The 60,948-nt window shown below is 41.9% G+C and overlaps 1 protein-coding gene and 1 pseudogene across 1 annotated transcript; both read right to left on the bottom strand.

The window, feature by feature from the left end:
* Positions 1-578: 578 nt before the first annotated feature.
* On the bottom strand, positions 579-44,713 carry LOC147450786 (uncharacterized). Its single transcript, XM_086519823.1, has 6 exons — positions 44,376-44,713; positions 4,445-4,548; positions 3,370-3,448; positions 3,148-3,286; positions 1,373-1,486; positions 579-1,150 (listed from the first exon to the last, which is right to left on the bottom strand). The coding sequence occupies exons 1-6, from the start codon at positions 44,537-44,539 to the stop codon at positions 959-961; spliced, it is 792 nt and encodes a 263-aa protein (XP_086375949.1). The 5' UTR covers positions 44,540-44,713; the 3' UTR covers positions 579-958.
* Positions 44,714-49,672: 4,959 nt separating this feature from the next.
* LOC147450785 (metal tolerance protein 5-like) lies at positions 49,673-51,450 on the bottom strand (annotated as a pseudogene).
* Between the last annotated feature and the right edge of the window lie 9,498 nt (positions 51,451-60,948).

Below are 60,948 nucleotides of genomic sequence, written 5' to 3'. Positions count from 1 at the left end.
ATATTCATGACCCATGAAGACTACACTAAATGAAGTCCATAAAGACTACATTAAAGAAGATCCATGATCTCTATCCTTTAACAACCTAGCTTTGAGCAATAAAAGCATTTTAACCTCTAATGCATTGCTATCACCTTTTTCGCACACTGACTCTAATCCTTTGATTAGTTTATGATTTAATCCATTATGATAATCATCCAATGAACGCCACAAACACTCATCCACCTTAACTAACATCCCAACAATATCCAAGAGGCCCAAGATGAGGGGATTCTCCGATCGAGAAAGGAGGTTGCAACAAAGGGTTAGATCTATATTGGTGATACATGGGTGACGCCCTATGCAAACTCTCACCATGGAGGACATCAACATAATCATGCAACAACTGATGTGAGCCATCTCTAGATTCTAATACTCACCCCCTGACATACGCACCCACTTTTTGTATATGTACCTCTCAGACTCTTGATACCCCCACTTTTACAGCTCTAGTAGTATTTCTGTCTAGTTAGTTTCTTTCTTTCTTTTTATTTAGAGCTTGTATCACATTCACCATGATATAACTTTTTGGTCTCATAGGTCAGGATGGCCTTTAGCATTTTTTACTCCCTGTTTATGAGCAGTGGCCATGAAAGAAAATTTCCATTGGCCAAAGAAACGTACAAAACTACGTAGCACTCCCGCACCAATCAAATCGCAAAACCCTACAGCTCCACCTCAAGAGCCTTTTCCCTCGTTAATACTGGGAAGTGCCAATTTGATGTTACAGAAGAACGGTTTTTCCTTACTTTACAGAAAAAGAATGGTTAACCTCCCAAAAATGTATGTACATGTTATACATGACTACATTGCCTCAAGAATAGTGAGCTTTAGAATGCCTCAATCAGGCCATCTTCATCTCACTGCCAGACTTCCATATCAGAGGGATCTGCTCTTTGCCAAGACCATATGCACAGAATTACTTCAGAAGCTGGATGCAAGTAGCGGTTCCAATGGCAGCTGCTACATGCCATGATGCATGCAGGAACGGTGTTTCCGGATAGACATCATCTGCAACAAATAGAGCACATCCAACAAGCGCTGAAATTGCATGAATAGTATGCGCTTTTCTCAAATGTGGCTCCGCTTTCACACGCTGTGCAAAAGTCACCTGCAGAAGCACACAATCAAAGCTAGAATTGAGAACTAAAGCAGACTAGCACCTATGAACTATAAAGAGCACATCTCTTTGGGAAAGAAGTTCTTACAACATAAAAATACATTCGACATTGTGCTAAAAAGAGCCTTAACAAAAGGCACTGGCATATGCCGAATACCTTGATTGAAAGTTGAAATTGAAAAGCTTGTATCAAGCTCAAGAGAATTCTCTTACCTCCATCAACCCTAGATGGAAAGCTGACACCAATGCAGGCTGGACAGGTAGAAAGGCAGCTGATGCTACATAAAGCATTCTTGAGTCGTCTTCTCTGAGAGCTCGAGAAAGAAGCTGTAGACACATAACAAAGGACTTTTACTATTTAGACACTTCATAACAACTGCCTGTTACTATTTCTCATGTGCCCACACAAGGCTGCTAACATCTTGGTCCAAAGTGGTGGTTGTTGAAGAAAAGTAGGCAACCAAGAGACCTTTTGAGCAAGCGTGTGGTAATGAACATCAAGAATATTGAGACCTCTGTGCATCTTGGATGAGCACATCAAAACTCTTTGAAACCAATTCGGACACTTGCTGATTTCACCACAAACATTCTATGGCCTTGGACAGTGCTTTGCATTGCAAGCCTATAATGGAAAACTAAGTGTAAGCCACAATCGTGGACTGGACAATTCATAGACATACTTGCAACGGCCACATGGAACGCTTCCAATAATTGATCTTGCATTGAAGATGAGTAAAAACCCAAGCCACCTCCTCCTCCAATGAAACATCCCAATCAATTGGGTAAACCAAGATGCTAACCAACTAGGCATGAGAACAATTTGACCAGGCCATAGATGTGAATTCCAGCCATGATGAGAAAAGGGGCAAAAGGAACGACTTTGCAAAACTGATACGTAGACAGACATTTATTGCCAATGCATCGACAATCATTTGTACATCCTGAGCTAAATTTTGTGGAAAATAACCAAATGTCCTAGAATGGCATGCACAAAACGAGCCAGCCAAGGACCAAAATAGAGCCCTAAAATGAAATAGCAAAAAAAAACTCTACAGTGACTGCAGTCAGCTTTTGCTAAACAAAGTTCAAGTAATGGTCGCCTTTTTGAAAGCAGCACAACCCATTGATAGATAACATGCACCTATAACGAAAAATCATGCTGAAAATGGCACAGTATTTAATAGAACTTGAACTAAATTCTATGAAAATTCATGAATTTCTGCTGGAGGGTTAAAGTTAGATGCACACAGAAGCATAATCCTCCAGGACTTCTGAAAAAATAGAAAAATGCTTTGGGCAAAACACAAAGCTGAGCTGAGATGTGAGATTTTTGACAGATTACTAAGGCCCTAATGGCACTTTTCACAGTATTTAATAGAACTTGAACTAAATTCTAGGAAAATTCATGAATTTCTGCTGGAGAATTAAAGTCGGATGCACACAGAAGCATGGTCCTCGAGGACTTCTGGAAAAAAAGAAAAACGCTTTGGGCAAAACACAAAGCTGAGCTGAGATGTGAGATTTTTGACAGGTTACTAAGGTCCTGATGGCACTTTTCACAATTATATAATTTCTTGCAATGCCAGCAACTTCTGATTTCTGGCCTTCAAAACCCAATGATTTATTTGATTCCAAGGTCAACAGCCAGAAACCATTCACCAGAATTCAAGGGGTTGACTCAAGAGACCGAACATCAATGAGAGAAGAAAACATCCACGTTGATGGGACATAATGCACCTCACTACATAAAAGGATCTCACATATGAAGAAAATATATCCAACTTTTGTGGAACTAAAATGGCCATACAGCTTGTTTCATCTAATGAAGGCTATTTGGCTTATTTCAGAACAAATTATCGGGCATAGTTTTTTCTTCATTGATGCCTTTTCAATGTTTGAGCTAAGAACTGCAAAACCAATTTAATCACGCGATGATACAAAGCTGCTGATAAATCTATTTCAAACAACAGTCAACTGCCAAAAACTACCAGAGTAGATGTTGCAATCATTGCATAGTCTCCATATCGGAAAAATTGTCGGGCACCTCCTTTAGAAGAATGATAGAAACTCGAAGCAAGTCCAACTCCAACAATAGAATCTGCATAAAGCTTCTTTGCGAGCCTGTTCCTGTTAGCAATACCCAACTTGAAATTTTTGCAAAAATAAAACATACGATACAGAAGTTTACTGAACTCACATTGTAAAATTACCTGGGGGCTTGAATTCCAATAAGTATAAATGGTATTGAAGTCAATATATTTGCAATTCTATCTGCTAGATGATGATCACCTGCAAAGTATAAGTATCTTATATAGCATGAACAGAATACATCAAGCTAGTTCTAGTTAACGGATCTAAAGGTTCTCTCTCAGAATGTGCAAACAGAATATTCATATTTTCATGCATTAGGCCCACTATGCCTTCTCTAATCAGAGGTGCCTGATTCTTGGGTTAATAAGTCCATAACCTCAATACTACGTTCGACATTCCTACCACCACATCACCGCCCTAAGCAAGCCACGTTGGCAATTTGAATACTAGGTCATCAAGACTTATAAGTTACTAGACTGTTCCTGATCAACTAAATAAGGGCACGTATTAATATTCAACTGTCTTTATAGAATAAACATGAGGGAAAAGAGCTTAGGTTACAGCCCCAACGCATGGAAAAATGCCAAAACAGCAGCCCACAATGTTCAAAATTGTCAGTTTGGACCCATCAATAGAGACCCCAAGGTTGACCTGGAAAAAATCCTTAACAAATCGTACAAATTACTGGTACAGCGCAGAGCGCACGAGTTGTCCCTTATATCGCACTTGAACAACTATGACTGCAACGATATATATACTTGTAGGATTTCATGCATATGTAGACATATCTTTAACATAATATATTTAAAGTGTGTATGGTGTTTGCACAACAAAGCTAGTACACACATGGATGTTCATGTCTGCGACCGTTCAATGTTCTTAAGTTTGAAACTCCTATTGCTAGCACTGTAATAAAGCCGATATATATGCATGAACACAGGGTTTCTGCTGCCTACCTATGCACCCATGCATGACATCTTTACTGCTTCCCATTGCAGCCCAGTCATGGTGTGTAAATGTGCAAGCAAACAGGCGTAAACACATACACCATGATTCTGCAATCATCACCCCTTACATTCACCCTTAAGGATGTACACCCTTACACTTTAGTAACTCCATTGTTTAAAATGTTTCTAGTTTAGAACTTGAACCGAGCCAAACCTTGCATGTTTAGAGAGTACTAGAGGAGCTAACCTCGGCAGTTTGGAGCAGACAACCGTAGCCAAGGCGGCCTTTGGTCCCATAATTTGCGTATAGGAAGAACGTTCCATAGTTGAAAGCTTTGAGTAGTTTCAGATCTGTGGATAAACAGACTTCTTGACATAAGCTCTCAGTTATAAAGCCCTTAGCGAGATCAAGCAAATAAGTATCCCAAGGCAGTAACCACACAATACAGTTTACATGGAGCAATTTGTATCCAAAAGGATAAAATTACTCAATACTTCAAGTCTGCAGTCCACATGACAACTTTTTGTAGCCAAACGTCAGTAAGAGCTCATGATACTTTCTGAACTCCACACATTCTATGAAATACTTCTTCTCAAGGGAGTGTTAAGCAATTAGAGACCATGACAAAAGTACCAAGAATAATGTACTGGATATTGTTTGTTCACAAGAACTTTCGTTTTACTCGAGGGCAGTGAGGGTGGAGAATAAATGCAGACAGTGCATGATGATTGATCAATGTCACAAGGTTTCTGGGTACAGAGACTACACAAATTAACATGCATCTAGATATTCACAGTAAGCACTTAACTGTGCGTAAGTGACTCAATGGTAGTGAATTTACACATTGCATCCACTTGAAGACACTTGAAAGGCCAGATGAGAGGAAGATGTGCTACTTGGTTTCCTGCGCGGAAGGCATAGAACAATATGTGTACTTATCTGAGTTTGAAATGCAACAATTGTCGCTTGTGCTGTACTTGAAAATGACCAGGCTTTATATCCATCATTGACATTGATCACATGAGACCACATAATTATAACCGGCAAGTCACTAACAGGGTGGCAAAACAGGCAACACAACATGACTGAACTGAAACAGCAAGCACTGAAACTCAAAAGGAACTATAGACAAGAGACAGAATGGAGGGTAGTTCTCCACTCAGTTGCGGCGGCCCTTAAGTCAGCAGGCACCCCTTACAGTACTTCTTTATTGATTGCTCTCAGAGATACAATATCCAGGGAGAGCCTTGGAATGCAACTTAATGCCGAAAGCTCACCCAAGGCCCATATTTAAAGGCACGTGGCCAAAAAACAGCTGCATCAAATGGACAATCTATCACATGCTTAAGTGGCCGCCACCCACAACATTTTAGAGGAATTCCACAATTTCCTTGGGATGACCATCAGATTACGCAAACTCTTTAAGTACACTATCATAAAGGCACTTCATGTTCCAGACATGGCCTTCAACCTACTTTCTATGGCTAGCTTGGATTCCCAAGGAGCAGAGGCACTCTTTAGCAGAGGTAAGGTGACCATCTCCGATTCAACGACAGGATCAGCTCTTGCACATGGTGAGCACGAAGGCTCTCTCTTCAAGCTCACCATCTTCTTTCTCATGGAGCGGGTTCTTCATTGTGGCATGAAAGATATGGCAATTTGAACTATGGACAGCTGCACAAGGCAGCTCAGGATTCTCTCGTGGAAGGACTTCCAAGCATGTGCATCCAGCTCAGGATTCTCTCGTGGAGGGTGTCAAGTGCAGTGGAAGTGGATTGAGCTCGGATCTAGTACTCCGCATAAACACAAGGTTACTTTACGTCACTTGAAAAGAGAAACTGAAGGGAACACAATGAAGGAGAGAGAGAGAGAGAGAGAGAGAGAGAGAGAGAGAGAGAGAGAGAGAGAGAGAGAGAAGAAGAAGAAGAAGAAGAAGAAGAGAGTTTTAACGTCGTAGGAAACTATCCCAAGAGACCTTAAAGATCTAGCCGACGAGGAGTTGAACTCAAGACTTGTTATTCAAGAGAGAGAGAGAGAGAGAGAGAGAGAGAGAGAGAGAGAGTATGTCGCGTCCCAACCATCCTCAAGGGCTCCCTTGCTCTGTTGCTAGAGCAAGTACTTGCTTTACTACTCGCACAAATGCTCATACAATGGTCCTAAATGCGGAGATGCTGAGATGTTGATGGATACTTGCTAGAGATGCTTGGTTCTGCAAAGCTAAGTGATGAATGCCAAAAACGCCAGAGGTTTTGATGGAGATCTGCAACTTTGCTTGCGATAAGGGCTGAAATCTGCAATGCTGATGTTGCAGGCTGAAATCGATGATGTTGATGCTAATGCTGATGCTGAAAAACGCTCACGTTTGTGGGTTGAAAACGCTGGTCTGCTGTGGCTAAAAACGCTGGCTGAATGGGTGGAAAAGGCTGGCGATGATGAGTCTGAAAATACTAATGCTGGCTGATCTGAGGGGATGCTAATGGATATGGGCTTGTAGGAGGAAAAACGCTGATGCTTGCTGAGGGCTGAAACGCTGATGTGCTGAAAACGTTGGGTACTGTTGGTACTGGTGCTGCAGTACTGAGTCTAGTACTTGTTCTTGCCCTCAAGTGTGACCTCCCCAAGGTCACCTATATAGCAAGGAAAAGCTCGGTCAAGCAGCCATAAATAAGAACCCACAGCCTTGGAAAATAAAGCTTAAAATGTCACTTATTATTAAGTAACCTAAGAAATTGTTCACATGCCTATATGCTGAACTGAGTGTATTGCGCAAGAGAGGCTATGCAACTACGACCTGCATGAACATGCACGTCTTGCTAGAGGCTCACAGAGGCTAGGTCCTATGCTAAAATAGGATTGACGCTAGATTGTAGCAGAAGCTTGTCCACGTGGCTCAAGTGTAATGTGTATGTGACATCCCCCCCTGTTAAAGGTGAGACGCAACTACCAAACTTCTTCCTGTACTTTTGATACTGAATGCTTTTGATGCTTGTGGATGCATAAGCCGATGAAAACTCCTCCAAACTTGTAGATACTGTGGATGTAGGTACTACTGCGATGTAAACACCGACCATACGAGTTACTAGGTAGCCTTACTATTGTCATAGAATACCAGCCTTGATGCTAACTCTACCTTGCGAGCAAGTACTACCACTCGAATAGTCCTGCCGTGAAAACATTGCGGCTGAAGATGAAAGGTAAGGGTGCTCGGAGGTATTTCCAATGGTTCCATGTCAACGGAAATGGATGCACGCTAAATGCGAATGCAAATGCAGAAGAGGGTTAGGGGTCCTTTCTCCAACTCCTTCCATATCCGCTTACAAGGCAAGCAAATCTTCGTATTCAAAATTTGGATTTTCATGTATCCGATGTCGACCTTCATTCAAAGACATAACGACGAAGACAGGAGCGCGCAGTGGGAGTGGCTAGTAAGTCCGGGTCGGGACGTGAAGTTTCTTTGAAAAAAAAAAACTGAGAGAGATTCTTGGTTCAGCTTGGGTTCTTGGTTCTTCACTTCAGTTCGTGAAGTCGAAGCGCGCATAGAGCTCTAATACCAATGTCAAGTGCAACGGAAGTGTTTAAGAATTGAGCTCAAATCTTCCGCACAAACACAAGGTTACACAACCACCGGATGGTGTCCTGACGAGCAAAGGAGGGATCAACCACACAAAGGGCAAAAAATCAGCCTGCTGTCTGCCCAAAAAACGTTGCAAAGGGTGCTGAAAACGCTGTTGTAACAGAGATTTCAGCGTGTTTGTACGGTACGGGAGCGTTGCATAGGTGCAAACGAGGAGGTTCTCGCACTTCTCAACCGTCAAGGGACTGAAAACAGAGAAAAAACAGCAAGTAATGAGTGCTAGAAAAGTGCCGGTTGGGTGTAGATACCTGACGATGGTGTGGATTTGCAAGTTCCTGGCAGTAGAAGACTCTCCAAGAAAGTGAAGGCCGCTTCCTCAGCTACACAAGCTCGGCGTTGTACTGAAAACGCAGCAGGTCTTCCAAAAACACAGCAAGTGTCAAAAACGCCAGCAGGTCCAAAAAAAGCAAACGATGCCAGAAAATGCAAAGCTGTTCTGGGGCTGATTTGGTGCGATCTGCTGCTTGAGAGGGAGCGCCAGCAGAGGGGAATGCAGATCAAGACCTTCAATGCAAAAAACGCTAGCCTGCTCAAAAAATGCTAGGGTTTAAAAAACGCTAGGCTGTTGTGCAAGTTTTCCGCGATGAAATGTTGCAGAGAGGTACCGTTAGGCCTTCTGGAAGCAAATCGCTGAAGATGCTTCAAGTCTTGGCGCCTTATACCATGTGAGAGTGAGCAACGGAGAGGGTGAGAGCCACGCGCGCCGGAAACTCTGAGAGAGAGAGAGAGAGAGAGAGAGAGAGAGAGAGAGAGAGCACTAGAAACACAAGTGCTTTGCAAATGATGCTCTCAATACACAATGAATGACTACAAGACCCTAACCGTTCTATTTATAGAATGTTAGGTTGAGGTAGGGCAAAATGTGTAACCGGTGCAAAAAACATAAAAGCCCAAAAAATGGCTAAAAATGTGTGTGCACCCAATCAGGTTCAAAAATGAACTGCCGGACATGTGCTAAAGTGACCGCCCATGCAATCTACGTGATGTGCGATGGGTGGCCAACCCAGGACAATCACTAGCCATACAAAATGGCGAATCAACGGTGGTGTAACTCTTAACATCTGGGCAATATTTGTTAGGTGCAGCGGAATGAATGTTTACGCTTTGCTCAAGATGAGCGCTCCGAACTGTGCTCAAGGTTCCTTTTATTCTTATGGAAGGGAGAGCCTTCCGTTCTTAATGAGAGAATGCTATGATCACAACAAAGTGAATGGACACTGTGCGTGCAAGTGTATGAGACTGAGAGATAGAGAGAGAAGAGAGATACGACACCAGAGACGACGTAAAACCCTCCTCCGAAGGCCCCACTCTCGTCGGCGAGAGTGGTCTACTATTGATTGCACAAACTGGTACAAACTGTATGTATGAGACTAATGCAAGTCTAGGCTATGTCGACGATGACGACGGTGATGACGAAGTCGACCTAAGGGATGAAATCTGCAATCTTTCTACTGCTGTCCAAAAACGCTATGGGCTGAAATCTGCGACTAGTCCAAAAACGCTGATTTGGGGGCTGTTTTCTGTGGTTCTTTGACGCTGAAAATCTGCAGGTTTAGGGCTGAAAACTGAGGTTCTTAAGGTCTGGAAACTGAGGTTCTTTTCGGGCTGCTACTCTTTAGGGCTGATCTTGTAGGTACTTCACTGATGAAAAACGCTGCATTGTTGCATGTGCTGGGATCCAAAAACGCTAGGCAAAGCTTCTGTCAAAAGGCTAGGCTGATGGTAACCAAAAACGCTAGCTTGTTGTCTTGTCAAAACGCTAGGGGCTGGGCTTTGCTGGCGAGGGTGCTGATGCAAAACGCTAGGCATTGGGGGGTATGGCGATGATGTGCTGGTGCAAAAACGCCAGGCAATGCTGATGAAGGAACGCTAGGATGGGGGGATCTGCTGCTTGGAGGGAATCCACCAAGGCTTGGTCATGCTGAGAAGTTGCCTGTTGAGCTTGGCTCCTGTTGCCTCTTCTGCCATTTAGTGCTAACTTTGGTTTGCTTATATATTTTTTTACCCAAATTGCCCTACCTACTTTTGTTGGAAAGTCACTTAAATTAACAAGTGAAAAATACCAAAAATAGGTAAAATAGGCTAAATGCACCGGAAAATTCCCCAGATGGAATCTGATGGATTCTGGTGGGAATACCGATGATCATGTTGTGTGCAACCAGAGGATATACATCTACACTAAGTGATTGGGCATGCACGGTCTACGAATAGACTCACAAAAGTGCCAGATCACTTCTAAATCTAGATTGACTCGACCCTGATCATGCTGTAGCTTGTCCACGGACACATAGGGTTGGATGTGTCACGTGACAATATTGCCACATCATCATTTTGTGACATACCCCCTCTTGAAAGAATTGTAATCACCCTCAATTATGCCTACAAAATCAGACATAAGCCATAAACCAATTTAGTAGACACTCGCTCTAAGTACCGACAGTTCGACACACTAGACGACACAAATCCAGCACTTGTACGAAGACAACAGTCACATCACATAGAATCTAGGACCGTTCGGCTAAATGCCAAACCGCTAGCGAGGTTAGTGGTAAGGGGTCTGCAACCACGACGAGGCTAGGCTGAATCTGTTGGCAACCCAAGGCTGGAAATGTTGCTGCCTATCTTGGCTGGAAACGCTTGTTTTCCTGGCTGAAACGCTGGTTACTTGGGCTGAAAACGTTAATCACGGATCTGGGAAAACGTTGGGCTGTTGGAACTTGGCGGGTCATGTTGAGGAAATCTCAGGGAACGCTGGACTTGCTCCTCCTCCTACTTCCTGCTCTACAAACGCTGCCCCCTGGATGCCTATATACCCACCAAAGGCTCGGTCGAGCAAGCTAATAAGCAGCCCACGATTTCATTCATTTGCTAAAAGTCACCTATTAATTAAGTATCCAAAATAAGAGGTGGTTCACATGGTAAAAACCTGTATGCTGAAAATGTTGTCCTGTGCAAGAGAGGGTATGCAAGTGTGACCGACCTGGACATGCATGTCCTGCTAGAGGCTCACAACGGTGCCAGGCTCAATCCTAAGCTATTGGCTCATGCTAGACTGTAGCAGAAGCATGTCCACGTAGCGCAAGTGAAGTGCACATGTGACACCTTGGCAACCAAACGTGCTTTGTACTTGGGTTTGTCATTTACACATTTGACCTTATAAACCGACTTGTTAAGAATAGCTTTCCTACCTTTGGGCAAAGGCACAAGCTCCCATGTATTATTTGCATACAGTGATTGCATCTCAGATTGCATAACAAGCTCCCACTTACTTATGTCTTCACAAGACTATGCCTCTTTTAATGTAAGAGGCTCACACTCATCAGTCAATAAAATGCAATCCATAGATAGTTGAAACCTCTCTGGTTGCCTTCTAACACGTGTAGACCTTCTCACCCATTGACTGGTGATGGGTCTACATTATCGGGAATGTGCACACCATCAATTGGCGGCTGATTTTCAGCATTACCTCGCTGCTCTAATTCATTTTCAGCAAGCTGCTCATGTCGTATAATCCCACTTTGTGCACCTAGTTGCTGTCCATTCTCTTCTGATTGTTGCACAATGGGTTCCTTCTCATTTTCAGCATTAAAAGGAATAAAATTTTCAGCCAAAGGTGGCTTTATGGCTGGCTGATCATGCTGAAACTTGACCTTTTTCTTGTCAATGTCTACATGTGTAGCATTTTTCAACAACTTAACCTCATTGAAAACTATCTCTTGGCTGCGTATTATCTTCCTGAACTCAGGTATCCAAACTCGGTAACCCATCTCTCCCTCATCTCCATATCCCATGAAGATGCCCTTGATAGATTTCATGTCAAGTTTGGTCCTCTGATCAACAAGTACATGCATAAATGCATCGCAGCCAAAGACTCGTAAATGGTCATATGCAGTCGGTTTGCTTTTGGCAAACCTCTTTAGGGATGCCACTATCTAACGCACGATTCGGAGAACGATTGAGCACATGAACTGCAGTTTTAAGAGCCTCTCCCCAAAACTCTTGAGGGAGATTAGTTGTGGACAACATGCATCTCACTCTCTCACAGATTGTGCGATTATATCTTTCGGTCACACCATTAGATGATGGATTGTAAGGAACTGTCAATTCCCTCTTAATGCCATGGATCTCACAGAACCTGTTAAACTCACGTAATACATACTCTCCCCCATTATCCGTCCTAATAGCTTTTAACTTGAGTCCTTTTTGTGTGGTCACGAATGCATGAAATTTCTTAAATAAGTCAAGCACAACACTTTTACTCTTTGGTACATACACCCATGTACTAAATCAAGAACATGTAATTTGCAAGCGACACCAGAGGGATAAAAAAACTTCACTTACTTTCCATCGATACAATCGTTAAAAAAGTCAACGCCACGGCCTTTTACATCAAGTTTCCGTAGAGAAGAGAGAACATCAAGCCCTTTTTCACTCATATGGCTAAGTCTTTTGTGCCAAAGCTTCTTGTGAGAGTGAACTCCAGCCACAACCAAAAACTTGCCAAGTAATGCCTTGCAATGTAAGTAATAAAAAGTTCCCTTCTTGTTGTCCTTTACAATCAGCATTGAGCCTTTAAGCACTTTCCCAGAGCCACAACCAAACATAGTGCAGTAACCCTTGACATCTAGCTGTCCATTTGAAAGTAGACTTTTCTTGATACCAGGTACAAACCAAACATCATGCAAAATCAGCTCTTGGCCATTTTCAAGCGCCAAGTGTATAGTGCCAACACCCTCTGTAAGGTGCGCTGGAAGTGAATGTTGATATTGCTCAAGATGAGTGCTCAGAACTGTGCTCAAGGGTTCCTTTTACTTACGGAAGGGAGAGCCGTCCGTCCTTTAGAGAGAGAATGCAATGATCGCAAACAAAATGAATGTTATTGTGAATGAAGGTGCTGAGACTGAGAGAGAGAAAGAATACGACATTAGACGGTTCTCAACCCTCCAAGGTTCTCAAACCCTCCTCCAAGGGCCCCCCTCTCTATGGCGAGAGTCTATGCTATAGATTGCACAAATATGGTACAATGGTCTAGATGCAATGGACTTGCCGAGATGTCGACGACAATGATGACGACGACAAAGACGGGCGAAAACTGAAAACGCTAGGGCTGAAATACTGAAATCTGCAAACGCTGACTTTTGTTGATCTCTGACACTGTGTCGGCGAGGATGGCAATGACGATGACTCGCCGACGATGTAGTGAAAACGCAGATGCTGAAAACTGAAAAGAGCGGGCTGAAACTGTAAATGCTAGCTAATTCAACGATACGGCGAGGATATGTTGCAGGTAGGTGAGATCTACGACGCTAGGGCTAAATTTGTTGTGGCTAAGTGATGAAAACTGAAAACGTTGACGTGCTTGGTTGATCTGGCGCCGGAATCTGCGAATGCTAGGCTTGATCTACAAACTGAAAACACCAAGCTGATCTGTAGCAGAAACGCTAGAAGAACTGCTCCCCAAAACGCAAGCTGCTACTGTTGACTAAAAACGCTAGGCTGTCTTCTGTCGGTCTTGCTGAGGAGAGAACACTGCAAGTTGTATTTTATGAACTTAAAGCGAGCTGACTCGACGATACGGCGAGGATCTATTGCAGGTAGGTGAGATCTGCGAGGCTAGGGCTAAATTTGTTGTGGCTAAGTGATGAAAACTGAAAACGTTGACGTGCTTGGTTGATCTTGTGCCGGAATCTACAAATGCTAGGTTGATCTGCAAACTGAAAACGCCAAGCTTATCTGTAGCACAAACGCTAGAAGAACTGCTCCCCAAAACGCTAGCTGTTATTGTTGGCTGAAAACGCTAGGCTGTTTTCTGTCGGTCTTGTTGAGGAGAGAACACTGCAACTTGTATTTTATGAACTTAAATCTCCCCATCCCTCATCCAACCTTCCTAAAACACCTAGGTATCCAAAAAACTTGCAATGGAGGAGGAAGTAGTAGTTGAGCACCCTACTTCAGGGTCCATCTGCACTTCTCTAACCCCCCCTCTTTTTCCGCTTTTTTGGACCCCTCCTCCCTTTTCACCAACTTACTTCCCCACTACACCCCGCTCCACTCCTTCTGTCACCAGCGTGTGACTACTATCTATCCTTTTTGTTGATTTCTTTCTTATTATCTATTTACTTTCACTTTTTGGAAACACCCCTCGGGAAATCTAACTGCCCTGCATTGCATAGCTAGTGTGGAACTGTCCAGAGGGAGTCCAGGCATGAGGACAAGAGAGCACTAAAGTTGAACAAGGACTATGGTTAGCCAAGTGGGGTCATTGAGTAGCCAAAGTGGAATCCTTTGCTACAGAGGCTACATTTCAATTCTGGATGTGGCCGCAGTGTACAAAAAGGGTCAGATGACCTAGAAAGATACAATGGCAGTATCTCCTAAAATTTAGGGAACTGCTATTTTGGGACCTGAAAATGTGTTGGCGTCATTACCTCCGGAATGACAAAGGGAACATTTTCTAACTCTGCTGTGAATTCAACTGGGCAACCGGTTGGGAGATTTTTAGGCGGCAACCCCGAAACGGGAAAATGCTTGTAAATGTGCCAAGTGCCACCTTCTGGTGCACTTTCCTCATGCAAGAGAAGGGGGCGCTGATTTTTAAGCTGGGAGAGGCTCATTTTCAGATTTTGTCCCAGGTTAAGAGCTATGGAGTGCTTGCATTCCCTCCTATGTACAGTGCGGTGCCAGGAGTGATGCCCTGCACGCTACGCACTGCCCTCTCTCTCCTCTATGGCAGTATGTTATGCCCCACTAGTGGGCTCTTCATTTGACCAATGTACAGTTGTGTGGGTTCATGCACGATTGCCGAGGCAAGAGCCTCTTGCACAGGTACTGGATTAGCTAGCGGCTAATCCCCCGCAAGTACACGTGAATTCGGAGAGGTTTCACGCCAGAAATCTCGTCCGATTCAAAGGGCAAGTAGCCCTATAGGTGCGGGAGCTCTAGGACTTGCTACGGATGAGACCGGCACGCGAAACGGAGCCCGAAACAGTAAATTACAGCCTGCTGTGTATTTTTGCAGGTTTAGGGTTTTGGCCCTAAACGGACCGTAATACCCCCAGGAGGTTCGGGGACGCAAGGGGACCGCTATACAGACGATCTGGCCCATTTTCGGGGCTGAAAACAGAGAATTCAGCGTGCTGAAAATTCTCGCCAGGTTTTGCAAAGTGCCCGTATGTGTCGGGAAAGTCGGTCAATGCGTGGGAATACTGACTGTGAAGGGTCCTAGTACAGTTATGCTGCCGAAATCGGGCCGGAACAGTTAAAATTCAGCCAAGTGTGTGCGGGGCAGCTTGTAGGGATCCACAACGTTTATTCCCTCTTTTGAACAATAAAGAAATACCGAAAGGGGCGCCTAAGTTAGGGGCCAATCTGGTGTCGGTCTACTCATACAGGCGCAATCTAGCAGCCTGTATCCCTCTGCCCTTTGTTGTGTCTTGAAAGTACAGGTAAAGTGGACGACAAATTAAATGGGTGAAAGCTAAATCAAGGTTTAAAGTAAAGTCTACCGCCTTTTTTGGATTGAACAGGCCGGTTTCACGGTTCCATCGACGGGATTAAATCACTTTTTCCCATAGAAGTGAGCCTTGGTCAATTTGGGCTTGCAGACACAGGGGATCATAGACCAGACACAGGAAATTGCAATTATGGCTGACAGACCAGATGATGTGACTGAAGAGGTTTCCTCTTCACAGGGTCAACAGACACATGAAGTGGGTGAGTCCTCAAGACCACCACAGACGGATGATGATATATTCAGGACCCAGTTGGCTACTGCTGTGGCTATGTTCACACAAGTAATGCAGAATCCGAGGTTTTTAGCCTTTCTGCAACCTCCTGTTCCGTCTCAGCAAGTTGGGTCACTGGATCATATTCAAAAGCCTGTTAAGGCTCAAGCACAGGTGATTCATATTGCACAGTCAATGGAAACACCTCTACACTTGACGGAGAACATGCAGTCTCGACAACCTGTGCCTAAGGTGCAAGAATAGGTGGCTGAGATGCCAGTCTTTCAAGCTGTACCAGTTCAGTCCGCCAACTTTCAACAGCCTATAGCAGGTTCTAATGGGCAGGGAAGCCACCTACAGGCTATGCAACAGGTCTTCCCACGACCTTCAGTACACCCTGGCTATTTTGGAGGTGTATCGGTATTCCAGAGCATGGCTGGTCATGCACCTGGAAATCAGTTTTACACGTCAGGTACAGTGTTCAAGAGTGCTCAAACGATGATGCCTAACCCCATGTATGGTGTCACGGGCATGCTACCAGGGTTTCAGAGCACTCTGGGCCAATTTGGGATACCACAGGCAAATTTTGGTATGGCTGGAATTACAAATCAGCAGCCAAATATGGTGTTTCCAGGTCAACTTAATTGCGGTCAGGGAACACAAATGAACCCTAACAGTGTTCCCATGTTTCAGTCACTTCCATATGACAATTTGACACCGTTGGAGAGGCCAACTCCGTACAAAGAAGGTGGCAAAGGTGTGTCATTCACGACCTTTACAGGGTTTGATGACAGGAAGAAGGCTCTCTCATTCCTCCAGCAGTTTGACAAGGCCTATGCAGGGGGAAACTTTACAGAGGCTTCAAAGGTCCGCAAGGCAGCCACTTTCTTGACAGGGAATGCGGGAAAATGGTGGACAACTTTATTGCTTCAAGGGCAAGCTCCGTCCACATGGATTTACTTCAAGTAGATTTTTGAAGCAGCATGGTTATCTAATGACTTTGAAGCAAATGTCATGACAGAATGGCACCAGCTTAATGCTGCCACTTGCAGAAATCTGGATGATTACAATCGGAAGTTTTGGAAAGCTCTACTTCCAGTAACTTCCTATAGGTTTGTGCCATTGACAAAACAGATTGAAAAATACTGTTGTGGCCTACCCAAAGGATTGAGAAAGTATTGTACGAAGACCAAAGTCACTACTTTGACGCAGCTCATCGAGGTAGCAAACATTGGCAATGGTTTGCTCAAGGGAGAAGATTGTGAATTCAATACTGGCGTCAAGGAAGGATCAACCAAGAAAAATTCAGCGAAGAAGTATGTTTCCAAGGAGGTTCCTAAAGTGACTCACGAGCCAGCCAACGCAGGGAAAAGCAAAGCTTCGGCTAAATCAGAAAAGGGACCAGCGAAGAAATGGAAAAAAGGTTTTCCTCGCAAGTCAGAAGAGCAAAAGAAGGTCCTAAGGACAGAGAACAAATGCTTTATATGTGAGCAGCCTGGCCACATTGCTTACAATTGTCCTACAAAGAAAAGACCAACTGATTCTGATGACAAGGAAGACAAGAAAGGAAAGAAGCCAATGGCTGGTCTAGTGCCAGATATGGTGGGCGACAAGCCGAATTCAGATGCAAGTGAGCTTTGTAGAGCATGGGGAAAGGTCAGGGATCAAACAATGCTCATCTTCTTTGATCCAGGTGCCAAAGCCAACTTCATTTCCCCAGAATTGGCTTCAAAGTTGGGAATCAGACCTGAAGAGATGGGGTATACAGCAGAGGCAGGTTTGGCATGTCCTGGCCATACAGAGGCTGTGACACCCATCATTGGAAAGTTGCGTCTACATATCCAGTCCTATGTAGATGCTGAAGAATTTTACATCATGCCACTGGATGGATGTGATGTGTTGTTAGGTATTCCTCGTGTACAGGGAATCATGGATGCCTACAACAAAAAGATCATTGTACAGAGCAGGGGAAAGACTCACATTCTGGATGTAAAGCTTAAAGGGGAGTCTATTCCCACTGTATCAGCTTCTGTTATTACTTCTGTAATGAAAAAGCATCTTTCTGCGTACTTGGTTTTTGCACGTGAAGTGTCAGATTGTGATGAATCAAATTTATATGTGCTAGATAAAGAAAGGTCAATGTTTTTACAACAGTATAGTTACTGTTTTTCTGATTCATTACCGTCTCAATTACCGCCAGAGAGACCCGAGGACCATGCGATAGATTTGGTGCCAGGCAGTAGCCCACCAAATAAGCCTCCGTACAAGGTTAGTGCGGCTCAGCAGAAAGAGATAATGGGCCAAGTACAGGAGCTGTTAGAAAAGGGGTTGATTCAGCCCAGTTCATCTCCATTCTGTTCTCCAGTGTTGTTGGTGCAGAAAAAGGATGGCTCATGGCGTATGTGCATCGACTACCGTGCACTAAACAAGAATACCATCAAGAATAGGTTCCCTATACCTAGAATTGATGATATTATGGACAAATTAGAAGGAGCAGCTATGTTTAGCAGGATAGATCTAAAGAGTGGGTGCCATCAGATCCGCATTAGATCAAAGGATGTGCACAAGACTGCTTTTAGAACAATGTTTGGCCTTTACGAATTTCTAGTGATGCCCTTTGGTCTCACATGCTCCTGCTACGTTCAATAGGATGATGGACAGAATTTTCCGTCCACACCAGCAGTTTGTTGGTACATTCTTTGATGACATGATAGTCTACTCAAAGAATGAAGAGAAGCATAGGCATCACTTGGCCATTGTGTTTAAAGAGTTACGCAGTCATAGGTTGCTCATCAATGCAAAGAAAAGTGAGTTTTTTCTGGAAGAGATCCACTTTCTAGGACACATTGTCTCAAAGGATGGTGTCAGAATGGATCCTGCAAAAGTTGAAGCGATCAAGTCATGGCCAGATTTGAAGACGGTGCATGATGTCCAAAGCTTCTTGGGACTATGCTCCTATTACAAAAGGTTTATCCGAAATTTCGCTGAGATTGCTTCACCTTTACATGCTCTTCAAAAGAAGGCAGTCACCTTTAGATGGACACAGAAAGAGATTTCAGCTTTTAATCTCTTAAAGGAAAAGATGACTTCAGATCCAGTCATTGTGTTGCCAGATCTTAGGAAGTCATTTGTGGTCCAGTGTGACGCCTGTGGTAGTAGCCGGAAGTCGAGGAACTTCACGAGATCTTGGTCCTTGAACACATTTTGGCACACAAAGAAAGGAAAGTGAAAGGCAAGGTTGCTAGGCGTTACTTAGTAAAGTTCAGAAACTATCCACCAATGGATGCTAAGTGGATGGAAGAAGGTGAACTTGCAGAGTCACCAACTGTGTTATCACTTTACCTTGAAGCCTTCGGTTTGCAACCTACCTTGACCCCTTGAGTTTCAAAGCTACATGGATTGTCAGTGCGACAATGGCTTTTGAAACAAATGATGTACATGGTATTTAAAGTGAGCTCAAATGAAATACCTGTTACATAAATATTAGAGCTGTACAGATTGTCAGTTTGGCAATTGCTCTTATGGAATGTCCAAAAGTTTGGTTAGTGCTATAGAAGTGAGTATTTCTTGTCAGTTTGTCAAGGATACAGTAATTGCTTCTCTTAAAGCGTACATGTGTAACTGCATTCTTAAACTGTCGGTTTGGGTATGCTCGAAAGTGTTACGGGATCCAACGTGTACTATAAGACAGTGGCAAAATGTGCAGCTACCATTTTGTCATTGGAAAGTTAGTGACTCAAAGCAATGGCAGAGTGCGAAGCTACCACTATGTCATTGGGACAGGGTTCACGCAATACATGAGTCAACGAGGTGTTGAATACACCAGGGTTGACAATGAGCATGTATGTGTCGTACATGTCTCGACAGGTGTTGAATACATTAGTGTTGACTCTGAGCATGTACGACATAGATGCAAACGAGGACGTTTGAGATTTCAAGAGGGGGGTATCTCACCAGCGTGTGACTACTATCTATCCTTTTTGTTGATTTCTTTCTTATTATCTATTTACTTTCACTTTTTGGAAACACCCCTCGAGAAATCTAACTGCCCTGCATTGCATAGCTAGTGTGGAACTGTCCAGAGGGAGTCCAGGCCTGAGGGCAAGAGAGCACTAGAGTTGAACAAGGACTATGGTTAGCCAAGTGGGGTCATTGAGTAGCCAAAGTGGAATCCTTTGCTACAGAGGCTACATTTCAATTCTGGATGTGGCCGCAATGTACAAAGAGGGTCAGATGACCTAGAAAGATACAATGGCAGTATCTCCTAAAATTTAGGGAACTGCTATTTTGGGACCTAAAAATGTGTTGGCGTCATTACCTCCGGAATGACAAAGGGAACATTTTCTAACTCTGCCGTGAATTCAACTGGGCAACCGGTTGGGAGATTTTTAGGCGGCAACCCCGAAACGGGAAAATGCTTGTAAATGTGCCAAGTGCCACCTTCTGGTGCACTTTCCTCATGCAAGAGAAGGGGGCGCTGATTTTTAAGCTGGGAGAGGCTCATTTTCAGATTTTGTCACAAGTTAAGAGCTATGGAGTGCTTGCATTCCCTCCTATATACAGTGCGGTGCCAGGAGTGATGCCCTGCACACTACGCACTGCCCTCTCTCTCCTCTATGGCAGTATGTTATGCCCCACTAGTGGGCTCTTCATTTGACCAATGTACAGTTGTGTGGGTTCATGCGCGATTGCCGAGGCAAGAGCCTCTTGCACAGGTACTGGATTAGCTAGCGGCTAATCCCCCGCAGGTACACGTGAATTCGGAGAGGTTTCACGCCAGAAATCTCGTCCGATTCAAAGGGCAAGTAGCCCTATAGGTGCGGGAGCTCGAGGACTTGCTACGGATGCGACCGGCACGCGAAACGGAGCCTGAAACAGTAAATTACAGCCTGCTGTGTATTTTTGCAGGTTTAGGGTTTTGGCCCTAAACGGACCCTAATACCCCCAGGAGGTTCGGGGACGCAAGGGGACCGCTGTACAGACGATCTGGTGCATTTTCGGGGCTGAAAACAGAGAATTCAGCGTGCTGAAGATTCTCGCCAGGTTTTGCAAAGTGTCCGTATGCGTCGGGAAAGTCAGTCAATGCGTGGGAATACTGACTGTGAAGGGTCCTAGTACAGTTATGCTGCCGAAATCGGGCCGGAACTGTTAAAATTCAGCCAAGTGTGTGCGGGGCAGCTTGTAGGGATCCACAGCGTTTATTCCCTCTTTTGAACAATAAAGAAATACCGAAAGGGGCGCCTAAGTTAGGGGCCAATCTGGTGTCGGTCTACTCATACAGGTGCAATCTAACAGCCTGTATCCCTCTCCCCTTTGTTGTGTCTTGAAAGTACAGGTAAAGTGGACGACAAATTAAATGGGTGAAAGCTAAATCAAGGTTTAAAGTAAAGTCTACCGCCCTTTTTGGATTGAACAGGCCGGTTTCACCTTCCCCTTAAATATAATCCTCCCCCCTCCCCTCCTACTCTCCCCTCTCTAGAAAACTCGTTTTCTAACTTGGAAAGAAGCTACCAACTTAAGCTATTTTTTAAGGAGGTCTCCCCACCCTCAAACCCCTTCTCCCTCCCCAATGCCTCTTGGTACCCAGCCACTCCTTCTCTTCGTCTCAAAAATATCTTCTTCTCACTCTCTTCACAGCTCAGTACCAATTACAAAATCTCTTTCTCTAATTCTTCTCGCTTCTCACCCCCTTCCTTTCTTAAGAAAGCCCTTTTTTCCTTTAAAAATGATCCTTCCATTATCATCAAGCCGGCGGACAAAAAATTAGGACCTGTTATCTTATGTAAATCCTGGTATATAGAGGAAGCTTCTAAGCATCTTCTAGATTCCTCAATCTACACCCCCGTAGCTTCAGCTCCCCTCTCCTTTGTCTCATCCTTTCTTTCCTCAATTCTTACCAATTGCGCTCTTCTTTCTACTAAAGAGCAGGCCTTCATCCTTAAGCCTCCTCCTTCCGAACCCCAACCTTGTCCCTTTTTTATGCTTCCTAAGATACATAAACCCTACTTAGTAGGACGCCCCATTTGCTCTCATAGAGGATATATTTTGGAGCATGCCTCTATATGGCTCCATTTCCAACTCCTCCCTATCCTTCTCACAAAGAAACAACACCTTAAGGACTCTTTTTGACTCATTAAAGGTATTTCCTCTCTTGTCCTTCCTTCTAATGTCCTTTTGTTTACATTTGATGTTGAATCATTATATCCTAGCATCCCCATTCAACAAGGTTTACTTGCCCTCTCTTACTCTATCCAACACCACTTTTCCTCACCCAAAAGAAGCCTCATCCTCTCTTTTGCCTCTCTTGTCCTTAACCACCACTACATCTCTTTCTAAGGAAACTGCTGGCGACAAATCAAAGGCACTGCCATGGGGTCTAATTTTGTTGTTGTCTATGCCTGCCTATTTCTTTGTCACTTAGAGGATAGTATCAATCTTCCCTCGCATCCCTCTCTCCTCTATTTCAAAAGATACATCGATGATCCCTTTGGCATTTGGCAAGGCTCTTTTCTTGACCTTGAAAAAATCCTCAAGCTTTACGGATCACCGCTCCAGAACCATATCAAAATTTCTCCGGTCATTTCTTCCATAGAAGCTTCCATCCTTGACATTCATTTCTTCAAAGGACCCTTCTTTTCACATTCAAGGACTCTTGAAGGCTCTTTTCTTGACCTTGAAAAAATCCTCAAGCTTTACGGATCACCGCTCCAGAACCATATCAAAATTTCTCCGGTCATTTCTTCCATAGAAGCTTCCATCCTTGACATTCATTTCTTCAAAGGACCCTTCTTTTCACATTCAAGGACTCTTGATTCTCACTGCTTTCAAAAAAAGTCTTTACTCTTACAACTACATTCCCTGGCACTCTTGGCACCCCACCCACCAGAAAGTCGCTTTTATCATTTCGGAATTGGAAAGATATGTCATTAAAGAGAGCTCTTTGGAAGGGTTTCTGACCATACGTGCCCGTTTTTTCCATAGACTTAGAACAAGGGGCTACCCACAAGATCTTATATATATACCTTCATAAGTTCAGAATAGTCTGAACTCACGAATTATAAGAGGGAATAAAGCACTCATAAAACTATAAAAGCAAGGGACACACGAAAAGAAAAGAAAACAAAAACAAACAAACTAACTAACTAAATCACTTTGATTGCTTCGAAACAAAACTAGATAAAACAAAACATTATTAACTTAAAAATGTTTTCAAAAAAGGTATGTGTAAAATAAGTTGACGCAACTTACTTGGCTTAAAACAAGTACTCAACTTTAAGCCAAAAAAAAAAAAAAAAAAAGGATAAGACATCTTAAAAACTTAATCCTCGAAATCAAACTTCACACAACAACCTATAACGGAACACATTCTTAAGTCCTCAGGTAAGCTAAATATGAAATCGAAAAATGAATACTACTACAAACCTACGAAGAGCAAAGAACCAAACTTGACAATATGTGATCTCAACTTCACTGCTTGCCCAAACAGGAAGAATAAGATTATCACCTTTATCATGCATAGCTTGGACAACAGCTATGACATCCCTACTCACGTCGTCAGTGCCCAAGAGTAGGTGCAGGTTTATATAGAGGTCATTCATGCTTTGAACGTACTCTACAAAACCAACGAGCTGAGTTTCTATCACCCTCCGGGGGTGATGGGCATACTCAGCCATGATAAAGGCTAGCAATTGTCAAGCTATAGTGAAAATACTAGAAACGCTAAAGATCAAAACAACAACATAAGGTGTTATTAAGTCAAACAATAAGTCGGCTTTTTAGCTCCCCACTTCTATTGAATTTACTACTGATTATCTTGAACATTCCAAAGGAAGAAACACTAAAAATAAACTTACTACGATGCAAAAATGAACGAACTTTTTTCATGATTCTTTTGAATGAGTATCCTTTTTCAACTAGTAAAGAAATAAGATGGCAAGATTGAACAACAAAAGTAGATTTACTAGAACAAAGACGAGAAAATCTAAATAGTTGAGAGCAAATGACACCGTACTTAGCTAAAAGAGAAATGTTCGAAGAAATGTGAGGCATGCGGATGATTTTTAGATTGGCATATTCTGGTTCAAGGCGCTTATCATAGATATCTACTTCTAATCCCAAGGGAGTCTGAAAAATCTTAAGGTCTATAAAGACACAACAATCACTATTTGTGGTACAGTTAAGTTCACAAAACTCCTTGGGATAAATCCCTCCGCCTACAGAACTCGAATTCAAGTACATAAAATCTTGAAAAGAAGGAACGTCAGCGACAAAAAGATCATCTACAAAGCGTCTTACATTGCATAACTTGTGCAAAAATATTGGGCAAGTGTTAGCAAGGACAAGACGCTCCATAAAATCAAACTCATAAGTAAAAAGATAGAAATTAGCAAGAAAAACAGCACAATTGGTACCCATAGGGATACCAATTGTTTGCTTGAAAAGAGAGTCGCCGATGGTTATATATAAATTGTCCAAAAGAAAATCTAACCAAGATATGATGTCAATGTCATCTACAATCCTGGTGAATCTCTTTCTTCCTTTGTCTACATCTACATTCTTATTTTTCAGCCATAAGAAGTCAAAGTTCAAGGCCGACTTTTCTACTAGCAATGCCTTGTACCTATCCTTCTCAAGCTTGAACGCAAAAACTTTTGAAATAAGAGACTTAGACTCTAAATTTAAGGTCCTCCAAATTTAGCTTCGTGTATAGCGTTGTAAAGTCAAAAGTTTGGAGACATAAAGGAGAAGATTTCTCCTTAAGGCTTCTTGAAGAGTTCAAAAACTTTAAAACAGGAATCACACCTACTGAATCATTTAAAATCCAACTTGAATCGGTAGGTACGTCTGCTTCCTTTAGCATATTATTCCACAATTCATTTACGCTAGGTAAAATGGCTTTGAAACAATAACTAAGCCATTTGGAAACCTCGGTCAAAGAGGTGTTACAAGAAGCAGCTATAAATCTAGGCTTTATAGGGTTCTTGTGGAACTTCCAAACGGTATATAAAAAAGGTAATTTAGGCTGGCACTTAAAACCAAAAGACTTACAAAAGTCTTCATGTTTCAAGATAACCTCTTGCATTGAAAGATCACAATCACTGTAAGTCTGAGAATTTACTTCACCTAACAAGCATTCTAAATAGAACTTTTTGCACGTAACAACAAAGTTATTAGAGCACTTATCTACATAAGAGATTACAAAATCACGATGAAACTTCCTAAGAGCATCACGATCAGAAGAAGATAAGCTATTCCTTCCTGAAGAAACGTTCCGAGAGCAAGATGCTAATTTCAAAGAAGCTTTCTTGAGGATTACAGACTTCCAATGGGTAAAAATACCTTGAACTCCTAAAGACTCCTCAAACTTTACTACGAAACTAGAAATTCCTTTTTCTATGGCTTTGAGAAGGCAAGAGTCGTTTGAGGAAGGGAGCCTATATTTAGTACCTCTTGAGAAAAGGTCTTTCAAAGAATCCGAAGGAAGGATAGAACAATCGGTAGTAACTACATGACCCAAAGCTCCATTTACGTAAGAAGAAAAGGCAGTTTTACTACAAGGGCAATCAATACTTGAGATTGCAAGCCTCTCTTGCTTTTTAAGATTACGTCCTATGTCACTATAGTTGAAAGCTTTTTGTCCTAAAGTTTTCACATATTTGAAAGCTACGACAGGATGGTTCCATACCTTTCTCACACAAGGAGGGAGAGCATCCAAAGCTTCTTGAGATCTCAAAATAGAGCTTAATCCAATCTTGTCTAAGTCAGGGGAGGTAAAGATAGTTATCAACAAATCTTTCTTTCCAACCAAGGGATTTTTCAGACTAGGACATTTGGACTTCAGAAATTTGCCTAACAGTACTCGAAGTTGAGTACTATGAAACTCTCTTAGCTCCAAATCTTCATAAGAGTAGTTCTCAAGGGTATACAAGAGCTTAAATAGGATCCTTATATTATACCTTTCAAATATTTTATAAGAAAAAGAACCCAATTCCATGGCACTAGATAAGTAAATCAATCTCCGTTTGAAATCTCTATAAGCAAAAATTCTATGGTTAGAAGGGTCATCACTCTCAATTCTAGAGATTGAAGCCCTAGGGAGACCTTGTACTCTACTAGAAATAGTGTTGTGCAAAACAACTGGATTGATTTCAGGGATAGAAGGCGGATCTGAACGAGAACCTTTAGGAATCCAAATTCTTTTAAACTGACTTGAAGGGAGAACTAACTCGGGTTTGAGATGCCTTCGCCAAAGCATAGGTTTCTTATGGTAAATTGTCTTATTTTTACGTAAAGAAGACTTTCCTTCCAAGTTGAAACCTTTAGGGAAAAAAGTATGCAAAGTTCTCATCCAAAACAACTCTCGAGGCCACGCTGATTTATAGAACTCTTTAGAGTTTCTAAAATTACCTTCTATGTGCTCAATGGGAAAACAACGGAAAGACTCAAACCCATGTTTTGCTATTGCCGCATACAAGGTTTCACACTTTCACGTACGGTGCTCTTACTTTGAACTTTTCTCGCTTCTCTTACATGTTCCTGAAAACGAACAAAAGCTGTTCGAAAGGTTTGGCCAACATACATCATTGAACTATCGTGAATATTATAAATAACATAAATAACTTGAGAGGTATGAACGGACTTAGAGGACGATCTACCGCAAGATGTTTTTCCTTAAACGCCTCAAACGATTGAGGGCTTTTATGGAAGAACTTGTGTAATGAGTACTAACTAAGACATTCTTAAAAGAAGCCCAACGAATAGGACCATCACCAAAAACATGCAAATTCTTCAAATTAGACTTAGCTAAAAACTTAAATCTTTCTTGATACAGACTATGACTACTTCTAGCTACTGAAAAGAAAGAAGGGTCGAAAAGACGTACCTGAGAGTCATCAACATTGCTGGTTGAAGCTGAAGAAGAAGTAAAAGTGTTTTTCATTTTTGTAGTAAGGTCAGTGTTTCAGATCAACGCCCGCCTCAAGGCTAAAGATCCTAAGGCTAGATTGGTGCTAGCCACACCCCTCATTTGTATAGCAGGGATGCTGCCAAGCAGTGAGGTCCTTAAATAAGGCTGCTTGCTACACTCAAAAGATCATCGACAATAGCGTGCAATCGAGTGCCCGCGATCCCTTGCTAGAATCACTACTCAACCTCTCCTCTCACAAGAGATATTCATGAAACCGCACAAGAAACCCTTGATCCAAAGGACCCAAATTAAGAAGTTATTTTTATTTTTTAAGAGATTTAAGAGAAAAACATTATTTATTAAAAACATGCAATCTACAAAGTTAGATTTATAACTTTCTCACTACAACAACCACCAAACACACACACACACAATCAAAAGCAAAAAACAACAAATAGATAAATCAAGACAAATTAAGAAATAAAAGACATAACACTCAAACAAACCAAAATCAAGACGAAAAGAAGCTCTACACAATAAATTACAATACAACCAAAATTACAAAAAGACCCATTACTTATTATTATTATTATAAAAAAAAAGTTTATTTAAACCAAAGAATAAAAGTAATACACACATAAAATTACATCGACACACACATGAGTATAAGATCGGTAGCTGTTGGGGTATGCACACCCTCCCAATATATCTTCATGAAGCTCAACAGCTGGTCACCACTCGGACGAAAATCAAAAAGATTTGCATGTCCGCTACATGACAAAAAAATATACCTTCATAAGTTCAGAATAGTCTGAACTCACGAATTATAAGAGGGAATAAAGCACTCATAAAACTATAAAAGCAAGGGACACACGAAAAGAAAAGAAAAACAAAAACAAACAAACTAACTAACTAAATCACTTTGATTGCTTCGAAACAAAACTAGATAAAACAAAACATTATTAACTTAAAAATGTTTTCAAAAAAGATATGTGTAAAATAAGTTGACGCAACTTACTTGGCTTAAAACAAGTACTCAACTTTAAGCCCAAAAAAAAAAAAAAAAAGGATAAGACATCTTAAAACTTAATCCTCGAAATCAAACTTCACACAACAACCTATAACGGAACACATTCTTAAGTCCTCAGGTAAGCTAAATATGAAATCGAAAAATGAATACTACTACAAACCTACGAAGAGCAAAGAACTAAACTTGACAATATGTGATCTCAACTTCACTGCTTGCCCAAACAGGAAGAATAAGATTATCACCTTTATCATGCATAGCTTGGACAACAGCTATGACATCCCTACTCACGTCGTCAGTGCCCAAGAGTAGGTGCAGGTTTATATAGAGGTCATTCATGCTTTGAACGTACTCTACAAAACCAACGAGCTGAGTTTCTATCACCCTCCGGGGGTGATGGGCATACTCAGCCATGATAAAGGCTAGCAATTGTCAAGCTATAGTGAAAATACTAGAAACGCTAAAGATCAAAACAACAACATAAGGTGTTATTAAGTCAAACAATAAGTCGGCTTTTTAGCTCCCCACTTCTATTGAATTTACTACTGATTATCTTGAACATTCCAAAGGAAGAAACACTAAAAATAAACTTACTACGATGCAAAAATGAACGAACTTTTTTCATGATTCTTTTGAATGAGTATCCTTTTTCAACTAGTAAAGAAATAAGATGGCAAGATTGAACAACAAAAGTAGATTTACTAGAACAAAGACGAGAAAATCTAAATAGTTGAGAGCAAATGACACCGTACTTAGCTAAAAGAGAAATGTTCGAAGAAATGTGAGGCATGCGGATGATTTTTAGATTGGCATATTCTGGTTCAAGGCGCTTATCATAGATATCTACTTCTAATCCCAAGGGAGTCTGAAAAATCTTAAGGTCTATAAAGACACAACAATCACTATTTGTGGTACAGTTAAGTTCACAAAACTCCTTGGGATAAATCCCTCCGCCTACAGAACTCGAATTCAAGTACATAAAATCTTGAAAAGAAGGAACGTCAGCGACAAAAAGATCATCTACAAAGCGTCTTACATTGCATAACTTGTGCAAAAATATTGGGCAAGTGTTAGCAAGGACAAGACGCTCCATAAAATCAAACTCATAAGTAAAAAGATAGAAATTAGCAAGAAAAACAGCACAATTGGTACCCATAGGGATACCAATTGTTTGCTTGAAAAGAGAGTCGCCGATGGTTATATATAAATTGTCCAAAAGAAAATCTAACCAAGATATGATGTCAATGTCATCTACAATCCTGGTGAATCTCTTTCTTCCTTTGTCTACATCTACATTCTTATTTTTCAGCCATAAGAAGTCAAAGTTCAAGGCCGACTTTTCTACTAGCAATGCCTTGTACCTATCCTTCTCAAGCTTGAACGCAAAAACTTTTGAAATAAGAGACTTAGACTCTAAATTTAGGTCTCCCAAATTTAGCTTCGTGTATAGCGTTGTAAAGTCAAAAGTTTGGAGACATAAAGGAGAAGATTTCTCCTTAAGGCTTCTTGAAGAGTTCAAAAACTTTAAAACAGGAATCACACCTACTGAATCATTTAAAATCCAACTTGAATCGGTAGGTACGTCTGCTTCCTTTAGCATATTATTCCACAATTCATTTACGCTAGGTAAAATGGCTTTGAAACAATAACTAAGCCATTTGGAAACCTCGGTCAAAGAGGTGTTACAAGAAGCAGCTATAAATCTAGGCTTTATAGGGTTCTTGTGGAACTTCCAAACGGTATATAAAAAAGGTAATTTAGGCTGGCACTTAAAACCAAAAGACTTACAAAAGTCTTCATGTTTCAAGATAACCTCTTGCATTGAAAGATCACAATCACTGTAAGTCTGAGAATTTACTTCACCTAACAAGCATTCTAAATAGAACTTTTTGCACGTAACAACAAAGTTATTAGAGCACTTATCTACATAAGAGATTACAAAATCACGATGAAACTTCCTAAGAGCATCACGATCAGAAGAAGATAAGCTATTCCTTCCTGAAGAAACGTTCCGAGAGCAAGATGCTAATTTCAAAGAAGCTTTCTTGAGGATTACAGACTTCCAATGGGTAAAAATACCTTGAACTCCTAAAGACTCCTCAAACTTTACTACGAAACTAGAAATTCCTTTTTCTATGGCTTTGAGAAGGCAAGAGTCGTTTGAGGAAGGGAGCCTATATTTAGTACCTCTTGAGAAAAGGTCTTTCAAAGAATCCGAAGGAAGGATAGAACAATCGGTAGTAACTACATGACCCAAAGCTCCATTTACGTAAGAAGAAAAGGCAGTTTTACTACAAGGGCAATCAATACTTGAGATTGCAAGCCTCTCTTGCTTTTAAGATTACGTCCTATGTCACTATAGTTGAAAGCTTTTTGTCCTAAAGTTTTCACATATTTGAAAGCTACGACAGGATGGTTCCATACCTTTCTCACACAAGGAGGGAGAGCATCCAAAGCTTCTTGAGATCTCAAAATAGAGCTTAATCCAATCTTGTCTAAGTCAGGGGAGGTAAAGATAGTTATCAACAAATCTTTCTTTCCAACCAAGGGATTTTTCAGACTAGGACATTTGGACTTCAGAAATTTGCCTAACAGTACTCGAAGTTGAGTACTGTGAGACTCTCTTAGCTCCAAATCTTCATAAGAGTAGTTCTCAAGGGTATACAAGAGCTTAAATAGGATCCTTATATTATACCTTTCAAATATTTTATAAGAAAAAGAACCCAATTCCATGGCACTAGATAAGTAAATCAATCTCCGTTTGAAATCTCTATAAGCAAAAATTCTATGGTTAGAAGGGTCATCACTCTCAATTCTAGAGATTGAAGCCCTAGGGAGACCTTGTACTCTACTAGAAATAGTGTTGTGCAAAACAACTGGATTGATTTCAGGGATAGAAGGCGGATCTGAACGAGAACCCACAAGATCTTCTCCATAACTGTTTCTCCCTTATTTCCTACAATGACAGAGACTCTCTCCTTAGTGAGAAACCTAAATCAAAAGACCCCCCCTTGGTGGTAAAAATTCCATTTTCACCCTCTACACGCAACCTTAATCTCTCTCCCACCTTGATCAAGCCTCTCACCCTTCAACTTGGCACCACGCCAGAACCATCCCACCTCCCCAAACCCGTTATTTGTTGGCTCAATGCGCCTAATATCTGGAAGTTGCTTACCTCCAATTCTCACACCCCTCCTAGCTAAAACGTCTCCTTCCTTACCCCCCCCCACCCCCCCCAATTTTTGTGACAATAGCAATTTTTTATCCTATCCTTTTTTTTCTGTTTTGGTACCTCTCTATAAATTGATTCTCCCCCCAAAAAAAACCTTTTTTGCCTTGATCCTTCCTAGCCTCTCTTATCCTTTTTTTTATGTTTTTGTACCTCTCTTATCTTGATGCTATCCCCCTCATGGTGCACATCGTACCAAAAGTTGCCATTATTTACTTCTCTGTACCAAAAGATACCTGCATTTACTTTTATGTACCAATAAAACTTCTATCCTCACCTTTGTACCCACCTTGGGTTTTTGAAACCCCTAACCCCTATTTATAAGCCCCCAATCCTTGTACAAAAAATTAGCACTACTGATGAGCTTCTAACAGCGAAACGCGTTTAGTGTTAATTTGTTGTCATCCCGCCTCCCTTCCTTATCTCTTTTCAATTTTTTTTCCTTTTTTTGGTAAGTTTCGCTCGCTTTAAGTTCATAAAATACACTAGTTCTAAGGCGTTTTTGCCGTAGATGTTATAGCGTAGCACTTACCGCCGGATGTTTACCCTTCCCTAGCCTTATCCGCTCTTCTCCTTCCGGTTTCCGTAAGATGATTTCGCCTTATCCACTCCTCTTTGTTCCCTTTTTTTTGGCAAGAGGAATTCTTTTTATCTTTGCTTTGTCTTGGTGGCGAGATACCTTTGTTTTGCCTTAGTTTACTTCTAAGCGTTGAGTGTTATTTTTATAACCTTCTTTATAACTTTTCTTAGAAAAGACTCTGGCACGGATTTCTTTCTTTTGCCTTGTCCTCCCTCCAGTTTCCCCGCTTACCCGCGTGTCTCCCTGCCCTGGTCGGCTCTTCGCCTCCGCCATAGCTTCCCCCTACACTGTGTTTGCAGGCCTCCGCCATCTCTCGCCTGCTTTCCTTTCCATTGCCTCTACTTGCCATCGCTCCTTTATATTTGCTTGCCTTCTCGCTTCAGTCGCCATTTCGGTGATTAACTCTTGACCTCTCTTAAGCCTGCATCATGACGCAGCACGCTTACCTGCTTTACTTCCCCCTGCTTTACTTCCCCTTACTTTAGTTTAAACGCCGCTCTGCTTTAAACCTTCCTTTTTTACAACAAGGCATGTTGAAGGTGTGAAGCAACGAACGACGGACTTTGCCTGAAGTTCTGTGTGAGCTCTCACCTCAAGCTTACTCAAGGGCCACCTATTGAAGCATCTGTTCACCACCTGAGGCTTCTGCTCAGCCTGCTACAGTTAAGGGATGCGTCATCTCACGAGCCACAACTAAAGCTTCTACTCAGCTTCGCAGTACGGCGTCACCTATTTGCTCCTACTTCTATGGCATCACTTAGTATATTTCGTGGGCCGGCGTCACCTGCATGCTCTGTCTATACATCGCGGGAGCACCGTTTGCTGAAGCTGCAGTAGATAAACTGCATAAGCCACCCGCTGCACCTGAGTTACTTCGCAAGCTGCTCGTGCTCAAACCCTGCATAAGCCACCGGCTGCACCGGATATACTTCGCGGGCTGCAGCTCCTGCTCAAACCCTGCTATACTTCACGCGCTGCACTCGCTATACTTCGCGAGCTGCACCTGCTCGAATACTTCGCTCGCTGCACCTGCTATACATCGCGAGCTGCACCTGCTCGAACTTTGCTCACTGCAGCTGCTAAAATTTACATGCTGCACCTGCTCAGAGTTTGCTCGCTGCACCTGCTAAATTCTGCACGCTACACATGCTCAAACGATGTCACCTACTCTATCTCGCGGACCAGCATCTTCTACCTGCTATATTTTTACATCATGGGCTAGCGTCACATGATCATGAAGCTTTACAAAAGTAAACTTAATCTGAGGAAGCTTCGCTAGTTCAACTTAGTAGCCGCTCAACTTCGTAGGCCAAACAAACTCAAGCTTTGTTTGGAGCTCAGCTACAGCCTTCGGCAACAGCGATCTTACATGCTCTGAAGCTCCAGCCTAAGGAGGCTACAAAGTAGGTGTATAGCCCTTGCACATGGCTTACAATTAATCACGGGTACTTGCAGCCCTTGCACAGGACCTACGGCCATAACTCACGGGTAGGAGCCTTGCTATTACCATATGTAATTGCCTTGCTATTACCATTTGTAATTTTCTCGTCTTCGGCTACTGCTTTTCGGAAAACTTTCACCACCTTAAAGCCTACCACTGCCTCCTAATTTCTCAATAGCTTTCCTCTTTTCGCGAACGGCGCAATTACCACTCCACGTTTTTGCCATTTGTAATATCCTTAGCTTCTGCCCGCCATTTCACTAAGTCATGGAATCGTCATCCACCCCTGCCCTCCATAGTAATCCCGCACCCTCCTTTAAAACCCCCCCTTTTCTCTCACTGTCTAGCTCGACAATCGTTATTTCCTCCAACGGCTCCGGTTTTTCCACGTCGGCTCCCCCTCCCCTAATACCTCTTCTTCCTTGCTCACATCGGTATCCTCCTCTTCAATTTTTTCTACCTAACAACACATCACATCCGTCCAGTGGCATGATGTAAAATTCTTTAGCATCTACATAGGACTGGATATGTAGGCGCAACATTCCAATGATGGGACATACTAGTGTTCTCATTTATGGCATTAATAGACGATGTGGGTTCTCTAGGATCTTGAGGTTCGTTGAATGCGTTCTTAGGACATGTCTTCTTAATGTGACCCTTGACATGACATTGATAACATCGACCCTCCTTAGCATAAATGACTTGTTCTTCTGCTGTTATATAGCCTCCTATAATTCCTTGTGTAGCTTTTTCATCCGGGGTTAGCTTAGGTTTAGCAGGTGTTTTAGCTTTCCCCTTACATTCATTTTGAGAGTTCTTTTCCGTAGGATTGGAGGAAGATTGGCTAGAAGAGTTACCATTCTGTGGGTTTTGAGGAGTCTGAGATTTTGTCACAAGCAAGACGGGCACCACGTGCCAATAGAAAAGAGCAGACTGAACAGACTTTTAGCACTTCAATAACAATTGAACTGAGAGAGAGAGAGAGACGACACGCGACACGGACTGGCGGAAATCCACCCCAGAGAGTATTGGCCCCAAACCTTGGCGTCCCTTTCGGTATTTCTTTATATTGCATCAACACAGTACAAGCTAGCACTCCAGACATTGCACCTTCTCCAGGAAGCATGCCAGAGAATGAGCCCTAACCTCATATTTAAAGGCTCTTGGCCTAAACAGCAGTTACAATAAAAAGCCTTTAAAACTCAAAAGCTTCTAGTCCAAAAAGCAATGCCAAAAACTGCCAATGTAATTTACGGAAATCCGTACAGCCTACCACGTCATCATGCCAGCGCAATTTTCGAAAATCTGCCACGTCATCAATTTTTGCGTGTGTGCGGGTCTTGCTTTATTTTAATCCCTTTATGTCACTGGGGCCCCATCGGACGGGATCCCCATAAGTTGGTAGGACTTCTTCTTCTTCTGCTACTTGTTCTTCTTAGGGTTTAGGCCCCTCGGCCGGCATATGTAAGTTGGCTCCCTTCTTTAGGCTTTGACACGTCAGTAGTTTGTTACATCTCCCCTTCTCCCCTTCTTGAAAGAGAGTAATCGTCCGCGATTACAACATATCTGCAAAACAACTCAAGTTAGCTAAAAAAAAAATCCGAGGGACATTCCGAGGGACAATCAATTTGCTCTTTTTATTAAGGAGTTAGCTTCTTCTTTCTACTCTTTTGATCAAGGAGTTAGCTTCTCCTTTCAGCTGTTTTGATCAAGGAGTTAGCTTCTCCTTTCGTCCAGATCGGAACTCTTGATATTTCGGCGTAGTAAAATTAGCCATCACACCCAGACCGTACTGATCTTCCACGAGTGTCTTGATGCACTAAAATTACATACCCAGGCAATCTCATCCAATTAGGAATATTCAGTAATTGGCACATCACAATGCAACACAAAATGCTTACATATGCATGTTACAATACACAACAAACAGCGCCGCTGAGCACTCCCCCGAGACAAATGGTCTGCGATATGAAGCTACTCAACGACTACCTCGTCACTCCCCCCGCAAATAACCTAAAAAGGTCCGGGCCATGAGCTCAGAGGACTGTACAACTAAACGCTCCCCCAATCGCAGTCTGCGTCGCTTGGAGGTTCAAGCATACAACCAAACGCACCCCAGGCATCGGCCTACGTCGTTCGGAGGTTTTCTAGCATACAACGGAACGCTCCCCAAGCATCCGCTTGCGTCGTTTGGAGGTTTTCTAGCATACAACGGAACACTCCCCAGGCATCAGCTTGCGTCGTGTTCCGAGGTTTCAAACATACAACAAAACGCTCCCCAGGCATCGGCCTGCGTCGTTCCGAGGTTCAAACAATACCAAAACAGTATTTATCACTTCTCCACCCGGGAGTAAAATCACCAACCATTGAAACCAGTATCAAACCAGAGTCAAACAATTCAAATCGGCACCAAAACAATTTCAAAACAGACACCATCCATTTCAAACAAATTCCAAACAGGATCACCAAACAAGATCAAACAAAACTCAAACTTAAAAAGCAATCTCGACACCAGTCGAGCTCAAAAAGTCGACTGACTTTCCATCTTGAAACCTGCACCAAAAATTAGGGTTAGGTTCCTTCCATGAGGTCGTAGCCGAGCACAGCATGGTCCATAAGCTCTTGGACAGACAATGTTTCTTTGGCGGCGATGGTAGTCCCAAGAGATAGCAATCACACCGAACCTCCAAGGTCATCTGCTCGTGAAGAGACATCTACTGAGAGATGTCGAGAAATTTCAAGTTATAATCTGCTAGGATTTCCATGGCAAGCATTTCAGGATACCCCACTCTGCCAGAAGTTCCACTCAAAAGGAAGATATCAGAAATCATATAACTTCGGGCAAAATTTTTCTTGAGAGCTTGCCAAGTACTTGGAGTATGCTTCTTGGTAGATGTAGACATCAACATCTGCATGGCACTGCTTTTGAGAAAACCAGTGACTCGAAACAAATATCGGATCCTTCTTGCAAGTGATCTTAATAGCTTATGCCCTGTAAGACATGAGCGGTGAAGACGGGAGCGCGCCCGATGCGCGATGAAGTAAGGGTGGGAGTGGCTAATAAGTCCGGGTTGGAGGGCGAAGATACCTCAATAAAATTCCAATAGCTCTGTCTGATCTTTTGTAGGACCGGTATGCTTTCAGAAAAGCACACGCCTGATGCTCTGATACCACTATCACAAGATGACGAGCACCACGTGGCAATAGAAAAGAACAGATTGAACAAACTTGTAGCACTTCAATAACAATTGAACTGAGAGAGAGACTACACGCGACATGGAGTGGTGGAATTCCACCCCAGAGAGTATTGGCCCCAAACCTTGGCGCCCCTTTCGGTATTTCTTTATATTGCATCAACACAGTACAAGCTAGTACTCCAGACTCTGCACCTTCTCCAGGAAGCATGCCAGAGAATGAGCCCTAACCTCATATTTATAGGCCCTTGGCCTAAAAAGCAGTTACAGTAAAAAGCCTTTACAACTCAAAAGCTTCTGGTCCAAAAAGCAATGTCAAAAGCTGCCAGTGTGATTTAGGAAATCCGTACAACCTGCCACGTCATCATGCCAACGCAATTTTTTGAAATCTGCCACGTCATCAGTTTTTGCGTGTGTGCGGGTCTTGCTTTATTTTAATCCCTTTGTCACTGGGGCCCCATCGGACGGGGTCCCCATAAGTTGGTAGGACTTCTTCTTCTTCTGCTACTTATTCTTCTTAGGGTTTAGGCCCCTCGGCCGACATATGTAAGTTGGCTCCCTTCTTTAGGCTTTGACACGTCAGCAATTTGTTACAGATGTACTATGAGAAGACTTGTTCTCCTTGGGCTTTCCTTTGTTGTGCTTCATCTCTTGTGCAAGAGCAATCGCTACCGCCTTGTTGAGATCCACGGGGTCGAGTACTTCGACATCAAACTTGATATACTCATCCAACCCGAAAAGGAATGCCTCTTTGCGCTCATCATCCGATTTGCGTAATTGGGGCCGAGCTGTAAAACACGGTTAGAGAAAGACATGACTAGCATACCATTTTGCTTGAGATTGCGCCAATCTCCTTTCAACCGCGCTAAGTACTGAGGTGGCATATACCGCGCCTTGAGCTTGTCTTAGAAGTCGGCCCAATTGAAAGATAGGGGCACGCCTTCTTCAGCTTCCTTTAGATGCGCGGCCAACTGTGCCTCACCGGCAAGATATAAGGCTGCAGTCAAAACTTTGCTACTTCCTGTTTTTTTAGTTGTCGTAAAGTAAGCATTTAAATTGATGCAGCCAAGAATGAATAACATTAGCATCCATCTTACTGTCATACTTACTGAACGTCAACTTCTCAGTGACTGGATTGTTGGAGTCTGTATCTCTACTCGTGCTACCTAATGAATTGCCCACATCTTTGACCGGCTCGGACTTCGAGGTGAGTACTTGTAGGACCAACTCTTGCATATGTTGGTCTCTCTGCGCCTCACGCTCTAATTCCAAGGCCGCTCGCCTTTCTTTGGCCGCTATGCGTTGAGCTTCGCGTGCTTGCTCACGCTCAAGCTCCATAGCTGTCTTTCTTTTTTCAGCCACCAAGCGCGCTTGCTCACGATCACGCTCCAAGGCTACCTTTCGTTCTACACGCTCGCGATCCAAGTTTACCTTCCTTTCTTCGCGCTCGCGATCCAAGGCGGCGTGTTGCGCCTCTTGTTGTAGCATCACGTCCATCATCGACTTGACCAAAGCCTCCATAGGATTTGGTGCAACCCAAGGGCCCCACTCTCAATGGCAAGAGAGGTCTATGCTATAGATTGCAGAAATCTGATACAATGGTCTAGATGCAATGGACTTGCCGACGATGTTGACGACAATGATGACGACGACGAGGACTGGCTGAAAACAGAAAACGCTAGGGCTGAAATGCTGAAATCTGCAAACACAGACTTTCTACTAATCTCTGACACTGTGTCGGCAAGGATGGCGATGACGACGACTCAACGACGATGCACTGAAAACGCAGATGCTGAAAACTGAAAATAGCGGGCTGAAACTGTAAACGCTAGCTGACTCGACGATATGGCGAGGATCTGTTGCGGGTAGGTGAGATCTGCGAGGCTAGGGGCTAAATCTGTTGTGGCTAAGTGCTGAAAAGTGAAAACGCTGATGTGCTTGGCTGATCTGGCGCCGGAATTTGCAAACACTAGGCTTGATCTGCAAACTGAAAACGCCAGGCTGATCTATAGCAGAAATGTTAGAGGAACCGCTCCCCAAAACACTAGCAGCTGCTGTTGGCTTAAAACGCTTGGCTGTCTTTTGCCGGTCTTGCTGAGGAGAGAACACTGCAAGATGCTGTAACTTCTTCTATCTCTTCTGCTAAACACTGCTAGCGCTAGGTTTCTTTTGTAATCCCTTAGCAATTTGCCCTACCTACTTTCCAACAAAAGTCACTTATTAATAAATAAGTGAAAAATGTGTACTTTGAGAAAAAGGGTCCTATGCTCTGTAAAATGCTCATGATGGATATTGAATGCCATGCTAATGTATATGATGTGTGCAACCAGAGGATATGCAACTAATCTAAGTGTCAACCAGAGGATATGCAACTAATCTAAGTGTCTGGACATGGACAGCCTGCGCATAGGCTCACAAGGATGCCAGAACACTTCCTAAGCTCATCCGAACCCTAGACCTGAGATAGCTTGTCCACATGTACATAGGGTTAGATGTGCACGTGACACCCTCAATCTCACATGCATGATTGTTGCCCAAGTAAACTTTTACCTAGACTACTGCAGTGTATGAAGCAAAGGACTCCAAGGATGGAGTAACATGAAATGAGGCACCACCGTCTACTATCCATGATTGTGATAGACCATGTGTTGAAAGTAATGCATCATCTGGTTTTGTGATGTACATGTCACTTGCCATTGCCACACTACCATCATGAAAGCATGAGTCAACAACAAGTGCATCATCCTTGAACCACTCTGTCCAGGATGTACTCAGTGTTTGATTGAGGGATTGGGATCCCCGAAAATTATTACTCACACACAACAATGCTTGAGTACAGTTGACCAAATGACTGCAGCATTTCGGTCTTGAAAATCTATGGACATGATCGCAATATGGGATTAGTCAATCCGACATTAGTGAGATCTGGGATAAATCTAGATGTGATTACTAAATACGTTACCAGGAATCATGGTCCTGGATCAGAACAGAATCCATGGACGTGATCGCGATATGGGATTAGTTAAATCGACATCAGTAAGGTCCAATGCAGATCTAGATGCGATTGCTAAATACGTCGCCAAGAATCATCGTTGTCATCAACTTCGAAAAAGAATCAGTAGTAACCAGCATCAGTATCCATTAGCATCAACATCTCAGCATTAAGCATCATTGTATTAAGCATCATTGTATGAGCATTGTGCAAGAATAAAGCATAGTCACAAGGGACGCCCATTTTTGGGCTTCTCGTCCCTACTTGCCGTCCCGCCCTCTTCTTTACACTAAAAGTCTATTTGAGCCTGTCACGAGGACGTGGCAATTGCTAACCTTAGTTGTTGGTTTCTTTCCAATGATTTTTGTTTTATTTTTGAGACCCTCTTTTTGAAGTTGCAAATGGTCGGACATTGTATGGCCAATGTGAACGGTAGTTTCACCCGCAGACGGGAAGTTGGTCGGCACTGGAATTCGTACAGTAAGAGGATGTCTAGGCTCAGAGCAAGATCATACAGGTCCCCCCCGTCGCACTTAGCAAGTTGGTGGATACTAGGAAGTGAACTCAATAAAGGCATAAAGTCAAGGTGGGATCACCAACAGAAAGTATCCGACAGTTGGGCCACATTGCACTTTTGGATGCGGTCCCAATGAGGATAGATGGTCAGAAGACCAGCGGGAGCCCGACGGAAGCATCTCCTAAAAATTAGGGAACTGCTATTCTGGGCCGTGAAATGTGTTCGCGTCATTACCTTCGGTATGACCAAGGGAACATTTTAGTACTCTGCTGCAAAGTCAACTGATGCACAAGTTGAGAGATTTTTAAGCAGGAAACCCAATGCGGGGAAATTGCATGCATGAGTGCCAAGTGGCACTTTTTGGTCAATTTACCAAGTTTGGGAGAAGAGAACTCGTAACTGACTTTCTGGAGCAGTTTTGGAGGCTGTTAACTTGGATTTTCAGCCATTTCTCTCCATTTTTGAGCTTCCCATGACTTTGCCTAGGTCCAAGGAGCTCATTTTCAGCATTGGAAGGCATCAGATGCGTGTTTACAAGGCTGTTTTGCTGCGTTTTCAGCGATACGCAGGTTTTGGCAGCCATGGAAATCTTCCCCTTTTTGCATCTATTTGTTCATAGATGCATTACAGGTCAAGGGCAGCAGAGGGGGAGCTCGATTTATGCTGGGAGGATGCTTCATTGAGAGCCTGTCACAGGTTAAGAGCTATGGAGTGCTTCCTTTCCCTCTCATGTACAGTGTGGTGCTAGGAGTGATGCCCTGCACACTACACACTGCTCTCTCTCTCCCCTACGTGCAGTTATGTGATGCCCCACAAGAGGGCTACTCATTTGACTGATGTACAGTTGTGTGGGTTCATGCTTTTGTGCTGAGGCAAGAGCCTCCTTGAGCAGGAACAGGGGTAGCTAACTGTTGCTCCAAAGCAGGCACTGGTGAGGGTCATAACCTCACCGTATAGGTGCAAAATCAGCGCTGTGTATGCGCTGTAAATTCACTGTTTTTCAGCCATACGGACGCCAGGACCATTGGGAATCGTGCCCCACTGACAGAGGACAGTTAGGGGACTGTTTGGGGCTGAAAACAGGGCAAAAACCAGTAAATACAGCGTGCTGAATTTACTGTTTTTGGACAGGAATCAGAGGGTATACGACAGTGCAAGCGAGTTCCAGCAGGGGAATTGGTTTCGCGCAAGTTTTGGGGCTGTTATGCTGCCGAAATTTGGCCAAATCAAATGGTATCTAGGTGGATACACGTGAAGGATTCCCAGGATCTTACCTTGTAATTTACCCTCCTAAAGAATAAAGAAATACCGAAAGGGGCGCCAATTTTGGGGCCTACAGGTTGTCGGCGTCTGCTCGGAGCATTCTAGCTTCCGGGCCGTGTGTGAATTCAAGTGTTAACTCCCGTCGCAGGTTCTCTTTGCAAAGTGCTCTGTGTGTGTGTTTAAAGTAAAGAATTTCGGGTGAAAGCCAACGCCTACCGCCCCACCACGGGCCGGTTGCAGAGCCCCATGCCTCGTCCCCACTCCTCGGGACGCGTCCCTTGTGACTGGAATAAAGAAAGTACTTGCGCTGGCAACAGAGCAGGGGGCCCTTGAGGGTTTGGGACCCAACATATAGTATCTCTTCTCTCTCTCTTGTGTCTCTCTCTCTCGTTCGGTTCGTTTGATTCTTTCAAGTGAAGTAAAGTGTCCCTTGTGTTTGTGCGGAGTACTAGATCTGAGCTAAATCCTTAACACACTTCCGCTGCACCTCACACAAGGTTATGCACAAAAGGAAGACAGACACTTCCAAGAAATGTTTTCACCTGTGGTGAAGATGACTACGCTTCGTGTTTTGTTTGCTTTATGTGCTATCTTGGATTTGAAGTTGGATCAAATGGATGTGATCACTGCTTTCCTACATGGTAACTTGGATGAGGAGTTGTACATGCAGCAGCCTAAGGGTTTTGTCATTCCATGGAAAGAGCATTTGGTATGCAAACTAAAATGCAACTTGTATGGGTTGAACAAGCCCCTAGACAGTGGTACAAGAAGTTTGATACTTTTATGCTTAACTATGGGTTCAAACGCAGTCATGCAGATCACTGCCTTTACACTAAAAAGGCTCCTGAAAGTAGTCTTATTGTGAAAATGCTAGTCCTATATGTGGATGATATATTGATTTCAGGCAAGCATAAGGAAACTTTGAATGCTTTGAAAAAGGAGCTGAATTCAACTTTCTCTATGAAAGATTTGGGTGCAGCTGAACATATTTTGGGTATGCGCATTGCAAGGGTTAGAACGAAGCGTTTTCTATTCCTTTCTCAAGACAAGTACATCAAGGAAGTGCTTGTACCAGTGGTTATGTCTTTACCTTTTCTAGTGGAGCTATCTCTTGGTGTTTAAGATTGCAGAAGATTGTTGCACTGAGCACTACAGAGGCTGAATATATTTCAGTCACGAGGCTTCGAAAGAAGCCATTTGGTTTGGCCATCTTGTGAGGACTTTTGGTCTTCCAACACATGCTCCAGTGCTTGGTTGTGATAGTCAGTGTTGTATGCCTGGCTAAGAATGCTATGTTCCATGCTCGTACCATACACAGTTGTTCAGTACCATTTTATACGACACTTATTGGATGATGGTCTTGTCACACTGACAAAGGTCACAACATAAGATAACCCTGCAGATGTTCTCACTAAGTGTCTTGCTAAGACACAACATCAGCATTGCTTACGCTTAGTGGGAATTACTTAAAGGTACCACATCGGGCCTTTAAGTGGGAGGTTGTTGGGTCTAAAGGCCCTCTGGCCACCTCTCTCATGTATATTATTATACTCACTTATACTTTGGGTGTGAGCCACCCCTAGGGTCACTTAAGTAACCCTTATAACATGTAGCCTCAAATAATAAAAGATAACATTGAAACGTGTGGACATAACACACGACTAAAATTACTTGCATCGACCTCTCTCTCACGCTCTCTCTCTCGCCTGGGTTTTCGAAACTCCATTGCTTGCACACAGAAGTCATTTCGCTCCTTCATCCTGCAAGGTTCGAGATATGTTTGGTGTAGAGTGATTTGTGGAAGCTCACATGTTTTGTGGCATATGTAAGCTTTGAAATTGTGGTTTTAAAGAGGATATTAGTGAAGGGGAAGCTCTTTTCCTCAAGAGCATTGGTTGGCATATGCTTTAATGCCATGCCAGAGTAGGTGCTTCTCCCATTTTCTATGGTGGTCTTTTGGGTGGGTGGGTGCTTGTAAATTCCCAAGGGATCGCTTACCTCTCAGTTGTGGTATTGTGGAAGTTCTTTTAATACAGTTTGTGGTACTGAATTTTTTACTTGAGCGCTATTGGGAGACATTGCTATAGAGGTTGTTCTTGTTTTCTGAACACCGCAAAGGTCTCCCAAGGATCGTACATCCGTAGATGATCAAGCAGAAGTTGAAGCTAATGTATGCTACAATATCTCCAATTTATCGCTTGGACCACCAACACATGGTGTCCTATCAAGAGATAGCATCCTCCAACGCACAAAACACATTCGCACATAAATATTTATATTTAATTATTCTAATTTGACTAGTATACAAGAACGCGGCGAGAATCCATCTTTAGGCTTTAGCCATCCTTTCCTACACAAACCACCAAATTAAAAGGTTGGGTCATTGATAGTTGCATTGTGTACTTGTCGGCTTAATGAGATCTCGCCTGGTAGAGGCTCCAGATGCCTCATTAGAAAGGATGTAGATGGGGTAGGTCCGCAACGAGGATGTAGATGCCCCTCTCAAAAAAGCAATCATCCGTACAAAGATGCAAATGTAGCAAAAATAGTACGAAATCGCACATGAAAGGGGGTGTTTCGACAGTGAAACGCGCCAAAAGTGCCAGCGCTATCAAGATCTCGAGGGATCGCAAGAATTTTAGCCAAAAAACATTGGTGGGAGAGAGATCAATTGCGACGAACACATCCGTTGCCGACGATGATCCCACCAAAGCTGAACACGCAGCATGGTCTGCCTTGGGAAAGAACCTATCACATAGAAGAAGCGCCTACTACAAGATCAGAGAACCTGAAAGCTCTAATACCATGCGCGCGCGAGAGAGAGAGAGAGAGAGAGAGAGAGAGAGAGAGAGAGAGGGGGGGTTGATCAGCCCAACATAACCACCATCAACCACAGAAAGCTAATAGGCAACCAAAACAAATGACAGAGAACTCGTAGCCTACCATGTACCCCACACTACATGGGAGTCACAAGAGTGAGTAGGGCAATTTGCCCAACAAATTCTAAAAAATGTAATAGGCATGCCCACAAAATAAATGGTCAAATATGGGCACAAGACATAAAATGAGCGGCCGGACAAAGATGAAGCCTAAATGCCCAAGAGGACCAGTGGCGATGCAAGTATTCCCTAGACCAAGGCAAAACACAAGAGTGTTGAATGCTCTGACACAACTCCCGTTTTCTTTAATGTCTACTTTCAGAAGTTTTCTTGCCACGAAATGCCTATTCAGCCTCCAGCCAGACTTAGGCTGCCACAATGCCCACATTTACCCAGTCTCATAATGACAGAAATGTATGCCTCACATAAGACTAACTGCCTCAATAAGACTGGTTACTCTAAAGCATGAAGCGCCTGGGTCAAGACCAAAGAGCCGACCCTTATGTACTTCAGGCATGGAAACTCTGATAAAGACCAGAGTTTATGTAAGAAAAAGCCTCATACAAGTGGCAACATTCAAAGCTTCTTCTTTGCACTGTACAATTTTATGCACAATTCTTATCCTGGTGCGTATTTGTACGAGCCCCCTTTTAGAAACAACGTCTACTCAAGGCACATGTAGTCTTGTTTGAGTCAATATAACATCTCAACTCACAATTGTGAGTATGGCAAAAAAGGTTAAACGCAATTCTGACAATGGCCTGGGTTTATGTGAGTTTCTGTAAGCTTACTTGAGAAGAAGCTTCTGGTTTTCCAGAGATTTCTGGGAGTTGAAATTGTTAAGATCGTTTGCTGCAGCTCGCTCGTGTTCTTCTTGCCGGCTATGGGCGATGCAGATACCGTGCAGCCCGGTAAGAGCCTGCCTGCCTCTCCATCTGTCCTTCAAATCCGGCATTCTCTCTCTCTCTCTCTCTCTCTCTCTCTCTCTCTCTCAACTTCTTCTTCTTCCTCTCTCTTCAAACGATCACAGAGTCCGCCATGGATCTATCAACTGTGGGGAGTCCTATTGATGCGACTAATGAGATAATCAACAAAATCCAAGTGTCGGAATATGCGTTTTATATCCGAACTTAAATTTGCCGAACGGGCAACATAGCAAGGCGCGCAAAATCGATAGGCTTTAAAAACAAGGTCGTCTACTGGTCTACAGTGGACGAGGGCACTGCCTAAAAGTAAAAATTAAAATTGCTGGTTCAAAATGTTTTTGAATTATGTTCGGTAGCTCATAGTAGTAACTCATATAGATTGTGATTTAGGAAAATATTAAATTTTGCGCTATGAAAGATATGTGGTTTATAGTAGTAACTTATTGAAAAGTGTGGCACAAGAGAGAGAGTATTCAAATCTGAACCAATATTTGTGAGTGCTAAGGAGATATTAGAGAAGGACAGCTATATCAGAGTATATTACAAGCGTGGGATCGGTTGGTATATCTGAAAATGGTCAAAATGAAGGCTGTACTTTGTAGAATATGTGTCGTGTATCTCCAATATTGTGGAAAACTAGGCATATAGAGCCTGCGACATAGTCAAATTGTGACATCGGACCATTGTACTAGTTATGTAAAGTTTTCATGAAAAGAGTTCAAAATACAAATTATATAATCAATTACTATATCTTGCCAATAATTATTTCTCAAATGATATGAACAAAAGGACATTGCCAAAAAGCATTGTAGCAAATCGATTGACAAAGATAGCATATTTAAAATCCTGTTTCAATCGAATAACAGGGAACTTGGAAACTAGACATCTATACATAAGCAATTTGTGGTTTGTTCTCTTCAATGAGTGACAAAGAAATTCCAAAAGTGATACATCTTTCAGGTCCGAAGACTTTTCTGCATATACCATTTCTATATTTCTGCAGAGAAAAAAGTGAGCTATAGTAGCTAAGTTTTTTTTGGGGCACCGATCTCCAAGACTTTGTATCTTAAAATAATAGTTTGATTTTGTGGATGGGCCCAATGGTAAGATCAATTATCTCTTGAGGGAGATTTTTTTTGTCGTGGCGGCTTTGTGAAATTTCTGTTACTCCTCAATATTTGGTCGTTTGGGCTATACAATCTCAAACGGCAGATGGATTTTTGATGGGGACGAGTTGTCAACACTTGTGCCTGCTCCATTAAAATCTTTACTTGAGTAATGATTTAATCGACATTTATAACCATGTTTTGAGAGTCGAGCCTTGCACCACGAAACAAATGGATTTTGTTACTAGACTCTACATGAGAACCATAGCAAACACGTTAAAGCACGAGAGAATATTTATGAAAGAGAAGGGGCTTCTCTTTGATACTTATGTTTTGTTGTCTCTTCATAATTGCTACATTACGAAGATAGGTGTTCTCATTTAAATGGTGGAGCCACTTGTATAACTATATTCACACGTACACTTTGAGAATCTTTGTTTGTATTTCTGATGGCAATGTATACTTTGGGTTTTGCATGGCTCTATGGATATGAATATGCATAATTGAGAAGAATCCATTTGCAATATTTTTAAAATAGCAAATACATGATAGTGAGTATCATACCATTGAGACATCTGAAATCCAAATGAAGAAATATAGAGGAGTAAGTAATTTTACCTTGAGATAGAAACAATAAAACAAGTAAGGATGGGATACGAGCAGTATTTGTACATATTGTATCGATGAATAAGGCAATATGTATGTTTTTTGAGTTTTTTTATCATGGAAAGGTTGCTCAGCGATACAGTTAGAGAAATGGACTATTACTTGTTGTTTCGTTGCACTTTGTTTGAAGTTGTTTGGTTTTCTCTTCTAGTTTATTTCAAAGTTTTTTTTTAATAACAGTGATGGTATATTTACTTCAAGAAGTTTGTTGTGTAGTAGCTCAAAAGAGTATTATTGTTATTTGTCTTTAAGGTCTATATTATATTTGAAAGACTTGGTCATTGTTTTTCAAAAACTTTTGTATATGTTCAGTACCAAATGAATTTGTATTAGCACGATATCATTTTAAAGGAAGTTGAACACGGTAGAATAGTGATTATGACACAATTGGGCAAAAATGTGACATATAGTAAAAACTATTACTTTTCATGGTCGTAAAACAAATTTTCTGTCTTGAGCAGTAGTTTGTTTTTTTCTCAAATGATATATTATAGTCTTCAATATTATAAGTTCGCAATACTAATATGTATTTTGAGGAAGCAAATTGTGTTCGTAAATTGACCAAAGACACTTTAAGAAAAACCAAGAATACAATGTCTCTTAGAGCAAAGAAGGATCATTCCTTTTGTTCTATATTGTTTTAAGCAATATTAAAAAACGGTCCTTTTTTGTATTGATAGTATATAGTACTATAATTCGTAGTCGTCTTTTTTAGCGGTCTTGTAATTTTTTAAATCTATATGTGATTAAGTGAATTTATGCATGTATGTAGTTATTAGTAGTGAGGAATCTCAAACTCCGAGCGAACTTTTTCGAGCAATGATAAAATCGAGCGAGTTAGTGAGAGGCACTTTATGATTAACTGCAAGCCTTCTTGTGCATCAGCGTTTGACCTTGCAGGCAAACCTCTCTCCCCCACCCCCCCACCCCCCTCTTACTTTTGCACTATATTGGAGTATTTTCCACCTCTTTGTTTAATTACAGTAGACCTTAGTATTTTTCAACTCTTTGCTCATGGGGTAACCTTATTAGCCAACTATCGTGAATATTTTAGGGTGCTGCAAATTGAGACTGTCACCTATTTTTTGTTATTTGTTAACCAATATATCCTTGTTGAGTTTTATTCGGGTTTTGTGAGGAATCTACAAAGATTCCAAAAGACAAATTTGAAGGTCGGCTGCAAGCAAGAAGTTTGTGTTGTGTCGATTACTGCATGCTTGTCTCCCCACCTTTCTTGAAAGGGAGAATCTCAATAAAATCCATTAAGATTTTGTTCCCCACTTTTTTTAATCCCCCCCCCCCACCCCCCCACTCTCTCTCTCTTTAATCATGCATGCAATAAAAAATGACTCCATAGTGACCTCTCTCTCTCTCTCTCTCTCTCTCTCTCTCTCATCAATTGTGTTCTTGGCATAACCCTCCATCACCTGACTGGGATATCGGAGGCGACAATCCACAAACAACAAGCCGGACAAGACCTTCATTACATCAACAGACCCCAAAACCACCATGAGAGATGTAGCAGAGCCAGACGGATGAGAACCACTACAAGATTTTACAGACCAATCAAATGCCACCAAAGAATGCTAGAGCAATGGCGATCGAAACCATCAAAGAGGGGAGCCTTGCTACAAAACTCCCCCTTGTCGGGACCACCACAAAACCGTCAGAAACACAAAAAGTATTGGTCGCCATTTGCCCCCAAGCAAGGGGAGAAGAGGGCGGCCTCCCTTGGATCCAAAAGAATGTGAGGACGCGTACGAAGCACATCCTCAAGGCTGGAGATCCAAGATCCTCCATCTGAGGATAACCCACCTGCGCAAGGGTACTGTCACCACGAGAGAGAGCAATGCTAGAAACCCCCGAAGAGCAAACCGCCTTCTCGCAAGCTAGTCTGAACCTCTTGGATTCCCTGAACCTCACAGGCTACAGTCCTGCTCAATAAAAGACGCTCCATCAAACCCTTAAGAGAGAGCTTTAAAAAAAAGCATCCCTAAAGAACTCACAAAGAGAGAGTTTTAAAATTTAAAATATACCTCCCTAAAGGATCTTTGTCCACGCAGATCCTTTAGGAATGTTTTTATTTATTTATTTTTAAAGTCACTCTTTTTTGGACTCCTTTAGGGAGGCTTCAAAAAAAAAAAAAAAACTGTCTTGTAGTGAATACAAAGTGAATATGTAGACCCGTATTCACTACTCGGTCTAGAGTTTCAAAACACATCAATTTGTCTCCTAGATTCAAATGGAATCTTTCAAATTGCAAAGGAAAAGAAGTTGTCGCCCCCCCCCCCCCCCAAATTTTGCACGAAACACATCTCCGTCTCTTTGTTTTCGCCATCGTGCTCTCGTAGATGCTCGAGGTGCTACTATCACTACGCACAATAGAGATGCCTTACCAAGCTATCCTTAGCGCCATCGAGTCCAAGAGCAGAGAGAGAAATATACACATCTCTTGCATCAGCCCGAGTCTCTCACCGTAGCAACCATCTCTCTCTCAGTCCTCGTCGAATTGTAAACTGGAGCATTATCAATCCAAAGAAGACTGTGATCGTGTTCACTTCCATGTGATTGGAACTCGATGACGAGGAGAAACTTTGATTGTACCATATATAAATGATGCACGCTTCAATGTGTCTCGTAAGCATGTTGTCCTATGGTTATAATACCGTGCACATGTAACTGGGTCTTCTCTTACCCACCGGGCCGGTGGTCCCCTGCCTCCAATCGTACCTAGCTAGGTATGGGGTGACTTTATCACAGAAGCTCATGATGTTGAGGTTACTCGCAATGTGGGAATTATTGTGAGAATTTGTCTAAAACGTCTAGTGCACCATGATAGTTTTTCTTGACCTCAAACTCCTCATAGGTCTCAAGACCAAGATAGTTGAGCATAATACTGGCCGAAAATAATGCCAACTTTACTCTCTTCAACATGGACTATAAGACAATTTCTGCACCATTCGTCCCTCTTTATCACTAAGGCAGTTAAGCTTGAATGAGGAGATAATCAACAATCAAAATGCATCTAAAAGACCTTTTTTTCATCATTAGGTTTCTTACACTATCCATGATTCAGAAACAAACAATGCAACATATTATTGTTTGACAGAACTTGAAATTAATACCACTGCTGCGAACTAAAGCAGGTATCTGCTCAACAACAAAAGCAGATATAACCACCAACTTGACATGCAATTTACCACACATATTATAAATTTCCTTTGTAAAGTCGATTGACCAGATAGAAAATCTTCCATGTCAGATCCAAGTCCTGCGACCAAATTAGGCATGTGGAGTGCAGGTAGCCCCAAATACAATTGATTGCAAATAGCACTCAAGCATAGGGTACACCGAATTGTTAAAGTACATATGCTACCTCGCAAACATACTTTACGTAGAATGCTCTGGCCTGTGAGAGACCTCATAATCAACGTGGACGAAAGCACGCTCAATAAAAGGGAGGGACTCCAATTTATCCTGCAGACCTTCTCCAATATCATGCGACTCACCCAACTGCATTTCCTTCAGCAGCACAATGTCCACCTCTGCTACATACTCTCCACCGCATGAATAGGCCCTCACAGTATCAATTTGCTGAATATGCTTCTCGAAATTCCAGCATACATACGTTATTTTCTGCAAGATTTCTGGAGTTGTCTTCTTCCCTACTGATAACCTTATATTTTTCCGAATCTTTCCAATCCAACATAAGAAGGTATAGATGGCAAGCTGTAATAGGTGAAGAGAAGCTGAAAACACCAATAAAGAAGAGAAAAAAAAACCAAAATACTACTGAAATTTGTGGATATTCCGAAAATACCCCACAGAATTCAAAATTTCCCTCATATTTTGCCAAAAACTCCCAAAATGCCCTTGAATTTTTTTTTAAAATCCCAAAATACCCCTTGTTAGTGTCACAAACATTTCTTAAGACAGTTTTCTTTGCAATCTTCATAGAAAGATTGGTTGTCTCAATCAAAGATGGTAGAAGTAGGATTTTAGATGGTAGTAGGTGTTGTGGACTATCAAAATGAAATGATTCATTATTTGTAGACGCAAATGCCTCTATTTGTGAGTTTGGTGGCAAAAAGTTTTATCCAAGACAATCAAAGATAGATTTCTCTCCTGAAATTTGTGTAAAGTCCTCAAATTTCAAAAATCTCTAATATACCCTAGTGCCAATCTTTCCTAGATTTGCTCCTATTTTTGCATAGTTAATTCTTTTTGACAGGTATTTTGGCATTTTTTTCCTAAACATAACTAGCATAACGTACAGAAAGTGATATAAGTAGGGAAATAAAATTCTGAAAACAGAGTTTTCAGAGGCTTCTAAAACAAGAAATAAAAGGTGCTTGGTAACTGAAGACCTTACACATTGAAGTCCAAAAGGCTAAGACATTCAAGCTAGTTACTTTCAACTAAGGCATTGTCTGAAAATGGCTCAAACAAGTGGCCCTTTTATCAAAATAAAACATACCAGTAAAGCACCCAAAGGATCAATCCACAATCAAAATTTCGTTGTCAGAATTGCAGATGCAAGGCCAAGCCCATAAAAAAAGTGGTCATCAGCTTAGGCTTTGACTAGCTTGCTTTTAAAAGTCTAGTAGTATATAGCCAATGCAAACATGAAAACTATAGAAACACCCATTATCACAATCACCAAGTAACCCTTGTGGCCTTCCAAGTCTACTTGCTTTTCCTCAAACAAGGAGACCCTCTTAATAAATGGTCTGATAAATGTCACCTACAATCTTGCAAATTCTCATAAGCACTTGCCTTCATGATGAGCTTCTCAATTGAGATGATTGCAATTTGAAGACCCAAAGATGCCATCACTGTTGAGAACACAAGAATACCCTGGAACCAATCAACACTCAGCAGAGAAGCAAGTATGTGATTGAGGTGAAAGATAGCTGTGTAGAAAGCCTTACCCCACAGGCTGCATGTGATGCTTGCCAATTGGATATGTGTGTGGGTTTGGTTTGCGCATTTTCATGGATGTGAACCAGAGTATACGTCCAGACATAAGGTCCCGGAAAGAGTGGGGCAGCGAGTGAACCACTCACAGTTGCCACAAAAACTGTGGCAGCAAAGATAGAAAAGTTAGCCAAATTTGAGATATTTATCGCAAATGTTTCCCATTTTGTTGTGACAGCTATCTCTGCTTCTGTGGCCTGTACAAAAATCTGTTACTTAATCTGAAGAAAGCCCAAGATCGCACATCTGTAAAAAGTAAAAGCCCCTACATACTGTGCTATCATCTTGGCCATCAAGATGAAACAACAGTAAGCTAGGTCCAAATATGAAATTTACAACATGATGAACAGGCCCATGTACGCATGCACATGTAATCCACACATGAGAAGAAGCCCAACGTAATTATCAAAAATGACAAAATCAGGCCCCTTGATACTCAAGTTAACACATTGGCACGTACCCGCTATGTAGTGGTTGATTCAACTATTGCACATGGCAATACAAATACGTTCTTCACTTTCTCTTTCTTAACACTAGGTTGGTAGACATAAAAGTGTCCTTTCAGGGTTTTGAAAAAAACCTCCAAAACCATTGTAGATCCACTCATTTTGTAAAATCCTTTTATGAGGTTATAGTTCAAGGACTACTACACATGTAAAAAATAAGAAACTTGTAAAATTTCTCATCTTTTGGTCACACCAAGCCTCCAAAGTTGATGGACCATTACATTTTCATCAAAACAGTCATTTCTTACGTTTTGTTGCATAAAAATAAGATTAGGGATTTTTGTAGGACTTGAGATAAATTCCCTAGTTAACTTCAATGGGTTGGTGATCAGAACATATGATTGCTTCTCACTCACTATTTTTTGTTTTCCCAAAAGAAATAGGTATAAAAAAGTTGAATTTTTACCATTCTGCAAACCTATCATCAAAGTTTCTATAGCCACGCTAAATACAAATAATGTATGCATGTTTTCTTAGTTCCCTATTGTCCTTTAGGTTCATAAGGAGCCATGGAGCATGTCAAAAGAATATTATATCTCTTACCAAGGGGAATCTTGGGGACAAATATGAAGTGCTAAATACAACAAACATGAAAAAACTGGGTTCAACATTATGAGTAGTAGAATCCCATAGAAACTATTCAATATCTACCTAAAATTGATCCTTATGACTAGGTATGGTTACTACCTACAAAATGCATGTAGTTGTCACAAGAAACTAACAATATTGAAAAAGCTATATTTGATATACTAGAATGTTTCATTTTCTTCTATAATTGAAAAAATCAACCATCGTTGTCTACTATGCAAAATAGGGTATTAGGTGCCCCAAAACTCAAGAAATATTAGCTTTATGTTACAATATGCGACATAGAAAATAAAAACTGCATTTGGATATCATGAAAGCCACCAAAAAAATCATAGAAGAGCTAAAATTGGCTCAAAAACAGCAACCTCGCTATCACCTGCTGCAGCAAAGAAAAATACACAGGCCCAAAATACACCCACATGGAACAAAAATAGAAATTTCATGCATGCCCTCCACCCAAAAAACACCCCCTTACTCGACCACTCCCCATTGGCCTGATCCCCTATGGCCATGCTAGCAAATTTCCTCCCTATAGACCCTGCCTTACGGCAGTGCCAATAAACAAGTGAAAGAGTCACTACAGCTTTCAAAAACAATAAGAGACTGATAGAATTGTTTAAACTGGTATCAGTGTTTGGGAAAGGATTGCATCAACTTAGTCTTGAGCCGATTGAAAATCGAGACTAGCTGCTGCTGCAAACCATGGTAAACAAAAGAAAAATGGATGAAATATGTGAGAAATTCGTCCAAACATTTTGCAAATCTCAAAAATTTTGCTAGTATGTGCCGTATTTTCGGTTTTTTCTTTGTGAAGAGGAAACTTAATCAGACTTTCTTGAATGTTAACTGATCAATATAATTGGATTGGGTACTTCAATGTCTGCATTGGAAGTTGCATTATTGGAAATTGTTCACTTGGCCACTACACGTACATCTCAGAATTGTCCAGTGCATTCTCATGGATTATGTGCAATTTTTCTTACCCTTGTTACCTTGTTCTCGGTTGTGCAAATTTTACACACACACACACACACACACACACACACACACAAACACATAGTTTAAGAATGCTAAAGTGAAGCTTCACCTTGCACAATTCTAATAAATTCTACACACACATATATTAATTAGTTCTATTTATTTCACCTTTCATTTCACAACTTCACATGGCATTACATTTCTTGCATTTTAAAGCTTGATTCAATAAACATTCTTCAACATTCATGATCAGTTAACATTCAAGAAAGTCTGATCAAGTTTCCTCCATTTCAAGAAAGTCTGATCATTTTAAACTTGCATGACCAATACATCTTGTTCAGTATATTTTGCATATTCCATGCCTATGATGATATTGGCCAGATTATCATAAATTTGACGACGCGGGATGAAGCCATATTGAGATTGATGCAGGCTTTCATGCAGAAATCCCTTGAGACAAATAACGTTCATTTTAGCCATTAATTTATATACCACAGACATGAGCGTAATTGGTCGCCAATGAGAGAACTCTTCACATAGTGCTTGCTTACGTATCAACTTTAGGAGCCTTCTTTCTAGAAGGAAGGCATTTGCTACTGCTCCCAGGCCGTATTCATCATTATCAATAGTGGCAACTTCAAGTAATCCCAGAACCACAAGAAAACCACAGTAAGACCATCCCAACTAGGTGCTTTCCAACGGCCCAAATCAAGCAGACTCCTATACAATTGCGACTCAGTAAAAGAAACCTCCAAGTCTTGAGCCTACTGAATTGAAAGGATGGGAGTATCATGCGAAAGGAACGAGCGACGCACTTGGAAAGCTTCGTATGTAGGATGTAAAGGGGCCTCAAAGATCTTTCCAAAATGAGACTGTAGAACCTAAGCCACAGCTTCGGTAAGGAGGGGTTTCACTCTCCCAATGAAAGCTTGATTCTTTCGATAGCTTGAGATTGCCTAGAAGAATTGCTTAGAAGCACAACCTAAAGCTTGTTGACAAGCTTGAGTCTGCCATTTAGCCAGTTTCCTCTCATCATTATGTTGTAATAAGGTGCAAGTAGATAACAACTCAACCACCTGAGTCTCATCAAGAGAGGAAGTGTTGATGAATTGCATCAATCTATGTCTACACCAAGGAGCATTTGAGATGACGAAGGAGGAATGGCATCCTCAATCATAGTGCAAAATTGATCATGCTTAAGATAAGCATTGTTCACATGCAGAATTCGCTTCTTGGGTAGGGATAACTCGCACACACACACACACACACACACACACACACACACACACACATGAATGAGAAAAGGAAATCTTATGAACTAAAGAAAGAAAGTAATTTTCTTAAAAAAATCTAAAGAGAAACTAAATAAGATTTCATAAAAAAATTGTGAGGTCCCCACCCCGTCGTATCAAACGGCGGATCTGATGGTGAACCTGGTGGCCACTAGATCTAAAGTGGAAGCAAACAAAGTGGTTCAGGGTTCAACTAGCGGACGATCTCTCATCACAAGGTGAGTCGAGTTCAAGCCTACTAGCATCGAGATCCAGCTCCACCTCGCAGGGGAAGCGTACTTAACCTATTTAGCGATCCTACGACCCACCTTCCAAGAGAAGAGAAACCTCGAGTGCCTTTTTCCCCATGTTTCAGAGGCACGTACACTTGAGACTTCGCCGCTCTAGGGGCAATGAGTAATACTAACGTCGATTTATAACACTATGGGGACTGAGAGTTCCCGACCAATCGGGACCACCCTTCTCATAGGCATTGGCAACCTGAGCCAAGCCCCCACTTTCCACCCCCACACTCACACTTCCTTGTGTGCCCTAATTACTAACACAGTGGTTGTTCAACATAAAAGTTCCTTGGTTAAATTCCAATTCACAAGTTTGTTAAGACAACCCTTCAATCAGTATTGCACAGCAGCACCAAGAGAGAGTTCTAGTAAAAATTCTACTCAAACTTATTTATTAAAATTCCAATGTTCTGGAGGTACAACATCCCCCCTCTAGCAAGAGTTTACTCCTCCCGTTGTTGCCTAGCTGCCCATACAACTAGGTATGTCCACCACATAGAAAGCAGGACATGGACATTCCCACCGCTTAACCATCAGTCGTGGGTATCCACCGCTTAACCAGCAGTCGTGGATTCAAGAGCCCTTAACCAGGAACTCTGCCCCCTGTGATCAGGAGGGGGATTAAGACTAGTTCAACATTGGAAGTAGAATGAACATGCCGAGCTAAATTTTCCCTAGCAAACATTCTTTCGTATTGCAAACAGTATATCCATCAACCATTCTTTCCTACTTAACTTTAATATACAATTGAATTCAAATGCCGAGGTTTCCGTCGGATTTCTCCAACATGTTTGGGGATATGTTCTTTCCTAGCTAAACGTGTGCAATGTTTAATTAAACAACTTGAATAAAATTGTGACCTACCTCTTCCATTTCTTCATCAATGGCCCGTGAGATGGCCGGTGCTTGCTCGTCCATGGGAGCTTTTCCTTTCCCATTCACATTGCTTGTTCCCACCTCACGGTCGTGGGCTCCACCAAAGCGAGTTCTCTTAACCGGGGCCATTTTACTCACTACTTTAAATGATAAACTTGAAGAAAAGAGCTAAAATCTGAGAGCATCATAACAACCAAATGGCAGATTAGAAATATTAAAGAATCCTCCTTAGGCAAGAGATTAGATTTTTCCTTCGAGACCTAGCAATTTTATGGGTAATTCCTTACTTACCCTATGGGAAATGGCTCTAAGGTTAATTACTTGGCTTAGATGATTAAGAAATTTAGAATTTTACTAATTGATTCACGAAAGAGATGAAGTAAGCAAGCTCATTCATTTTCCTAGAGCAATATGAAGATGCAGAATTGCCGCAGGCATGTGTGACATAAAATTCTCTTCTTAATGGCCTAATGACGGATTAATTTTCAGCCTTAATCACATTTTAATGTGGGAGAAGATTGATTCTAATTTAATTACAACACTATTGAGTGGTAAAAGAATGAATTTCATCAAATCTACACTATTACTGGCTAACAATTTATTAACTATGCTGCCTAGAGAGAGAATCTTTCCTAATCATGCATTAATCCTTGGTTAAGGATGATGAATGGCTTCATAATTTAGCTAATTGAATGATGATTATGTAATGGAGTATAGCTATGGAGATTTAGAGAGCAGCTACTATAGGTAATTATAGCCAGGATTAAGCATAGTAGCTAAGGAATTTGGAGAATAAAGATGAGAATTAAGAAGAGCAGTAATTAAACCATGATTACCGTGATTAGGGGCTGAGAATCCTCTGATTTTTTTGATCCAATGAATCCTCAAGATGAGAATTTCGGTAGCACCTCCCTCCTTACTTCTCCTTCAAAAACTGTGTGTGTGCCGACAGCACCTCCCCAAGGTGTGTGTAGGTGTGTGTGTGTATGTGTACTGGGTGTGTGTGTGTGAGCATGGGTGTGTGTGTGTGTGCATGCCTTTAAATAGGCCTCCTCAAGCTGAAAAATCGATTTGTGCTGCTATAAGCATCTGAGTGAGCACTCAGTCCTTGCATGGAGAGTCTAGTTGCCTACCCACCAAGTGTCCAATTGGTTTAGTTAACTGGTTCTCACACTTAGTTGCAAGCTTGGAAACTTCCCAAAGACTCCCACAAGGCAAGAGGGCGGCCCCTAGTTGCTAAAGCTGGTATGGAGTGGCCAGGAACCTGTTCCCACACAGCCCCGGGCCCCTGGTGCCTCCCCGGACAATTTTATGAAAAATTGGTTTTAAGCTAAAATGGGCCATACGAGTCGGATTTTGATGCCGTAAATTGCTATACTGAGCTCTAATTAAGGCGTACTAGACCGAGTACCTGCCGTATTTAGCAGTCCCCCGGGGTTCGAAAATGTATTTTTTTCAAATTCGAGGTACGGGTGCAGATTTTCAAGACGGTCGAAACTAAACGGGTCGGGTGACCAAAAACTTCCTATATTTGGAAAATTTTCACAAAAATTATTTTAATTCACATTTTGAAGATTTATAAAATTCTAAACATCATGGCACTGACAGAATTCGGAAAACTACTAAAAATAGTAACTTTTTTCCATTATGATCATTTCATGGTACAAGGGTGCTCTTTTTGGTTGGGATCAGAGACCTTACAAAAATGTCAACTCATTTTCTTTGCAAAGATAATGAACTATTACACGACCATCTAAACTTAATCATTAATTTGAGTCAAAACAAGGTGAATATCATGTAGGCATGTTAAAACATATTCGTCTCTTAAAAAGTGCCTTTTTATACTCTGAGCTGTATTCTTTTGTCATGAGCCCAAAGCCATGTGAGTTGGCCATAAAAGACCTAGGTATAAAGCTCAATGGTTTCAGTTTGAACACAACTTTGTAACATTATCTTAAGTTTTGAAGAGCTTAGAGTGTGAGCCAACCACTCAACAACAACTTGTTATCAAATTTTTTGAAGATGTGATAATCAAAATTCGATTTTGCAAAGTGCATTATGTTCCTTTTCTCTTTCTCTTTCAGTTAAGTATAATCATTTACAATTTTTGTATGGTTCGCAACTACATGTCTGTGAGCTATATCTACAGATTTGAGTGCCTAAATGGTTGTTTTATGACATTTTGACCATGAGAAAGTGTTGTTAGACCTTAGGGAGACCTATCTAGACTGTTATGTTGCAATTTTCATGACTTAGACCATGATGAATTGGGATTTTGGTACCTTGGAAGATGCCCTCTAGACTTTTACGATTAGTTCCCTTAGGCGTATATAGCTTCCCCTAAAGATCAATGACGATCCGAGTTTGTTTAGTAAATGAAGTGACATGATAACCTAGAGCGGCGAGATAGAACGTAAGTAGGTTTTCATACAAAGACTCATGATTTGCTTGTTGTGTTGATAGGTTAGCTTACTAGGTTCACATCTTGAGGTTGACACCTGTTACCATATACATGTGGTAGTGATGTGTGCGAACACACTAGGACTACCGGGGCATTTTTTCCCTCTTTAGGAGGTTTTTCCCCCCGTGCATAGTATATACGCCCACCACTCTAGGGCTATCTATCTTTCCATTGCACACTAAGTAATACACTCTCAGTTTTGTGCCTTGAGCTTCCTTCATCTTCTCTAAGCTAAGCGCGTTTCTCTGCAACCCTAATTCCAACAATTGGTATCAGAGCAGGTTGCATCCTCCCGGGCTTAGTTGCCAGCAGCTCCAACTCACGCCTGCTCACTTTCTTTGATTTCAGTGAGCTTTTGGCAAGCATTCGCAGCTCAATTTTTTTTTTGGGATTGCTTGTAGAGCTCAATCTGCTCAGATTTCTGGTTCGGGCTCATTTCGGCCGCTGTTTCCACTACAGACAAGTCTGCACAGGCAATTTCTCCATTTAGTGTAGAATTTCTGTCAGTGCCATTTTCTGCATAATAGGTGCCTTACAGTCTTCTACGGTTTGTGCTATATAGCACGTGTTGTTCCTGCTTTGTTTCTCCTCTTTTCGGGCAGTTTTCACATTAGGTGCAGCATTTACCATGGCTGACAACAACACATATGTGTTCAAGATGTTTGCTGCTGAGGATAGGTTGGATGGGGACAATTACCCTATGTGGGCTTATATGATGCAACATGTTCTTGTGTCAAAGGGCATCTGGAATATTGTGCATGGCATTGATGTACGTCCTGGTTCAGAGGATGTAGGCAATGTTGAGGATGTTGCAGGTCTTGCTGCAAGGATTGCTGCTATTAGAGTTGCTTTGCATGCGGCAAAACAAGTCGTTGGGATGTAAAGGATGCGCATGCTCATGCATTGATTGCGTTGTCTGTGAAGTGCACCATTGTTCCTCACATTTGTTCAGCAAAATTTGCAAAACAGGCTTGGGATATTCTAGCAGGTCTTTATGCAAGCTGCAATGAGGCTAAAATTGCTTTACTACGTAAAGAGATGGAATCGAAGATTATGCATGAGGAAGATGATATGGACACTTTCCTTGCTGGTATCAAGGATATCAATGAGCAACTTATTTCTGCAGGTGAAGTCATTTCAGACAGTTCCCTTGTGCAGACTGTTCTTGATGCCTTACCAGATTCTTACAAGACTTTTGCTAGTACTTGGAGACTTATGACCCAAGGAAATCCTAAAGTTGTCAAGTTTGATGCATTATGCACATTGTTGTTGCAAGAGTCACTTTCCAAAAGAAAACAGGACTAGGCAACGTGCAGTTGAACAGGATTTTATTGATTCTCAAAGAAAGGGTGGTAACATCAATGCAGCCACTTCTTATGGTTATGCTGCGAGTGGAAATTTTTTTGTTCCTAATGCTTCTGCTTGTAGCAATCGTTTGGAAATTTTGGTGATAGGGGAAAAAAGAAGATGCGTTGCCATTATTATAAATCTAATGATCACTTGATCAAGTAGTGTCCTAAGTTGAAGGCCAAATAGGCTAAGAAGAAAGAGAATGGTTCCACTGCAAATGCTGGTTCCACTACAAATGCAGCCATTTTTGAGTCTTCTATGAAAGGAGACTGTGATGCTGATGTTGATGCAGAATGGGCTTTTAGTGTAGAGTGTACTTACAATCCTGTTGTCCATGATGCATGCATGTCAGTTTCTCAGATTCACATGTGTGGTATTTTGATAGTGGTGCTACAAAGCACAATACCTCACATCATGAATTTTTCACCTCTCTCGAGTCTGCCCCTCATGGGAATTCAGTCACTTGTGCCAACAATGCCTCTTACCCGGTTTAGGGAGTTGGAAAGATTGTGCTTACTGTTGCAATGGCAGTTCTTTTACACTTATTGATGCACTTTATGTACCTGGGATCAAGAAGAATCTTTTGTCTGTATCTGCACTTGCTAGACTTGGACTTGTAGTCAAATTTGTGGATGACAGATGTACAACTCATGATCTCAATTTTGGTGATGAAATTGTTGCATCTGGGCTTTTGTGCCGTGGGCTGTATAAGCTCACTTTGTATGACAAGTGCAGAAAAAAAATTGCAAATGCAATTGCAGATTCAAGGGCTATTTCAGATGCAAAACTGTGCCATGCATGTTTTGGGCATCTGAATTTTGCTAGTTTGTTGCGTTTGTAGAAATCTGATACGGTTGCTTCTTTGTCGCCTCTTGAAGCACCTGTCAAACATGTTTGTGAAGGCGGTATTTTGGGAGAAATACAGCATTCTAAGTTTCCAAAGGATGGTTCAGTTAGGGCCACATGCAGGTTGTAGCTTGTGCATAGTGATGTTTGTGGGCCCATGCAAACTCCGTCGTTGAGCAATTACATGTACTTCATGACTTTCATTGATGATTACTCCAAGCATGCATGGGTATTTCCGCTTAAAGAGAAGTCCGAAGTTTTTATGTGCTTCAAACAATTTTTGGCTATGGCTGAAAATGTCTTGAAATGTACAATGGGCACCCTCTGTTCTGATCGAGGGGGGGAGTATATGTCTCATGAATTTAATGCATTTCTGGCTAGTCGTGGGATAAAACACCAATGTACAGTGCCTTAGACACCTCAGCAAAATGGTGTTGCTGAGAGAAAAAAGAGATCACTTACGGAAAGGGCAAGATGTATGGTCAAAAGTCAAGCTTTGCCGCATTCTTTT

Source organism: Adiantum capillus-veneris, chromosome 9, assembly GCF_014529385.1.
Source record: "Adiantum capillus-veneris isolate H3 chromosome 9, ASM1452938v2, whole genome shotgun sequence".
In the NCBI taxonomy this organism is placed as follows: domain Eukaryota; kingdom Viridiplantae; phylum Streptophyta; class Polypodiopsida; order Polypodiales; family Pteridaceae; genus Adiantum; species Adiantum capillus-veneris.
Note: the sequence above shows the minus strand (reverse complement) of the source record. Positions and strands in the feature narration are given on the sequence as shown.

What these genes read in the sequence shown, in the direction of transcription:
- LOC147450786 (XM_086519823.1), bottom strand. Translation starts at nt 44,539, where the DNA reads ATGCCGGATTTGAAGGACAGATGGAGAGGCAGGCAGGCTCTTACCGGG. An exon ending in GTCTGCTCCAAACTGCCGAG is followed by an intron (nt 3,449 to 4,444) that starts GTTAGCTCCTCT and finishes TATACTTTGCAG; the next exon opens with GTGATCATCATCTAGCAGAT. An exon ending in ATTGGAATTCAAGCCCCCAG is followed by an intron (nt 3,287 to 3,369) that starts GTAATTTTACAA and finishes TATTGCTAACAG; the next exon opens with GAACAGGCTCGCAAAGAAGC.